The sequence below is a fragment of the Rhododendron vialii genome, chromosome 4a (assembly GCF_030253575.1).
Source record: "Rhododendron vialii isolate Sample 1 chromosome 4a, ASM3025357v1".
NCBI lineage: Eukaryota > Viridiplantae > Streptophyta > Magnoliopsida > Ericales > Ericaceae > Rhododendron > Rhododendron vialii.
The window spans coordinates 17,939,742-17,994,309 of NC_080560.1; the positions used below are offsets into that span (position 1 = coordinate 17,939,742).

Below are 54,568 nucleotides of genomic sequence, written 5' to 3' on the forward strand. Positions count from 1 at the left end.
AATGAGTCCCAGTTTGATCCCTTCTTCAATTTGCAGCCTAGTAGCATGTAGGCACTTGAAGTCGGTTATAGCTTGAGTGTAGATATGCTTTAGATACTTAGGCTGCAGATTCTTGACAACTATTCTCACTTGAACTTCCTCGGAGGGACGGTTCTTCATCTTGACAGCCTTTTCTCTCCATCTAGCCACAAAGGTAACAAAGTCTTCGTTCGACTCTTGCTTGGTCATCTCCAAATCTCGGGTGGTTAACTCAAATTTGGACATCTTATGCGTACTGCTTGACAAAAGCATTTGTAACGACCCTGAATTTTGGTGAATAAAAATTTCGTTAAATATTTGAATTTTATTTAAATTACTTATTTTCTCTTGAGTGTTATATGATTTCTTGTTATTTTCCGTCGTAGTTAGATTTCGGTCGTTGGTTAAACTCTCGACTAGAAACCCTACGTGACCAATTTAGTTAAATTTCCAACCGACTAGTCGGAGGAACCGAGCGACCGACTCACCAAGTTACTAGTTGAACCTTTTTACCCTTTTGGACCTTTTGGACCTTTTGCCTTTACCCATTGGTCCATAGTTGCTAGGGTAATCTTTGTCCATTGGACAATAGGCCTCCTATTAAAATATTTTTGGTAAGTACAAATCTAATATTTTAATGGTTTATAAAAACATGTGCTAGTACTTATATGCATTATTTATTGGGGATTCCCCCACCCCTACATTATCCATTGGTTAATAACCACAAGGGTAATTTTTATCCATTGGATAATAAACTTTTTATTATAAAAGTACATGTAGTCTTTTCAAAATTTTATTTTAATAAAAGGTACTTGTACTCTTTTGTCCAATGGTTATTAACCGCAAGGGAAACTAGTATCCATTGGGTAATAACCGCTAGGGAAGTTAGTAACCATTGGGTAATAAAGTCTTTTGACCAAATAAAGTACCGATGTGACAAGGGAACCTTCCAATAAAGTTGATTTGACTTGTACTTTATTATTATTTAAATGGGGAGAATCCTAGCCTTTTTATTTAATTGGGGTACTTGGTACCACACCTATGTTTAATATAGGGCTTTTGTCACATGCTTAAAAGTACTCCTTGAGTATTTTACTATAAAAGTTCCCTAGTTATTATTGTCCATTGGATAATAAAAGTTAGGGTATTTATTATCCATTGGGTAAAAGAGTTATTCTTTTAACTAGTCTTTTTCTTATAAACCCATGTGATGAAGTACCCATATTTTAATTTGAAAGTACTTATTAGCCTTAGTAGCCTTTAAGGCCTAAGATTTTTCCAAGTACCCTAGTTTATTTATTTAAAGAGTCATGTGCTTATTTATTTGGAAATCTTAGCCTTTAAAGTTTCCTTGACCCTAGTACCAAAGGTACCCATTGTTTATTGTTACTTGTACTTTTATATGTGTGTATATATATATATATATATGTGTGTGTGTGTGTGTGTGTGTGTGTACTTGAGAGAGAGAGAGAGAGAGAGAGAATGCCGAGAGAGAGAGAGAGAGAGAGAGAGAGAGAGAGGAGGAGGAAGGAGAAAGGAAGGTTGGTTGTACCATGCTTGATCTTTCCTTGATCTTTCTCCATCCTTGGAGAATCTTTTCCCTAACCAAACTTAACTCCCATTTGTACTTCTAGGATTTGTTCAAGACTAAATCTTGTACCATTGTCTCCAAATCTTCCAACAAATCTCCCAAAGATCAATCCTTGGTACAATCTAGCCATGCAAGCCTACCTTTTAGCCTAACCTAGCCATGCAAGCCTAGGGTTAGACTTTGATCTTTCAAAGATTGCATGCCATGTGTCAAAATTTGAGGTAGAGAGAGAGAGAGAGGGGGGCCGGCCTTGGGAGAGAGGAGAGGGCATGCCTTGGCCTATAAATAGCAAGCCATCCCATGCCATTCAACTCACACCTTCACCTAGCAACTTCTCTCTCTAGAAAATTAGTGTTCTTTCTTTGTTCTTGCTTTTGTTCTTCTTGTTCTTGAGTTGTTCTTGAGTTCTTCAAGAAACTCAACCTAAGCCGCCACTAAACCGCCACTCGACCACCCTTCGATCCAAAAGTAGTAGTAGTATTAGTCAAGTAGAAGTTTCGAGAGAAACCTTTCTCTTTCGAAGCTACCGGAGGCCTACCGTAGGAAGTTACTCCGCCCGACCACCGACGTACTTTCCGTAGCCGACTACCGCCAAGAAGAACGGTAGATTATCCCTATCTACTACTCCCAATTATATGTAGTTCATCCTTACATACTTATCGTTTGATTAGAAGTAATCGTATTTTGATCTTTAAGATAGTTATGAATATGCGTATATGAGTTGCTTGTATTACTTGTGGTATGTGATAAAGCATAAGTGATTTCACTCCAAAGACGTCCGTACATGTGGCGTTGTGCTTTGAATAAAGCATAAGTGATACACTCCAAAGGCGTCCGTACATGTGGCGTTATGCTATAAGTAATGATTGAGCGTGAATAGTAATATAGAATTGGATGATCTTGTTAGGATGATTCTTGCTTACGTTTGTCCTACCGCGGAGTCTTTGTATGTAAACGAGATACAAAGAACCGAGAAAGTAGAAACATGACACCTAGGGTGTGGTTAATGAAAGGAAATGTTTTTCGAGGAGAAAATATTTTGAAACTACATAATGACCAGTTTTTGAGTGGCATTATGTGAGTTGTGTGTGTGCATGTATAAAAGAAATATTTGAAAAGAGTGAAAAGTTTTGGAATCCGCAATGTGGCCGGACTTGCCCATTGTGTGAGGTGTGTGTGTGTTCCAATGGAGATCCGGAATAGCGGAACCATTGTGAGGTTGTGTGTGTTCCAATGGAGATCCGGAATAGCGGAACCATTGTGAGGTTGTGTGCGTTCCAATGGGAATCCGGAAAAAGCGGAACCATTGTGAGGTTGTGTGTGTTCCAATGGGAATCCGGGAAAAGCGGAACCATTGTGAGGTTGTGTGTGTTCCAATGGAGATCCGGAATAGCGGAACCAGTGTGAGGTTGTGTGTGTTCCAATGGGAATCCGGGAAAAGCGGAACCATTGTGAGGTTGTGTATGTTCTAATGGAGATCCGGAATAGCGGAACCATTGTGAGGTTGTGTGCATTCCCATGGGAACCCGGACCGGCGGAACCATGGTGAGGTATGGCTTGGTTATCCGCGGAGAGGAGCCAATGCAATTGTGTGCCAATGGGAACCTGGCGCGGCGGAACCATTGTGAGGATACTCAGGAGACCGGCGCGGCGGAACCGAGGTTGGGTGTGTTAAAAACAAATTTTGGTTTGAAAGGAAATATTTTGGAAACCGCAATGTGGCCGGACGTGGTAGCCCATTGTGTGGAAGTGTGTTTTGTGTGTGTTCCAATGGGATCCAGGAAAAACGGAACCATTGTGAGGTTGGGTGTGTAGCTTGGTTATCCGCGGTACGGAGCCAATGCAATATTGTGTGAGTTAAACAAATAGTTTTTGAAAGGTTGTTTTGTAAATGAAAATATTGACACGGTCTACGATGAGTCGCGTAGGAGAAACACGAAACTCTTGGACACCAACGATAGTTGATTAATGAATGTGGATGTGTCATTGATTAACTGTGTATATACTTATCATGTGGAAATTGATGTTGTATTATAGCTTTGTTTTAAGTTATGGGTTAGCGGGTATGGGATTACTCTGCTGAGCTTTGTAGCTCACGGTGTTGCCTTTTTGGTGACCCTGACATATTATATCGGTGGTGACGCTGGTATAATGTGTCAGATTTTGTAGATAATCAGGATAAGCAGATCACCGTGGAGGCTTTTGGAGCTGAGGAGCTGGCAAGAATGGAGGAGATGAGGAGCTGTAGTTAGGAACCGTAGAACCCCCTTCATTTTTGTAAATATTGAACTCTTGTAGGAGTTTTGTTGTAATAAGAGCCAGACTCAGTTTATTTTCAATAAAATTGTCTTTTTAACGTACCCAAAATTCGGGGCGTTACAGCATTGGCAATTTCGGGCCAAGTTTGATAATGCACAAATTCCAAAGTGAGGAACTAATCAAGGGCGCTTTCAGTGAGAGTTCGTTGGAATAGTTGAGCAATGAGCTCGTCATTCAAGCCCATTGGCTTCAAGGTGTTGAGAACATGGCAGACATGGCTGGTAGGATTGCCTGTTCCATTGAACTTCTCAATGTTCAACATTTTGAATCTTTCAGGCAATTGAGAATCTGGGAAGAGGCAGAGTCCCTCAAAGTCTAGAATTTGGTCCCCCTGTGAACGGGCTAGAGTGTGTTTGATCTCCTTGACTTGTTTGGCCAATTCAAGGTTCTCTGTTGTTATTACTTTAAGAGGATTCTCATCTTCTATCGATTTTTCTTCGTCCTCAGCATCTCTTGTTGCTTTCTCTGCTAGCAAAGTAGCGATTTGAGCTTGGAGATCTGCAATAGTGGCATCATTGTCTGCCATGGGAGTGGGAGGATTGCTTGGTGAAGCTTGGGATTTGATAGACGATCGGGTTTGTTGAGAAGATGACCGCAAAGTCCCTGGAAGTGATTGGGACCATTGCGGTGAAGGTGTTTTGACAGGCGAAGGTGACAAACGAGACAGCTGCAAAGACCTCTGTTTGGCGTGGCTTCGGGTGTTGTAAGAGTATAAAACTAGTTGTGGTTGCTTGATTGGCTTACCTATCGTGCCTACCTTAAAGTAAAATACCTATAAGTCAGTACTTGGTCATATAGGGTTAGGATTAGGGCTGAAAATCCCAACCCTTCTGCACAGAAAAAGATGTTACAACAGCAGTTTACACAGGGTGTGAGAAAGAACTTCAAAGCAAAATGTAGGAAAAATCCTTAGCTTGCAGGTTCCTGCCTTATTTTGATAAGTTCTATGGCTCTCTAACACATGTAAGGTTTGGGTAGTCTGAAGGGTGCTCCATTGTCAAAGGGCACCGGTCCTTTCACCAGCCCATCATAGGCGGTGATTGGATGATTTCCTTTTTGATATACCACTATGTACAAGTGACTGTGGAGTTTGCTGAAACCCCTAACATAGCCCGTGACATGCCGGGATATCAGGTGAACTCAACGAGGTTGCCCGCTCGATGCATATGATAAATGAATTAAATAAAACATGTGTTAGTCTTATTTCAAAATTTCTAGTTATGGCTCTCAATTTCCCCAGCAGGGTCACCAAAAACTGTAGACACCTCCCAAAAGTGGGGCATCGCCATACAGATTAATCATCGTTGTTTGTTTGGTTGTTTACTTCATAAACCAAGATCATGGATATTCCCATGGCTAGGAACATCACCACACGATAGCGGTTATCATCAAAACAGAGTCGCCACCTAGTTTATAAAAATTAGGAAAAACAGATAGAGATTCCGGGTACGGGAGCCAAAGGTACAATGAGGGGAAGGTGTTAGGCACCCCTCTTTGTCCAGTTGTGAGACTGGCCCATGTTTGTTCGACATAAGACTAATACATGCACTATTTAATTCTAACACATAGTCGGCTTATTAGCCTTTAAACAGTTAATGGTGAGCCAAGACAGCAATTGAAACATGCATCAGAATAAGCAAAATAAAACAAATTGTCTCAGGGAAATGGATCTCACGGCCGATGAATAGATGTCACGGTCGAGAGAACCTCCTGGTTTGATGTACCGGCCGATGGATTGAAAACCCAGCTGATGTTCTTCCTCACACCAGACTTTACAACTAACAGAAGATCAAAGAGCTATGATTAAACATAAAAACAGAAAATAAATTGGACCAGAGGCCCCTGGGCCTCACCACCTTGATCCCTCAGTGGCTTGATTGCTTCAGATTGAGGGTGATTGACTGATTGCTTCTTGAAACCCTAGGTTTAGGGTTTGAACTTCGGGGTTTGATCGTTGGATCGCGGCTACCTTCGGGAGGTTAGGGCTTTTGAAGAGGGGATGTGAAAGAGTATATTTGCAGAGTTTCGTGGCTTTTGGGAGTGATTGAGTATATCAATTGTTGTATTTTTGGAGCCCTAAGGGCTCCTTTATATAGGCACCGAATGACATCACTCCAACCAATCACATTGCACGATTGAAATTGGAATTATAGGGCAACTCTAACTTCTCATGGTAATCTCCTTACGTAGCCCGAATGCATCAAAATTTGGCTGCTAGGGTTTTGTGAACGAACCAAACGATTGATAGAACTTTCCAGAATCTGGAAAATAGACGATCTGGCGGCCGATTAAAGGATCTGGTGGCCGAGGAATTGATGTTGCGGCCGAGGGATAGACCTGGCGGCCGAGTGATCGATCTCTCAGGGAGATTTTCAAGCAATAGGCTTCACGGGTGAAGAAATGATGCTGAGGCTGTGAGATCAATATTACGGCCGATAGAAAGATTCTCATAGGATTTAGTATTTCTGTCTGAAAGGTTATTCGGCTCTGGATTGGGTCCTTTAAGTGGCTAGAAGTTCTCACCATAAGTCCTAAGGTTCACGAGAAGTCAATCAGCAATCACTGTATCCATATCATCATCGGGATGGTCCCCAAGGTGGGATTTGAAATAATCGTTAGGCCAAATTGGGGTGTCTACATCCCCCCTCTCTCCTACAACTTCCATCAACTAGTCCCATGCATTTAATGCATGGAGACTTCCATCTCAAGGCTAACCAGCCTTAAACTCAGCTGGTTACACCCCCTCTCCTTCACTCCATCCCCTATAAATACCCCTTTGCATTCATATGCAAGGGGTTACAAGAACCAAAAGCATTCAAGTCTTCTTTCTCTCCCAAGTTTCCTTGTTCTCTTCTCTCATCCTTTGAAAGAGTGAACAAGTAACACTTCCCAAACACCATCTCATACCACCATCCATCCACATTCTTTACTCATCTACAAGTTCAAACTCAAAACACTCCAACAAGCTCAAAACCAAAGGTATATCATATTTGTCAAGTTTTCTATTCTGACCCTTGAGGGGGTTGGCAGGGTCAACGCTGGTAATCAATACAAGTCCTGGCTCTAAAGCTGGCAAGGTTTCAAAAACCGTATGCAGTTATCACCAACGCACGCCAGTAGTACTAAGCCGTACGCCAGTCAAGGCTATACGAGCAGTACTGGCGTGGGGATCAGTGACTAGCTTTTTTTCTATTTTTTATATTTAGACCTACTTAGTTGTAGTGCTTAATGTTCATTTCTATTGTTTTGGAATGCCTCTGGGGTCCTTCTGGTCATGTTCCAGAACCCAGAAAGTGCAAAGCCAAGCACTGGACAAAGGGGTGTAACTGGCGTACGGTATCTTTATATTGGCGTACGACAGTTAGATCTAGTCCAATGGCTGGCCATTGCATGGCAACTGGGCCTTGGCCTCTGTTTACTCCCCCCACACTGTTTATGGGGTATTCTTTTATTTTATGGCTCTAAAGCCATTTTAAATGTCTGTAACTATATATGAACTGTGATATAAACTATGTGGTTTGTCCTGGCTGTGCACTGGTCATTTTCAGAGCCCAGAGGGTTGGAAATAAGAGCTGTGGGTTTAGGTTTATTGGCGCACGTGAATTCTGTAGTGGCGTACACAAATCCAATCAGCGTGCAGTGACTTGTTCAGTGCATGCAAGTTTCTTCTTGCGCACGTCACTCCAGACTAGTGTTTCCCAGTCTGTTTAAAGCGCTCACAGAAGCCTATTTTCAATTTATACTATTTGTTTCAATAGAGCAAGCATGTCATCTATCCCATTTTACCAACTTGTCACAATTTTAATCCCCATTAACTGTTCCCCTACCCTAACTGGCTAAAAAATGATTAAAGAGAGAAAAATATAAACGTTTTACAAAATGCCCGAGTAGAGACCAATCTCTAGATTAGGCGAGAGTGGTGCCTTAAAACCCTTCCCCTCTCGTAACCTGGCTCCCGAACCTTAGATATCAAAGGTGACGACGGTCCAGTCTACAAAACCTTTTCCAATCAAAACGTAGTAGAACGTTTTGAGTTCGGTTCCTTGGGTGGTTTACCCGAGTGGCGACTCTGAATCGAAGCGTTTTGCCGCGCTTTTTCAAAAAGGGCTCACCCGAATTTCCAAGGGCGTGTGCCCACAAGTTCATAGGCAATTAATATACAGTGTATAGGCTAAAAAACCCTACAAATTAACAAAGCACCCCATAAACAGAGTGGAGACAAAACAGTGGCCTAAGGCCAAGCTACCCATGCAAAGGCCACTCACTGGTCAGAGATGGACCTGCGCGTGCGGGTAGTCCACAGATGCCTGAGGTCTAAGCCTGCAAACTAGTATTTGATTTTACATGTTTTTAGGTTCTGGGACATATCTAGAATGATCCCAAGGGTATTCAATGCAGCAGAAACACATATTGAACTAAAACTAGCAGTTTTAACAAAGCAAAACAGTAAACTAGTTGTTAGCATACTTGCAGTGATGTATATTTGAAATAAAAGCATAAACAAGTAAGACACCAATCCCCACGAAGATCCGCGCACGCAGCCACGGAGTGGCGCGCGCATACATGGGACCGATGCATGCTGGTTCTTACCACAACGGTATTTGAAACCTTGCTAGCTTTAGGGCCAGACTGGTAATGGCCCTGCCAGCCCCCCCCCCCCCCCCCCCCCCCCCCCCTAGGGATCAGAACAGGAAAACAGTAGGTATGCTATACCTTTGATTTTTGGGTTTGAAAGAGTGCTTGAGCTTTGAAGTTTAAGATTATTTGAGGTGTTTGTTTGAGTGGTAGAAGCAAAGAACAAGGTAGTTTGTTGCTTGGTTGAGGTGTGAAAATGGTGTGTGAGGCTTTTTGTAATCCTTCTTGGACTAAAACTTGGAAACCCTTTGGAAGAAGAACCATGGAGAGTATTTATAGGCAAGGGAGAGGGTGAAAGAAGAGTTAAAATCAGTCAAAGGGGCTGGTGCCTTAGCCCTTAAGCCTTCCCTCTCATTGGATGAGAGGGGAAAAGGTGTTTATGGGGGATGTGGACACCTCCTATCCGGATACCGCTTTTCAGGCAAAATGGAAGCTTCTAATGTGTTGTACTCCACTAATCATGACTTATGCATGCTGAATAAAGCAAGTGTGACCAAACGCTGACCAGCGCGTGTGAGTTTGGGACCTACACGCGCGAGTCAACACCATAGGTTGACCAGCGCGCACCAGTTGAGGACTAGCATGCGCGAGTCCAAGCCACCCTGAGCGGGTCCATGGTCAAACCTGACCATTTGACCAAAACCTGGCACTCTGACCCATGCGAGCTGAGTCTCAACCAACACGTGCTAGTAGGGTTTTGGTAGGTTTAAGAGTTTTCAAACACTCAAAACTCAAACATGCGATCATTCCCAATGTGTTCTTGATCCGTTTGATCATCGGGGAATCAAAAACCAAAAGTAAACTAATTTGGAACGTCCAGATTGGAGTGTCTGCAGAGTACTTAGATAAGTTAAATTACAATAATATATAATTGAAAATTTTGCTTCAAAAAATGCAAGGATAAGTTATTTTCTTTGAATCGGATTGTGCTAATCATAAAATACTCTAACAGGGGTTGCATTTTTTTTTAATCTTTTGATGTAATTCAAGCTAAAAGCACAATGTAATCTTGTTTTTATTGTATTTATGTCTCTTTATTTTTTATAATTATGTAATGTAGTTAGGATCATTCAAAACTACTCCCTTAGTCCCAATTTAATGGTCCTTTTTGGTAGTTCGTAACACTTTTCAATTGGTTATATCTTGTAATTTATAATGTTTTATGTGATTTTGAAAATATTGTATTATAGAAGTAATCGAGATCTATTAAACAATATCAATATTAGATATAAAATTCATTACCGATTTTAAGATATAACTAGTTTTTTATCCGGTTAGAATAGAATGAGTGACTATTAAAATGGGATAGAGGGAGTACTATTCTAGCAAGACTATGTTGCCCGCCGAAACGAGATACCTACCACTCAAAAAATTGGCCTTTTCACTCGCCTTGGCGTCTCAAAAATTAAAGAATTGTTGTAAGGTCCATTATAGGATTTTGTAACATGTCCAATCCACCTCATATTTCCAAAATATCTCTAGTCCAGCCCATTAGTTTTTTTAAAGTCTCAGGTCCACTTCATTTTTTGACAGGACAAAATTGTCCCTTCATTAAACTTTATACAACCACCACCACTATTGCCACCGCCGACGCCACCACCACCTCTACCATCACCACCACCACGCCACTACAACCACCACACCACCACCACCATAGCCACCAACACGTCCCCACGACCACCTCAACCATCACGCCGCCACCACAATTGCCGCAACCTCCACCACAATTACCACCACCACGCTGCTACCATAACCATAACCACCACCACCACCACCATCACCACAACGCCGCCCCCACCACCACCTCAACCACTACGTCGTCACCGCCGCCGCCACCACCACATTGCCGCAACCTCCACCACAATTACCACCACCACGCCACCGCCACTCCACCACCACCTCCACCACGATGCCGCCGCCACCACCACCACGACAATGCCACCCTAACCACCATCTACACCATCACCACCATCTCTCCCACCACCGCCACAATACCGTAACCACCACACCTCCACCACCGCCATCACCACTCCACCACCACCATGCCTCCAACTCCACCATCACGCCACCACCGCCACCACGCCCTCACCACCACCTCAACCACCATGCCGCCACCACTACCACAATGCCGCATCTCCTTTATAACTACCACCACCACCTCCACCACAACCCTGCCCCCACCACCATCTCTACCACCACCCCCATGACGATGCCACCACCACCACCACCCCCACCACCTCGACCGCCACCACGCCCCCCAACCACCACCACGCCGCCACCACCACCACAACGGTGCCACCACCTCCACCGCCTCTACCACCACCACAACGATGCCACCACCACCACAACGGTGCCACCACCACCACAACGGTGGCACCACCACCACTCCACCACCACCGCCACGCCCCCACCACCATCTCCACCGCTCCGCCACCCCCACCACCTCTATCACCATCACGCCCCCACCACCACCTCAACCATCACGCCGCCGCAGCCACCACCACAATGGCACAACCTCCATCACAATTACCACCACCTCCACCACCACCCCGCCCCGACCACCCCCTCCACCACTACCACAATGACCAAATGCACTATACATACTTTTCGTTATATATTTAGACTGCAAATTTACACTTTTAGACTACAAATTATTAAATGAACACTAACACCCATGACAATTTAGACTACAAATTTGTACTTTTAGACTGCAAATAAAGGCACTTTCGTAAACTTTGCAGTCTAAAAGTGTAAATTTACAGTCTACACAAAAATTTAGACTGCAAATTATTAAATGAACACTAACGCCAATGAGAATTTAGACTGCAAATTTGTTAAATGAACACCAACTCCAAAAAAAATTTAGATTGCAAATAAAGGCACTTTAGTAAATTTTGCAGTCTAAAAGTGCAAATTTGCAGTCTACACAAAAATTTAGAGTGCAAATTATTAAACAAACACTAACGCTAATGAGAATTTAGACTGCAAATTTGTTAATTGAACACCAATGTCAGAGAAAATTTAGACTGTAAATTTATACTTTTAGACTGCAAATAAAGGCACTTTCATAAACTTTGCAGTCTAAAAGTGCAAATTTGCAGTCTACACACAAATTTAGACTGCAAATTATTAAATGAACACTAATGCCAATGAGATTTTAGACTGCAAAGAGAATATTTAGATTGCAAATTTGTACTTTTAGAATGCAAATAAAGGCACTTTTGTAAACTTTGTAATCTAAAAGTGTAAATTTGTAGTCTACACAAAATTTAAACTGCAAATTATTAGATGAACGTAGCGCCAATGAGAATTTAGACTGCAAATTTGCACTTTTAGACTGCTAATTTGTTAATTGAACACCAACGCCAGAGAAAATTTAGATTGCAAATTTGCACTTTTAGACTGCAAATACAGGCACTTTCGTAAACTTTGCAGTCTCTAAGTGCAAATTTTGCAGTCTACATACAATTTTAGGCTGCAAATTATTAAATAAATACTAACACCAATGAGAATTCAGACCATAGATTTGCAATTTTAGACTGCAAATTATTAAATGAACACTAACGCCAGACAAAATTTAGACTGCAAATTTGCACTTTTAGACAACAAATAAAGACACTTTCATAAACTTTGTGGTCTAAAAGTGCCAATTATCATTATACGCCCAAATTGAGACTGCAAATTATTAAATGAACACTAACGCCAATGAGAATTTAGACTGCAAATTTGCACTTTTAGACTGCAAATTTGTTAATTGAACACCAATGCCAGAAAAAATTTAGACTGCAAATAAAGGCACTTTCGTGTCTAAAAGTGTAAATTTGCAATCTATACAAAAATTTAGACTGCAAATTATTAAATGAACACTAACACCAATGAGAATTTAGATTGCAAATTTGCACTTTTAGACTGCAAATTTGTTAAATGAACACCAATGCCAGCAAAAATTTAGATTGCAAATGAAGGCAATTTCGTAAACTTTGCAATCTAAAAGTGCAAATTTGCAATCTACACAAAAATTTAGACTGTAAATTATTAAATGAACACTAACGCCAATGAGAATTTAGACTGCAAATTTGTTAATTGAACACCAATTCCTGAGAAAATTTAGACTGCAAATAAAGACACTTTCGTAAACTTTGCTGTCTAAAAGTGCAAATTTGTAGTCTACACACAAGTTTAGACTACAAATTATTAAATAAACACTAACACCAATGAAAATTTAAACTGCAAATTTGCACTTTTAAACTGCCAATTATTTTCTTAAAACACTAACGCCAATGAGACATCAGAAAAGCAAGTGTGACCCAAAAGGAAGGTGAATTACCAAAGAAGAAGTGGTGGTGGTAGAGTGATGGCGGCGGCGTAGTGGTGGTGTTGGTGATGGTGGAGTAGTGGTGGTGGTTGTGGTAGTGATAGTTGTGGTGGCGGTGGCATGGTGGTCGTCATTGTGGTGGCGGTAGTGGTGGTGGCGTGGTGGTGATGCTGGTTGTGGTGGCGGCATGGTGGTGATCATTGTGCTGGTGGTGGCAACTTGGTGGTGGTGGTGGAGTGGTGGTGGTTATGGTGGCGGCGTGGTGGTTGTCATTTTGGTGGTGGTGGTAGAGTGATGGCGGTGGCGGTAGTGGTGATGGAGTGGTGGTGGTTGTGGTGATGGCTTGGTGGTAGCGGTAATTGTGGTGGAAGTGGCGGCGTTGTGGTGGTGGTGGCGGCGGCGGCGTTGTGGTGGTAGTGGTGGTTGTGGCGGCGTTGTGGTGGTGGAGTGATAGCGGTGGTGGTTGTGGCGGTGGAGTGGTGATGGTGGTGGCGGCTTGGTGGTGGTGGTAATTGTGGTGGAGGTGGCGGTGTTGTGGTGGTGGTAGTGGTAGCGGCGGCGGATTGGTGGTGGAGGTGCTGGTGGGGGCGTAGTGGTGGTGGTGGTGTTGGTGGCAGTGATGGTGATGGAGTGGTGGTGGTGGTGATGGAGGTGGTGGTGGGGGCGTCGTCGTGGTGGTGGTGGCGGCGACGACGTGGTGGTGGTTATGTGGTTGCAATAAGATCGGAAAAAATGAAAAAATATACTTTTTGTATTAGTCAAACAAGGCCCTTGTTCCTTTTATATAGGTTATTTTGTCATTGGAATTATTAGTGGACTAGAGGTGTTAGGAACTTTAGAAGTGGACTGGGTGGGTTAGAAACATACTATAATGGACTTATCAAAAATTCTCACCTCAAAAATTGACACCCTATTTCCAGGCCCACATCATCATTGTGCTCACAGAATTGAATATCCACTCAAGTCTTGTACGACAAATCTCTCCCACCGGATGTCACAGTGGGCAGTGAAATTATCTAATCCACTACAAAGTCCCGGGGGGGGGGGGGGGGGGGGGGGGGGGAATGGGACGACCAATTTAAAATTAACTCAACCACCAACTTAAACAATTCAAGTTACTATCCAAACTCCATGCCAATTCTATCCAAATTAATAATACAAGTTAAGAGCAATTAATCTAAAGAACGCAAACACCGAGATATACGTGGAAACTACTTAGGGTCAGTCACACCCTAAGCATAAAACCACAACCTAACTACCAAAATTGCTATAGATCAAAAGGTTTACAAAGTGCTAAGAGAGGAATAACAATTTTACCCCAAAAGCTTACCCTAACTCCACCACTTTGATGTAGCTCCCCGAACTCCTTCTTGATCCCATAGCCACCACGAGTCCAACGCCTCGATCTCCATTCACCACAGCTCTGGTATCATCCGGCCAAGTAGTATCATAGGCATGAAAGTATGGATTTTGTAAAGTGAAGATTTTTTATGCAAAAGAATCAAACTAGAGAGAATACATGAATCAAGAAAGTATTTCTCTAGATTGAACAAAGATGATTGAATGCTAGATTCAAATCATCCAAATGCAAATGAAAGCACAAGAGCAAAAGAGATAATGTTTTCTCTCCCTAAAGTGGGCTATATCACTCTTGTATACCCAAGAATAATGAAAAACAAGCTTATATATGACCAAGCAAGAAAAATCCTGGAGAGCCCTACAAAGGCGCTCTTAGCACGCGCACAAGGGCCTTAGTCGGCTAAGGCACTACTAAGGCTCTCTTAACACGCGTGCAAGGGCCTTAGTCTGGTAAGGTGCCGCTAAGGCGCTACTAAGGCGCAAGCACTTAAAAGGCCTTAGACAAAATTTCCCTTCAAATAAAACAAGACCAATAATATAATGTTAGTGCATACATGATATTTCATTAAAGATTAAGACATTGAAAACCTTTAATGATGCATGGAAAAATATTAAGCTAAATGCACATGAGATGCATATACCTTTTCAAGCAAAATGCACGGCACGGCCTTTGTTATCAACTCTTGAACCAACGGGCGGAGTATCTAATCTAGACAAAATAAAATCATCTCCCAAACCCAAATGGAAAAAGAATAAATACAGACTCTAATAGTTTGTCGCATCCAGAAATTGCCAATTACATTAACAATCTCCCCCTTTGGCATTTCCGGGACAAAACCGTTCCAACAAAAACTCATTACAAGGAAACAAATTCTAGAATGCTAGAGAACCTTCTAAAAACTCTAACAACCTAGAAACCAAAAGCTTCCATATAAATCAAAATGATCCTGCAAAAGATAACTCAACCAAAGCAACAAGCATGCATAGATATATGACAGTAGTAAGAATTTAGCACAACGGAAATCAAATTACCAAGAGAAGCTATCATATTTAAAGCAATGCTGATGGAAGAGTAAGAGCAAGACAAGCCTTTAAAGCATAGATAAAGCGACTCTAGCCACGGGCGCACATCTCCAATAAGCAACAAAGCAAAGGCCCCACTAACTAACCTCTCCCCTTTTTGTCACGGGAAATCAAAAGGGCACACAAAAAAAAACAAAAAAAAAAATGAAGAAGAGCCAATGAAGCAAGAGGATGTTTTCAAGTCTCCAATGAAGACTAAAAGAAGAAAACTATCCAACTACGATACTTCCCCCTATGTTTTTTTTTTTTTTTTGAACCGAGACACAAGAAAGGAGTGGCACAACACTCCCCCTCACCAAATGCCTACACAGAATAAAGCACAAAATACAAATTCCCTAATTATCAAACCCAAACATAAGGAGAGAAATTGCTAAATAAATGGGCATTTAAACTCAAAGGCACCAAAGATAACAAAGAGCAAAACATACTCAAGACTGGAGCCAAATCATCCCAACCACAAGCAATAAACTAATTATAAATACCCATGGAATCAAGGTCCAAAAGAATAACATTTTGCTCACACAAAATTTCAGCTTTTGTGAAAAAAAAATATCCGTAGAAGATGCACGAGCTACAGCATTAATAACGAACTTGCAGCCGACTCGGGACCGGAGGGTCGGGTCCATGGTTACGGAGGTGCACGAGAAGAGGGGCTACCGGCCATGGCAGAAAAAGAAAACTGAGATATCTAAGAGAATGGGAGGAGAACTCTTACCGAAAAGTGAATACATCACCCAAAGCAGAGATGAGGCCCTAGATGAGAAGCCCTTAACAGATACGAACAACGGCCATAGAGCTCCTTAAGGACCTTAACCCATCTGAAAACCCTAGTGAGAGAAGTGGATAAGGTTCAAATGAATTGAAATAATTGGTTGGAAAATATATACCCAGGCAATGTACGCGCACTACTGAGGCGCTGTAAACACGCGAGAAAGGGCGCCGAAGGAGATGAGATTCTCTACAGTTGCGCGAAGGGAGAATACGGACAGGTGGGGCGAGATGAACGGCTGTGATAAGCTGATTTTGGACGCGCCACGAACACCCTATAAATTCGCGACCTAGTGCGCTAAAAATGCTACAAATTGGCAAACACTCAATAAACGCCCCTACTATCTAAACCTTGTCCAATCTTTTTCCTGCTGAAGTGGGCAGTTGCGCTACTAAAGCCCTGTTGAGGCCCTTACTCTCTGAATCTCCCAAAATTATAGTGAACCAAAAACCTGCTAGGATGGGCAGCCGCCCGACTAAGGCTTTCTAAAGGCTCCCGCTCTCTGAACTCTCAAACACAACAGTAGTAAAATGAATGCCTAGACCAAAATTTACCTAAGGCACAAAGAACAGAAATAACAGGAAATACTTGGACTAATTACTCCCCCTCACATCAATGCTCCCCCTTACTAAAATGCCCAAATAAAATATGATCATGCAAGCATCCAAAAGCATTCTAAAAATCAAGCACACAGAAAATAGAAATTTCCAAAGTATCATGCTCAAGTATAACATGGAATTTCATTAAAATTGAGAGAGAAGCAGTAATGACACCAAAATGATAACATAAAGCTTAAACATAACATGAATATATTTTAAAGAGAATCATGTTTTTCAACAGAATTTCATGCTCTATGCTATCAAAGTGAACAAGTGAACTCTGTGAGGGTGGTGCGAGGCCCTTAAAAATGCCAAGGAATACTCAATATAATTCCCAAGGAGAATTCACACAAGGTTGATGAAAGAAGTCAAACCATAAGTCGTTTGGACCTAAAGACTTCATGCACAAATCCCATATCGCATTCCTATGGACCCAAGTGACACACACCTAAGATGGTGCAATGATTAGGTAGCCATTCGCCCGAGGTGCGAGATCTCATAAAGGAAAGGAGGTGCACTAGAGCAACAACCCCAAGACAAGAACAACATCATTTTTTTTTTCTTTTTCCAATATTTTTTTTTTGTAATTTTTTTTTTATATATATCATTTTTTTTTTTACTACAAATGAAAGACAATAAGCAATAATCTCACTCTTTTATGCACCAAGGGAAGCTTTCACACTAATCCCTAGGCGGTCACTCGAGTAGAATCAATGGGGGAAAGCATCTAAAGGTAAACCTCAAACATTTGGTCAATCTAAGATCAAGACAAGTAGAATTCAACCAAGAATCAAATCGAGAACCCTTAGACACCAAAAGGACCAAACCCCAAGAGAGTGTGTACAAATAGTAGAGAGCATGAGATTCAAATGACACAATGATACTCTTCACAATATAGACAATTACGCATAATTCAATGGACTCATGAAGTGTCATCAAAGCTCAATTCGCATGAAAAGCCAAACTATCCTTAAACATGATACAAGGAGAATAGTTTACACAAACATGCAATCATACAGACAAGCAAGCACACTCAAAAATAAAATGGAAAATAATGCAATCTAAGAACTACTACAACAAAAAGAAGGAAAAATAGACACGAAAATAAAAGTGAAGAACACACATGTTCACTCTAAACACATGTATGAAATGAACCACACAAGAGTGACATGTAGACTTCAACCAAACTTAAGCAAGAGGAGTAGAGCCCCTAAATTCCTTAGGAGTATCTGGAGGTTGAACAACACAAGAAACATGATCAACTTTCTTCCACACTTGATTAAGTTTGTTATGAACAAGAGATGCACCATTCATGTCCTTAGCAACCAAAGTCAACTTATTGATCTCTTCTATAATATAAGAGGATTGAGTAGCAAGGCGATTTAATTGAGTAAGAAAGCTACTATTCGGAGCCTTAGGTTGCACAAGAGTGGTATTTCGAGGTCTTCCCATATTGGGTTGACCAAGGACTACGCTCTGAGGAATTAAACGCTTTTGAGGTCTTTGAGTTTGACCTTTCTTTTGAAGCTCTCTCCTCAAACGATGACAATTAGGACGAATGTGACCCTCAACACCACAATGGTGACACGTAAGCACTCTCTTCTTAAGAAACTCATTTATTATAGGTTTTGAGTTGATAGATGAATGTGAATTTGCAATGACCTTAGTACTCACGAGTGTTTCATTCACACAAGACTTAGCGTTGCTAGAAGAGGAAGGATTCATTATAGTTTTAGCACTCACAAATGTGATTTTCTTCTTAGGCTCACTAGACTCCGATTTAAGGGAAGGAGGATCTATGAACCCTAAACCACTCTTGTCTCTAAATGTGCATGTCATCTCGACAATCCTAGTGGCTCCACAATCATTTCTCTTAATTGCTTCACTCGCCTCATTAAGATCTCTCTCAAGCTCACTAATCCTAGACTTAGCTTTTTCAATTTCTCTCAAGGCTTCTAACCTCTCTTTCTCTACGATGGCAAACTTATCGACTAATTTGGCATTATACTTCTTAAGCTCATTTAATTCTTGAGAGATATTGATCAAATCTTCCCTAAGAGACATTTTCTCATTCTCCGCTACTTTAAGGCTAGTTTCCAACTCCTTCTTCTTTTTTCCTTGTTTCATATAGTCTTGAAACATTTGGTCATAGGCCTCACGAATAGATTCTATCTCAAATTCCTCTCCTTCATTATCAACACTTCTAGCTATCTTCACTTCAGCACTAGAATTCTCACTCTCAAGACTAGAAGAGGAGGAAATGGACAAGACTTTAGGAGAAATGGGTGAGTCAACGGTAGCCACTAGCACGGAGGCACTAGAATTCCATTCACCTCCTATTTGAAAACCACTCTCACTATCATCATCTCCTCTATCATCATCCCACGTGACTTTAAGACCCTTTTTCATCTTTTTCTTGAGGGTGTTAGCGCACTCGGATTGAATATGCCCAAAACCATGACATTCATGACATTGGATTCCTTGTGGCTTTCTAGACTTGTCAAACGATGGCCTCTTATCATCATTTCCTAGAGTGTTTTTCATAAGATTAGACGAAGGTTTATGGGACTTACCTAGGTTGTTCCTTCTATTAAAAAACTTCTTAATTTTTTTAGCAAATTTAGTAATCTCTTCATCACTCAAATCATCATCATCTTCACAAGTCTCTGAGGTGTCCTCATGGGCGGACTTAAAAGCTATACCGGTACTAGACTTAGAGGGTTTGAAATCGGAGAGGTGGTTAATCTCAAAGATTTGAAGTTTTCCTACAAGCTCGGCAAAGGTCAAATTGTAAACATCTGGATGCTCTTCTATGGCAGTGACCTTAACCCTAAACCTCTCGGGAAGAGACCGAAGGATTTTGCGAGACACTTTGAGGAGAGAGGTTCACCTAGACTATGAAAAGTGTTAACAATTTCGGTTAGCCTAGAGATGAAACTATCAAAGTTTTCCTCGTCATGCATTTTAAGTTGCTCAAATTTTGTGGTGCACATTTGAAGCTTAGACACTCTAACTGTCTCTATTCCCTCATGAGATGTACGAAGTATTTCCCAAGCCTCTTTGGCCGTGACACAAGAGGAAGTACGTGTGACTTCGTTTCTATACATAGCACCAAAGATGGCACCTAAAGCACGGGCATTAGCCTCACAACTTGTATTATCACTAGAATTCCACTCGGACTCCTTTTTCGCTCTAATCACCTTAGTGGTGGCATCCTCGATTGTAGGTTCTTCATAACCATACAGAACAAACCTCCAAACCCTAATGCCTTGAGATATTAAATGATTTTTCATTTTTGTTTTCCAAAGAGCATAGTCACTTCCATCAAAATAAGGTGGTCGAAAATTAGAAGCACCCTCCATCAGGGAATCTCTATCCATAGTGCAAAAACAGGATCTACTCAGGCAATTATACCAACAAAGAGCAGGCCGCTCTGATACCAATTGAAATTATATAATGCACTACAAAGTCCCAGAGGGGGGGGGGGGGGGGGCGCGGAGGGGGCGACCAATTTAAAATTAACTCAACCACCAACTTAAACAATTCAAGCTACTATCCAAACTCCATGCCAATTCTATCCAAATTAATAATACAAGTTAAGAGCAATTAATCTAAAGAACGCAAACACCGAGATATACGTGGAAACTACTTAGGGTCAATCACACCCTAAGCATAAAACCACGGCCTAACTACCAAAATTGCTATAGATCAAAAGGTTTACAAAGTGCTAAGAGAGGAATAACAATTTTACCCCAAAAGCTTACCCTAACTCCACCACTTTGATGTAGCTCCCCGAACTCCTTCTTGATCCCATAGCCACCACGAGTCCAACGCCTCGATCTCCGTTCACCACGGCTCCGGTATCATCCGGCCAAGTAGTATCATAGGCATGAAAGTATGGATTTTGTAAAGTGAAGATTATTTATGCAAAAGAGTCAAACTAGAGAGAATACATGAATCAAGAAAGTATTTCTCTAGATTGAACAAAGATGATTGAATGCTAGATTCAAATCATCCAAATGCAAATGAAAGCACAAGAGCAAAAGAGATAATGTTTTCTCTCTCTAAAGTGGGCTATATCACTCTTGTATACCCTAGAATAATGAAAAACAAGCTTATATATGACCAAGCAAGAAAAATCCTGGAGAGCCCTACAAAGGCGCTCTTAGCACGCGCACAAGGGCCTTACTCGGCTAAGGTACTACTAAGGCTCTCTTAACACGCGTGCAAGGGCCTTAGTCTGGTAAGGTGCCGCTAAGGCGCTACTAAGGCGCAAGCACTTAAAAGGCCTTAGACAAAATTTCCCTTCAAATAAAACAAGGCCAATAATATAAGGTTAGTGCATACATGATATTTCATTAAAGATTAAGACATTGAAAACCTTTAATGATGCATGGAAAAATATTAAGCTAAATGCACATGAGATGCATATACCTTTCCAAGCAAAATGCACGGCACGGCCTTTGTTATCAACTCTTGAACCAACGGGCGGAGTATCTAATCTAGACAAAATAAAATCATCTCCCAAACCCAAATGGAAAAAGAATAAATACAGACTCTAACGGTTTGTCGCATCCGGAAATTGCCAATTACATTAACAGGCAGTAGAGGTTGTCAATTTCGACATCAAGTATCAGCCTTGGACGGCTATCAAGGGTCAGGCTTTGCAGACTTCATTGTCACGCTTACGCTGAAGGGTCAGGTTGCTGACAAAGCTAAGCCGAGCACAACGGTTACGGAACATGAAAAGCCAAGTTCAAGTTGGAAGATCTTGCGGATCAAAAAAAAAAAAAAGGGTTGGAAGATCTTCCACGAAGATGTTTGGAATTGAATTTCTGCTTGACCAAAAAAAAAAAAAGATGATGGTTGGAATTATGGAGCTTCAAATCACAACGGAGCAAGTGTTGGCATCGTTCTTGTCTCGTCGTGCCGAGCGTTGCACGAGAGTGCCTTGACGATTAGTTTTCCGGCCTCCAATAACAAGGCACTTCTCCCCGGACTATGCGTCGCCTAAGGAATTAACACCGAGGAGGTTACCGTAAAGGTGTAAACAGTGATTCCCATGAGCTGGCTGTCAATTATACAAATGGCGAATACGAGGCACGAGATGAAAGAATGTTAAAATATCTTAGCGCAACCGTCACTACAAGAAAAATGAAAATTAGTGACGAAAAAGTGGCGACGAAATTTAATTTTGTCACTAAATGAGTATATTTGGCGACGAAAAAATAAATTCGTCACTATTTTGATAACTTTTGTGACGAAATAATTTTGTCACCAATTATGCCTGTTTAGCGACGAAAAAAATATTTTCGTCACTAAAGGTACCCATTTGGCGATAAAATACATTTTTCGTCGCCGAAAGCTTAAAAAAGATGACAAAATTATTTTTTGTCGCCAAAGATAATCATTTGGTGACAAAAAATATATTTCGTCGCCAAATGTGAGCAATTTAGTAACGAAATATTTTTTTCGTCACCAAATGCTTAACTTTGGTGACGAAAAATAATTTCGTCACCATTTTAACGCTTTCAGCGACAAAAAATATATTTCGTTGTCAAATGGGTACCTTTCGTGACAAAATTTATGAATTGCGCTTTATCACTAAATGTATTTCGGACATAACTCTTTACTAAAATCTCCAATTGAGATAATTCAAATTGGGTTTGAACAATAACTCAATTGCCTACAACTTTCATGTTTATCAAAATTGCTAATTTTAATGTTTAAAGGTCCAAAATTACACTCGAAATATATTTTCATGTTAAACATATGTGTTATATATTAGATATTTCAAATATTTACTGAAAAGTGTGTGTAGTGCAGTTGGTTGGAGCTTGCGCGAAAAACTCAAGAGACTCGGGTTCGAAACCCAGCAGGAGCAAGAAAGATGGATTTCTTTTCCCATATGAAAACATCTTTCGCAACTAAAAATTTCGTCGCCGATTTCTTATATTAGTAACAAAAAATTTCGTCACCAATGTGACCCATCGGTGACGAATTTTTTCGTCGTCAAAAAGCACAATAAGTGAGGAAAAAAATTTCGTCACCAATTATTCACTTTTTGGTGACAAAATATTTCGTCATCAAAAGGCACTATAGGTGACGAAAAATAGATTTCGTCACCAGGTAGGAATCCTCGACAACCTTTAGTCGACAAATTTTTTTTCGTCACCTATATTATTTGTGACGAAAAACATGCAATTTGTGACGATTTTCATTCGTCACCCAATTGAATTTTTCTTGTAGTGCGTTAGCATGATCAAAATGTTTAAAGGGTTCCGTTTGGAACAGATTGGTCGAGAGCATGCAAAATGCTCACGACCATGAGCTCGCAGGGTTGGCTTCAGCATGCGCATCTTCAGGCCACTGAACAATTTCACTCATAATTGAGAAGTCGAGCTTTGAACCGGAAATACTTGCCAAAGAGATCATGGCAATTGAACTGGGTCCGAGCTGGATGGACCCCATCCTAGCTTCCTTGAAGGACGATAAGTTGCCAAACAACAAGAGGGAAGCTCACAAGATTCGGAATAAAGCATCACTATTCTAGGTGTCACCGAACAGTTCACTATACCGAGGGTACTTCACTGGTCCCTACTTACACGCGGTTTAAGTGTTTGATCTAACTGTCTAACTTTTCTTCAAAATTCATTAAGAATCTAGGATTTTGGATTTCGAATGAAAACTTGAAATAATTGGATCAACTATTTACAATTATTCAATTGAATAATTTATTAATGACAACTTGAAAATTTATTTTAAACTTAATGAACGTCTCGAATCATTTGTTCGGAGTCACAGAGTCAAACTATTGCTTTTTAACCATAGAGATGTCATTTACGTAGTTTCACTTTTTCTAAAATAAGAGGTTAAATTAATTTAAAATACTCTTTTAATTTTTTCCTGATTCTGTTCCATAATCTATCCATTAAAATTGTGTGCGCGAGCGCCAACCTCTTTCTACAATTTTTGTAAGTAGACTTTGTTATTATGTTTAGACTATATTTTGATTTCCTTAGAGATATTCAAATGATGCAAATAAGTTTTTTTTCTTAGTTGAAAAAACAAGTTATTTTATAGTAGCAATTGAATTTGGTTTGAGGAAATTCTAAATTTCTAGTAGTTTGGGCTTCTTTTTCAAGTCCAAGTTCTTTTCTAGATCTGACTTGAATCTACTTTTGTTAAGGTTAGGAGAACTTGATCCAAATCTACTTTTTACCATAGAGTTAATTCTGGCCGATCCTAATATTGGATTCCATAGCCACCAAGTCCTATGGGGTAAAAGTGCAATGCTCACTAAGTCTTGTGAGTGTAATTTTACTTCTTTACCTCACTTTAAATAGCAACAAATAAACACAGCTCATCATTTAGGGTTTCAAATGAATGCAGCCCACTTCTCACCATGCAACCACCACCGCCGCCACCGCGCCATCACGCCGCCGCCACAATGACACCACCACGCCACCCTCACTGCCCCCACCACCACAGCCGCCGCCGCCGCTGCGACCACCACCACCACCACCATCACGCCACCACAATGACCACCACCACGTCGCCACCACCACCACAACGCCGCCGCCACCACCACCATAATGCCGCCGCCACAACCACCACCATCACTCCACCATTACCACTACGCTGCCACCACAAAAATCACCACCACGCCGTCGCCGCCACCACCCCAATTAACAGTGTTAATTTTCATATAAATTCACACCACAATTAATAATATTAATTAATTTCTATATAAATTAACAGTATTAATTTTCATATAAATTCACACCACAATTAATAGTGTTAATTAATAGTTGGCCCATATAACCTCCTACACCACCACTCCACCACCGCCGCCATGATTAACAGTGTTAAATTTGGTCTAAATTTATAATTAACAGTGTTAATTTTTATTTAAATTCACACCACAATTAACAATGTTAATTTTCATTGTCTTCATTTCTTAGCCAATTATCAATTAAGGAAAGGATAATATATGGAAAAATTTACGGTACACATCCCTGTATATGAAGGATACTTAAATTTGGACAAAATTTAACACTTTAATTATATATTTAGACAGAATTTAACACTGTTAATTGTGGCAGTAGTGGTAGTGGAGTGGTAGTATAGGAGGTTATATGGGCCAACTGTTAATTAACACTGTTAATTGTGGTATAAATTTATATGAAAATTAACATCGTTAATTTAGAGATAAATTAACACTGTTAATTTAGATAATTTAGATAGAAATTAACATTGTTAATTGTGGTGGTGGTAGTGGCGGCGGCGGCGGCGGCATGGTAGTGGTGGCGATGGTGGTGGTGGTGGTAGCGGTGGCGGCATTGTGGTGGTGGTGGTGTATGAGGTTGTATGGGTCGAGTGTTAATTTAGACAAAAATTAACACTGTTAATTGTGGTGGTGGTTGTGTAGGAGGTTATATGGATCGACTATTAATTTAGACAAAAATTAACACTGTTAATTGTGGTGGCGGCGGCGTGGTGGCGGTGGTGGTGGTGGTGACGGTGGCAACATGGTGGTGGTGGTGTGGGTGGTGGCGGTGGTGTTGGTAGCTTGGTGGCGGTGGTGTTGGTGGCACAGTGGCGATGTGATGGTGGTGGTGGTGGCCGCGTGTGGTGGCGGTGGTGGGGGTGGGGGTGGGGGTGGGGGTGGTGGCGACGTGGTGGTAGCGGTGGCGGCAGTGGGGTGGCGTCGTGGTGGTGGCGATGACATGGTAGTGGGGGTAGTGGCAGCGTGGTGATGGTGGCTGGATCGTCTCTCCAATCGCTTTTTTTTTTTACGAGGGATATTTTTGTCAACAAAATATTGAAGAAGACTTACTGGGCTATAAGTTCTTTAGACAGGACCTAACAAGCTATTCTTCACCTAGACATGGCCGGCCAGAAAGTTCCCCTTTACCTTAACCAGTCGTGGTCATAGATCACTTGAATCTTTTCAATGGAATTTGAACAAAAAGTAGTGTAACGATGAAAAAATGTAAAACTATTTTTTGACCTTGAGAAATTAATGACCGATTTGAAGGCCATTTTTTGCCCAAATGCAAAACTACAGAAAAGATGAAAACTTTTAAAAATTCTCTTCCCTTACGCAATCTTTAAAAAATAAAGGAAAAACTTCAATAACAAATGCAACTTTCTTCCCTAACTAACTTTCTTCCTCATTTTTTTAAAAATTATTCTTCTTTTTACTCCATCTTTCCTCAAGGTTAGGGTTACAACCAAACCCAACTATTAGCGAGAAGCTCGTTATGGCTCGACTCATCTCGACTCGTTACTAGCCGAGCTCAAGTTTGAGTTTTATGCTCGTTTACTAAACGAGCCGAGCTCAATCCTCAAAAACTCGGATCTGTTCGGCTCGCAAAAGCTCGACTCATTTGTATAGGCTCAGTTCGTTTAAAAAACTCTTTAAGTAAACTAGTCAAGCTTAGCTCGTTTACAAACAACCTGAGTGCGAACGAGAGTTTTTGACTCGTTTAGTAAACTAACCGAGTTTTTGACTTGGATGAATGTAATAACCTTAACTCTTTTCTCACTTTGCTACTTACGAAATATTGGGCATTGATCCCTTCAATGTATATCTTGACAAGAATTTGGTACTTTAATGTATTTGGGTACATCTTTTGGGGACATTGTACGTAGACTATGATTTTATAATTACTCCCTCCGTCCCTTTTTTATAGTTCAGTATTCCATTTTGGGTTGTCCCTCAATAAGTATCCATTTTGTAAAGTTAGTGGATAAAGTTTGTGAATTTTCCATTTTACTCCTAAAAGTAGATTCGTTTTGAAAAGTTGGTGAGTAAAAATGTAATGATGATATCTCCATAGAGGGTAAAGAGGGAAAGTGGAGGTAAAAGTTGATGTGAAAGATGCAATAATGATGTCTTTTTAATAAGTTGGAGTTACGAAGTGGGACACTTAAAAATGGACGGAGTGAGTATGAAAAATATATTTATAAAATGTTGAAAATCGAGGGCGTGATATTAACCATAGAAATGTTATTTATGTAGTTTCACTTTTACTAAAATAAGAGGTTAAATTAATTTAAAATACTTTTTTAATTTTTTCCTAATTCTTTTCCATAATCTATCCATTTAAATTGTGTGTGCGAATTAACCTCTCTTTTTTTAAGTAGACTTTGTTATTATGTTTAGACTATATTTTGATTTCCGTAGAGATATTCAAATGATGCAAATAAGTTTATTTCTTAGTTGAAAAAACAACTTATTTTATTGTAGCAATTGAATTTGGTTTGAGGGAAATTTTGAATTTCTAGTAGTTTAGGCTTCTTTTTCAAGTCAAAGTTCTTTTCTAGATCTGACTTGAATCTACTTTTGTTAAGGTTAGGCAAACTTGATCCAAATCTACTTTTTACCCTAACCAATCATGGTCGTAGATTGAATCTTTTCAATGGAATTCGAACAAAAAGTAGTATAACGACAGACGAATAATAGGTGACAATAAAATGACTTTGGTACTATTTTATTGTGCCTAATGTAACTTGGAAAAAATGTAAAACTATTTTTTTAGCTGGAGAAATAAATGACCGATCTATTGAAGGCCATTTCTTGCCCAAATGCAACACTAGCTACAGAAAAGATGAAAACTTTCAGAACTTCTCTTCCATTAATTGGTTCTTCAAAAAAGCAAGGAAAAAACTTCAAAAACTAATGCAATTTTCTTCCTAATTTCTAACTTTCTTCCTCATTTTTTAAAGGGAAAGTCTTCAATACACACCCCTTTAAGGTGTGTACCATATGCACCTATTGTGTGGTTCATATTGTGCCACCTCATAAAAAATTACTTGTAGGACCGGTCATTCATAACATTTTATTTCGTATAGTAACTTTTATACTAAAAATTCGTAACTTTTCAACAATATGATTCGTAACTTTTTAGCTATAGATTCGTAACATTTTGGGATTCATAACATTTTGATGTATTTTAATAAGGGTGCATATGATACACACCCCAATAAGGGGTGTGTATTGTAGCACTTCCAAATTTCTTTCCTCAAGTTTAGGGCTACAAACAAATCAAACTGTTCACGAGCAGCTCGTTATGGCTCGACTCCTCTCGACTTGTTATTAATCGAGCCAAGCTCAAGTTTGAGTTTTATGCTCGTTTACTGAACGAGCCTAGCTCAAACCTCAAAATCCGGCTCGACTCGACTTGGCTCACAAAACCACGACTCATTTGTATAGGCTTGGTTCGTTTAAAGCGCTCGTTAAGTAAACTAGTCAAGCTTGACTCGTTTACAAACAAGCAAAGCCCGAACTCCAATTTTTAATTCGTTTAGTAAACTGACCGAACTAGAATGCTATAAAGCTCGGCTCGACTCACTCCTACTCAATTTCCTACCGAGCCCATTTTACTCGCAAATGGCAAAGTCGCCATATAATAATAGCCAATAGAGAAAAACAAGCCTTGTTCAGTGTCCAACACTCATCACTACCCCGTCCTCTTGTTTTTTTGTTATTTTCCCTTCTTCGGGTCTAATCCCGTGTCCAAAAATGGCGGAGAAGGCCACAGCCACGGACGAGGAAATCCCTCCGACATCGTCCTCGATCCCCGCCGAAGACCCTCCCACCACCACGGATAACGGCGTCGCAGAGAAACCAACGGATAATAACGATTTCGATACAACAGTAGCAGTACTCCATCAGCAGCCGAAGAGGAGGCGGAAGAACTGCCCGGAATCCCTCGTCAAGACGATAAAGCAATCGGCCGCCAGCTCCTTCACCTTCGACACCGCCTTCTGCGCGACTCCGGACTCGACCCCGAAATTCGGTTCGTTCGATCTGGGGATAAGCCGGTGCGCTCAGGTTGCGGCGAAATCTGAGGTCGGCGATACGCGATCTGAATCAGAAGCGGAAGCGGAAGTAGAGAAATCGGAGGTGATCAGCGGAGGAGAGAGGAGAGAAGCGATCGGGTCAGTGGACGGGGTTGTTGAAAGTGGCGTGGATTGAATCGGGGGTTTCATTAGTACAACGTGTTGCTGATAGAGGGAGAAGAAGAAATGAAAGAGATTTCTTTGTTGGATCAAGGCAACGAGTTCGGATTCAGTCAGTGAAAAGGAGGAATCGATGGAAGAAGAGAATTGCTTGTCTGGGGAAAAAACCAAATTTGGTTGGCAAAGATGAGCTCTGAAACCAAGGGTTTCAATTATCATTATGTAGTACAGTAGTAAAAATAAAAGAAAGTGTAAATATTTAAATAAATAAATAAGGCTTTATTTGCATAATTTGTCTGCCTTATATTTATTCTTGGTTTTAATTATTGCTATAATAGCTTTCCTAGTTTTCTGTTTTGCCGCCTCCCTATTTCTTTTTTCTTTTTCTTTTTTTTTGATCCGCCCACCTCCCTATTTAGCTCTTGGTGAATTTATTTTTTTAGGTGCTAACTTCATTGAAAAAAGAAGTTATTTGAGGTGCTGACTGCTAATTAATAAGTAACATTTTCGGGCCTTTGTCTAATTAAATGCAAAATTTAAAGTCATGTTAGGTTTTAGATACTTGAACAGAACAGAACTTTTAAATATCAATTCACTCTTTAAAAAGATTCTGACGTGATATTTATCATGTGGAAAAAATATTCCACCCCACTTTTTAAAACTGCACTCTAAAAATTTTCTTGCAGTTTATTTGCCATTGTTTCCGTCAATATTAACCATGATATCAATAGTACATGGTAATGTCTTTTGAATTTCGAATTTACCAAAAAAAAAGGTAATGTCTCTGCTAGATTCCTACTCATTGGGATAAGTATTTTTTGCTGAAATTAAATGACTGAAAATGTGGGGAAATGAATAAAAATAAAGGACTATTAAATTAGAAACTAAAAGAAAAGTAGTTCATAATAACTTTTTATCAGTGCAATTAATGTTGTATATTAAAAATGTAGATGGTTAAAATGTACTCCACTAAAATAAGGTTCAAAATTAATGATAATTGGTCCTAACCCGACCCAGTTATTAGTATCGGGCTAAAACATAATTCCGCCCCTTTTTGTTTTTTTGGCCGATCCTATCTCTCTCTCTCTCTCCCTCTCTCCCTCTCTCTCAATTCTTGCCACCACAACTCTTCTTCTCCCTTCCTTCCCCCCCCAAGGTTCTATATCCGTGTGCGGCGACAGAAGGGGAAGGCCATGATATTATTCCAACTTTTTTTCTTTGCTTTTTCCTTTTTCTCTTTCGTCTCTCCAGATCAACGACTTGTTATTTGATCTGTGAGAGTTTTGTCTCCCGTTTTATGAGAGTTATTAGTTTCGTCTTTGGACGAATTTTGTCTGCAGATTGGGTTCTCTCAATCAAGGTTGCTTCATAACAATATATGTGTTTCACGACAAGACGTCTTTGGTGGGACAACTCGTGGCGGCTTGTAACGACCCGCGTCTGCTGACTTGCAAACCATTCGCCTAAACACGTAACTCAAAAGTTTAACCTCAAGTTATACAGTAGCTTGTCCCATTTCATAATATACGGAATCAATTTTCCGTAAACTACCGATGTGGGACTCATGCCCAGAGTTGGGGTCTCACAATCTCCCTCACTTGGATCGCAACGTTCCCGTTGCGCCTCAAGGTCCATCACTTCCACCCACCAAGCAATGTAGGATAAGTCCTCGCTTAAGCACAACAAGCACCTCAAGCTTGTCTCATGTGGGACCCGCCCAAGCACAACAAACACCTCAAGCTCTTCACTTGTCAGGCCCGCCCAAGCACGTCTCCTCGCGGGACCCGCCCTACACTTCTGGTTTGTGCAAGCTCTGATACAACCTGTAACAACTCGCGTCTGCTGATCTGCTAACTATTCGCCCAAACACGTGGCTCAAAAGATTAACCTCAAGTTATACAATAGCTCGTCGCATTTCATAATCCACGGAATCAACTTTCCATACACTACCGATGTGGGACTCATGCCTAGACTTGGGGTCTTACACGGCTTGACAGATCTGTAGTTCTTAGGAGTTCATTAGTGCATTCATCCTTGGTTAGAGTGCATCTGATCGTCTGGGTATTTGGTATCTTTTTTCCTTTAACTTTGCACTTTTTCTCGTTTGAGACTCTTAATTAGATGTTAGGTAGTTTAAAAGTGTCGTTGTTGCGTCAGGTCATGCTTGGGTTAGGATGAAAGATATCGATTATCTTGTTATGTACTCGTTTTTATTTGTTAGACTATTAGTTTGGCTTTGTCCAAGTTCTTTGTAATGATTTCCATTTTGTAAGTGCCGCTGGGCGTTTATCAATACAATTTTCTTACTTTTTAACAAAAACAAAAAGAGTATCGGGCTTGAGAAGAAATTATCAGTACGAGGCTTTGAATTGAGGGGTGTAAAAAGGAAAATGATGGTCAATGACGTGTTTTGATAATTAATACTCGCTAAGGACATTTTTAATATTAACAAATGTTCTTAGCTTGTCATTGGCGGGTATTAATTATCAAAACACGTCCTAGACCGTCATTTTCCCGTGTAAAAATAATCGGTCCTAACCCGACCCACTTAGTATCAGGCTTGAGCTAGCCCAATGAGACTCTCATGAATTTACGGGCTCAGATTGGATGGCCTACTTTCCAAGAGCCTGCCTTGGGCCCAAGGTTATCCAACTTTAAAGTTTGAATCAACTGAGAAGTTTCTTTTCTTTTCTTTTTTTAATTCAACTAAAAGTTTGTGATAAAAGGGATGAATTTTGCATGACAGGACTTTTGACATTAATCTCTGGTTAGATCAGGGAGTTTTTGGATCTTTCTTCGTGATCCGATTTGGATTATCATCGCCGAACATGATATCTGTCTGTTTTTACAATACGTGCTAGTGAGCGGGAGGCTCATGTCAAGACGAAAGGGATAAGTTTCCTATTTTGATGTAATTCGTTTTGATCTTTTGCTTGATGCGTTGTCAATACATTCTTGTCTTTGTATTTTGGATGGAACTCTTGTAATTATAAGTGTCGCTCGGCTTTTCTAGATTGGAAATCATATTCTTTTTGATAAAATAAAATAAACTCTGGTCGTAGGTTGAACGCTTGTCAATGTAACTAATCAATGCATTTGGTTTTAAATTGCTCTACACATCCGATTACTTTCAGACTAAGTCAATGCGCGTAGAGTGAATTCGAAAACATCTAAAACGACTTGAATTTTATTAGAATGAGGATTTAGAGAATACAATAGAGCGAGTAGTGCTCTACTGACATAGTTTCACACTCTAAAAACTTGTCTATAAACATACTTTTATTTCTCAGATAGAAAGACATGAAATATTGGATTAACCTCCAAAGACCATTGCAACCCAATTCTCCAAAATAATAATAATAATAATAATAATAAAATGGAAATTGTAGAAAATGCCAGGTTTTTTCCATTGTAGTTTAAAAGTGCATGCCAAGTTGCCAACCCAAATACAATTAATTACATGCAATAATTAACATCCTCACGACATTATTCCTCCAAGTTATACCAAATAATATACTACCATTACTGTTATTATTGTAGTTCCACTCCCACCAATAAAAGCTTATATTCCCAGATTTTATATTCACTCACTTAACGTGCATTGCCTCACATGATTTCCTCCTCCAACAATTTTCCAACCAAATTCCACCTTCCAAAATGTTCACTTGGGATCATTTCTCAATATTTGAAATGAGAAAGGGAAAAGGAAGGAGAAGACATATGAGTCAGAAGAAATTTGTCTACAAGAATTTTAAATTCATTTCACTTTTTCTAATTGTTTTAGCAGATGATACGATGAAAATATGTTAGTTAAGTTAGATCGAACCCATAACCTCCTGCTGGTTTTGTACCAACACAGCTAGAACCCTTGGTCCATCGTGATGGTGAAGAAACAACTTCAATATCCAAACATAGCCTATTTAACATGGCTAGTTGGGACTAATGGAAGAAAAAGTGGCCAAGGTTTTGCTGTTATTCCTATCTAATTTTCTGTTTCGTACTAGTGATTAGATTTTAGGATTGGCTTGTAATTTGCTGTGCTCATATCAATCTAATAGTTCCTATTTATAAATAATAATAAAAAGAAGAAGAAAAAAAAAGAAAGCAAGTTTTGATAAAAATATCTTCCTTTGGAAAACTTTACCTACCTTGACCCATCCTACGTCTCAGTTGCATCCAAATAAAGTAGACAGCACCAAAACCACCACCCACCAGAGACAATTGAACTTGGGAGTTGAAACCAATTCTTTGCCCCTCACAAAGGTCAATACATCAAGATATGCCAACCCTACCAAATGATTTTGCTCATCTTACCCAACATAAACATGCACAAGCATGCTGCATATACCCGCCTGTTGAGACATTTACGAAGCTAAATTAAGGTATCTACGCATGCATTTACAAATACAGATATACATCCACCAGCTTATTCTTTTCAATCCACATTTCCACTCATATATCTAGCCATCCTTTCTCTTTTTATGTTGGTCCCGTGCCATTGAAATCAAGCTTGTACTTCATAGTGAGGGGTTTAACTTAGGAGTATTTCTTTTTTTTTCACAAAATGATGAGGAAGCCCAACCCCTGCACGGTAAACTCTGACAACCACCCTTATAAAGACAATAAGATTTGGAAACCAAACGGACCCTAAGCAAAAAGGTATTGTGTAAGTCATGATGTTTCTCCAGTTTTAATGCTGCAGTTCAAACTGTGAGAATCACCTATCTAACATAGCAAACATGACAATGTTCAACAAAAATAAACCAGAAGCAGAGAAAAGGACTATTCTTGAAGTTACAAAAATCTTACTAGATTAACTCGAGAATCGTGAGGAACACGAAAATGTCATACATTGGATGTTTTCCCCTCCCAGCATGTCTGCAGGGGAGAAATTCTTACACAAAACGCGGCAATGCAAGATGTTATCAAGGGCCTGTCACCTCTGTGACTTTGACCTGAAAATGCATCTGCCAACTTTTTTTTTTCTTCTTTTTTTTTTTTTTTATAACAAAATATACAGGCACAAAAACAACATATATCCACTCAGCTGTGAGGCGCGCCCTGCTTGCGTTGCTCCTACTAACAAAGCTCCTCCAGTTTATGTTCGTTTGATTGAAATTATACAAACTACTTTTGTAATACTGGAGAAGCAACTTAATGGGGAAGCAGGATGCTTCTTTTTCGTTGGTGTCATAGTAGGTTCACAAGAATGAGAAACTGCAGAACTGCCGGTAAACCAGTGGGAAGAAGACCTGCCGAGGCTGACAAAAAAAAAAAAAAGAATTTGATGCATCAAATGGTTTCCAAAAACATTTACAAAACCATAACTAACTTTATGGGTCTCATCACCATAAAGGTTGTGAACATATTGAGTTAAGGTAAGTTTAGGACTATACTAACTCAATAGCTCTACATGGAATTACAATCAAATTGACCAGTGAAAGGATTCTTGATTAACATCCTACAGTAGCAGATTGCCTCGTGAAACAAAAATTTCCACTGACGATGCTGACAGCCCCACCCCCAAGTGAAAAAAGACAAAAGGACTTCCAATGCCATATTACATTGACTTGGGCATGGGTGTTGGGTGAGGGTATGTGTAAGCGTCAAATTCATCTTAATCTCATGTCAAGGACACTGAGACATAGCATTAGATTCATATTTCTTTCTTTATTTTCGAGGGTAAATTTCAAACTAATTTTTATTTTCGCATTAGCTCTTAAATAAACTTGAATTACTAAATATGCTTCCTAGTTCCTAGTTTGAGTGTCCACTACAATTGTCGAACACAACTCCTCCCTGTACCCACATATCTAGTGTCCAACACAGATAGTTTATGCTTTTAGAATCAACATAGTTGTAATATCTATCGAACAATATCAGATTCCATGTGAACAACTAAACCGGAAGTGCACTCACATGAATATGGCGAGGCTGAAACTGCTTGATGAGTTATGTCGGGAGGCTCAGCATCAAATTCACCACTTGTAGGAGGCTGAACCTGAGCAAACACAGCTTTAGGAAACGGACTTGGTGCAGGAATTTGATAAGAGGCTGGTGCCGGAGGGCTTACTAGCTGCATTGGCGAGGGTGCAGCATAAGTCCCAGGAACTGGTGGTAAAACAGGGGGACCCACGTGAGACTGCTTCTTGGCCTTCCTTGGAAACCGCCCATATTCGCAACCGGGAGGGTTTGCCTTGTTACTCATCCCAGGTGCAGGTGCAGGAGAAGGTGAACCTTTCTCAGTAGCAGGGGGTCTTTTCTCAGGTGCAGCTCCAGGTGAAATGATAGGAGAAAGAAGAGCATCATGGTGATGGTGGTGGTGGTGGTGGTGGTGATGCCGGTGGTGGTGGCGAGGAGAAGGCAAAGGAGCCGGAGTAGGACTAGCATCACCGCTAAGGGAGTGTTGCAGTATCGATGAGAGACGAACTTGCTTCACTCTACCAAATACGGTGTTATTCAGTCCTAGGTTTTTTGCATGAGAGTTTTTGATGGTTTGAGCCAACTGCTTTAACCTTGTTTGCGAGGGAGGACTCCCAATTGCCAACAGAACTAACGTCTGAACAGTAGTTGGGGGAGCAACTGTCGAACCTTTTGAATTCGTCAAGCTAATATACAAGTTCTTCATTTCACCAGGAAAAAAAAAATTCATAATCAGTATTTCAGTTTACAAGATGGAAAATATCCCAGACCAGTAAACTAGAATTGCTTATAGAATGTAGAGGCCTTATTTCAAGATAACGTACAAGAAACACAACCCTTCACAAACTGTTCAAAACCCAACCACCCACTACAAAAAAAGGAACAGAAAAAGAGAAAAAGATGATTTTGCACACACAAACATGACATGTATCGAATATATCTTCAAAGAATGCAGCATCACAAACAGCATTACAGTATACCCCTAATTGCAGATGTGCTTGTGTAGGAAAAAATATGTATGAAAACGTACAAAGTTGACCAGATGATGGTCACAATAACAAACAGCAAGGCCATAAAAACAACAATGATGATAGCCAAACCTCGTATGGAGCAAGACGCAACCCTGACTTGAGCTGGCTCGTCAGATCATTGAAATTATATTTTATCTGGTCAATAGAGAAAATGAGGGTGAAGTTGAAAAGGATCTGCACTTTTTGCAGAAGAAATGCACTTTGTGGAGGACTAATAGTAATGCCTCCTGGGAACTTCAGCACCTCAAAAGAGGATGGTTCCCCAAATAACGATGCGTTCAGGCGGAGAGGATATTGTTGAACAAGAGACACAAAAGAGGCCCTTATTAAGCTTTGAATAGTTGAAGAGACTCTTGTATTTTTCTCATCAGGGTCAACCACAAAGACAACAGTTGTGATGTTTGATCCAGACTCGGGTTTCAGAGAAAGAATTTCCACCTGAATTGAACAAAAGCAATGCGTAAATAGGGATAAGAAAAAAAGACTAGATGGGGTCAGGGGTGGATGAAGAGACCAAGAACCAAAATTGAAAGAGAATATGGGACAGCAGATACTTTAATGGTGGGAGCTTCTATTTCATCAAAAATGTCACCCTCAAGTTGCAAAATATTGTCTTGCAGCAATGAAACAGGCTTCTTAAGCTTGAAACTTGCAACCATATCGTGATCTGGAGAATCAAACATGTCAGTTATGTATCAACCAAATTATATTTCAAAGCACAAGACAAAACTAGGTTATCAACATCGGTAGCGTTAGTACTAGGATAGTAGGAGAGGATGCGCGAGATTAATCGCTGTAACAGTAAAATCTTACATCTAGATAAGCAATCTGCACAAAAGTGTGCCACTTCTAAATATGCAATGCAAACAAACAGAATCTTACTATACATTGGAAGCTTATAGATGAAAAACTCATTGGATGCCAAAACGTTTTCACAAAAGGACAACTAGAAATCATCAGAGAGAGCTTACTCCGCGAAACATCATTTATCTCAATTGTCATGCAGCCTTTTTATTCTTTTTTTTTTTTTTTAGGGTGAACCAAATGTAAGTACTTAACAAGCTACAAGAGTAATGATAAAATCTATGTTCATTTCGTTTCTCAATACGAAATAAGCACAACCAAAATAAAATTGAGCTAAAGGCGCAACCAAATGTAGCTAACCAATAAGAAATGCGGATAATAATCCAGTGTGTGTTCATCACATTTCTACACATGGAAGAAGCACAACTATAATATGTGTGTGTAAAAGCCGTAAGGGAGATAGGAGGGGAAATAGATATAGACTAAACATTTGGCACAATAACAACCAAGTAGCTGATCCCACTGAGACCCACATTCAAGTCCAGCTTGAGCATTTTATCACTGCCCCTAGTAAAGCCCCCCTAAATATACATTATGTTCACCAGAATTCCAGTTTTTTTCTGGAGAATCCCATCTAATACAGAAAATTTAGACTATTCAAGGGGGGAATCCAAGATCATTTCAAAGACCTACTTAATATAACTCTCATATCTAACAAAACAAATAGAATAAAGGATAACTAAAAAGAAAGAGAATAGCATAAGATTTTAAATATTGTAATGTTCACAATGTGAGTTCATCAAGCAAGAAATCAACCCAGTACTGGATACAGTTGTTATCTGGGATTTAGAACAACACGAAATGCAATGCAGCTCTTGCTTTTGGTCATTTTTCTGTTTTCAAAAGGATACCATGGACAAATGCAAGGAAAATCAAATTCAATTCAACCAAGACCAAGAGATATACAAGTGCCAGCAATGATTTACTCCCTGAGTCATCAACTTAATGTACACATACTTATCGTAGAGAGCAAAATTTGAAAAAAAAATTAATTCTTTGATCATCAGAAAAGAAGAAAAGAAAAGCACGCATTCGGAAATTGCATGATCAACATCAACCGTACAGTAGTCACAAGTCATTAAAAACATCAGACTTAAGAAATAGAAAAGAAAAAATAATCACTGCAGTGCCCATCAACTTCCATGGTCAAGACAACCAAAATTAGGAGTCATGCATTTTTATTTTTATTTTCTTAATCATAGGAGTCATCCATTTCACTCCCAATCTTTAGGCCCAAATGCTAACTAGTCCAACAAATCCAAATAATTCACCAATTTAAAAGGAAAAATATTCCATTCAAATTCAAAGTGTTCCAAAAGCATGTAAACCCCACTTGTTGATACATACATCTCAAAATATCATCATAAATACTAAAAATATATGTGCTCAACACAAGGAAAATTAGAAAAAAAAAATCCCACATAATTCACTAACTAAACTACAAAATCTCGACCTTCAAATTATTAATGTATCCTAAGGAACAAAAAATCTTGACCTTCAAATTAGGAGTCATCCATTTCATTCCTAAATTTCAGGTCTAAACGCTTACCAATCCACACAATTCAAAACCCTAAATTCTAAAATTGCAACAAATTCCACATAATTCACAAACTAAAATTAAAAAAAGATCTCGACCTTCAAATTACTAATGTATCCGTAAGTACAAAAAATCTTGACCTTCAAACTAGGAGTCATCCATTTCATTCCTAGATTTCAGGTCTAAATGTTTACCAATCCAGTAAATTACACATAATTCAAAACCTTAAATACTAAAATTGCAACAAATCCCACATAATTCACACACTAAAATTCTAAAAAATCTTAAACCATAGAAACTCAAACTAAGCAAAATAGCTAAAACCCAATTCTCCATTTTAACAGACACGTGCCAGATCTGTGCAACTATCAATGTGGAAGCAGAAAATTAAAAAAAAAATCAAAAATGAAAAACCTAAATAAGAAAATGAAAAATGAGGCACCTCCAAACTGTGAGTCCAGATCCAGATCCCTCTGATCCGCGCCGTGAAGAAACGGCGGCAGCCAAAAGAGAGCCGATACGAACACGCCCAAGCCAAGTAAGAGGGCCAAAATGCATCTCAACCGTACAAAACGAAGCCCAACCCTGCACCCATTTTGAGCATTTGGGTCTGTGGCGTGGGAATCAACGACGTTGGCGGTGCTTGTGGAGAGAGAGTGTTCTTCTTCGGGATTCTTTCCCATTCTTGGGAATGTGGGTTGGTTTTGCTAGTCCCCATGGCTGTTCTGGAAGGTTTGTGGGAGTGGAAGAAGAAGAAGAAGAAGGGGGAGGCCCATTTCTTTCTGCTCTACTGCCTGACGAGTCTGCTAGAGAGAGAGAGAGAGAGAGAATTTGGGAAATGTATATTTTTTAGGGTTTGGATGAGGGAAGAGTGGAGTAACTTCTGCAAATCACTGTTGTAAGAAAGAAAGGTGTTTGTTTTTCTTTATTTTCTTGCAGTGGTTGGGGTTTTGTTATCCGCTTTCTGTTTCCTGTTTTTATTTTGATTTTGTAATGAGGGAATTTTGTTTTGAAAAACTACTAGCGTGTGTTTCGGTAGTCTTTGGTTTGTCAAATCTTAGGTCACTCCAATAAATTGAATTTAAAATACAGGGAGGGGGAAAAAAGCTGTAACAAGAATTGCGGACGTAGCATTTCTTTTGATTTGAAAGAGAGGTCATATGTAAACCGAAAAGTCCGTTCACACAGATTTTTTGTACGCGATCATGCCCATTACGAACTCCACACAATTGATCTGAGTCATTCTAAAATTTGAATAAAAAGTTAGAAAAATAGGATCAAGCACTTAAAGCTATTCTATTTAGCTGATTTTTCTCAAAGGGCAGTCGAAAAAATATTTTAAATTAAATTAACAATTTAAATTATTTGTGTGAGACCGGTACCCATATCATGATCTATATACAGAAAATCTGTGTTGATAGTCGGGTTTTATATACACCAACGGGCAATTGGGTTTGGTGGTGGAAATTCAGATTTTATTAAATAAGCTTCAGATTCGAGTTATTCGACCTTCATCTTAGGAGATTAAACTTGCTCATAACATTATGGTGGAATTTTAACTAATGACTTAATGTGAGGGCGGTATGATACTCTGTAAATATAGGGGTGTGATATGATATAACTATGTTACTTGATGGAGGTCTAATGTATCTTACCTACACTTCCATTATTTTATTTTTTTTGATCCGGCCTACACTTCCAATTAACATACACAAAAAAGGGAATCTAGCTTACAATTTTAACAACAAATGCAATTCCATTTTTTTTTTTTACTCTTTACAAAGTAAATATATATCCCTTTTATTCATTTTGGAGTCAAAAGCAGAAGAATTAAAATTGTAAATTAGTCATGCCTCCCCAGTTTTAAGTTATTTTATAGAAAAAGTTGCAAACACAATTAGTTTTCACCTTTCACCTATAAATTTATCAAATCTTGAAAACACAATTTTGTATTCGATTACCAAAAAAAATAGATATAATAATTAATTTGCCATACGTATGTGGGGTGAATGCTGTAATAAGATTATAGAGCAAACATCGAAAAAAAAACGATCATATGAATATTGAAAAACTCTATAACCACGCACATATACAAATACTCGCATAAAAAGTTATAGAAACCTGATCAATTTTGCATGAATAGGTAGACAACTACTCTTACAACGTGAGTGTACTTATACTTCAATTGATGATGAAAGGAAGTAAAATAAGCATCTGTTACACTAAATTGAATAATATGCCCAAAAGTGTTCTTGGAAGAAACAAAAAGGAGAAGCAACATGTAAAAGATATATCTGTAATTTGAATAATATGATCTGTGCACCTTTTGCATTTTGATTGAGGTCTCTTTCACAAGAAATCGTAAGGAAAATAAAAATTTGCAACTACAAAAAAGATGAAATTATTGATGGAAAATCAATTGTTTTGAATTGAGCGCTCAACTAAACTAGTACAAGGTTTTCAAATTTAAACTAGATGATCAATCATTTTCAGGTTATAGGTAGACCTACAAAGATAAGCAATTGGGCATTAGTAAAAATATTCGAATTTTAAATGTTCATTTCAACTATACACTCTTGTGAAATTGAAAGGAGTACCCAAAGAATAGAAAAATAAAAGCATCACTCATGCACTTGGCCATCACAAAACAAACCTGGTACAAGTTGGTGGCCTATTCAATTTAGAACAAGAGATCAACTTCTAAGCTTAATTGAGATGATTGCGTAAGGTTTTAACATATTATGCAGAATCACGATTAACGGTCTTTACCAAAAGTTATCGTCGAGGATTTAAAGAATTGATAAAGATTTTTCAACACTTTCTTAAACCTTAAGCTTTTAGATGAGTTAACAATCTAATATGGTAAATTAAAATAATTTTTAGATGAGTTTAACTCTTTTATGAAGAAGAGTATGGGTACACATTAGGGCCGTGTTAAGGAAATGAATAATAAAGTTATTCATCTCTTTAAGTATTTAAATTTTCATTTGACGGAGTGATGAATAATCAAATAGTTTATTGGATCACCAGAAAGAAGAAGAAAACCTATGATGCGGCTCTTTTTTAGCATTGGTTTGTGCTAATGCAAAGAACTTGGAATCATTATAGTAGGTGAAACATATAATGATTGGAAAAAGAAAAAAAAAAAAACCCTGAGAAATTGCATATCATGAATCAAAACTAACAAGTCTTATAATGGAGATGAAATTCCTCGTGAGAGAGAGAGAGAGAGAGAGAGAGAGAGAGAGAGAGAGAGGAGCTAAAATTTATCCGCTCTTCTACTCTAGAACATGGTGGATAGGGTAGGATATTTTTCCAATTTTAATTCCACAATTATGGTTCCTTACCCGTGTTCTGCGGCTCAAAATCATGCTTCGCGGTGTCTATACTCTCTACATTTGTGTTTATAATCCCTAGAATTAATTGAGATGCGTATAAGCTGACTCAGATGCCTGGTTATAAAATAAAACTCTCTACATTTGTGTTTCTTCAATACTTCACAGTGTCATTATATGCATATATAGACTGTAGACATTGTGACATAATTAATTCTGTATGTATAAACTGATATAAACATAAATGTAGTGTACCCTAGAGCATTTGGGGCCGAGGTCTACATAGGTAAATGGTGGTTCTCAAATTGTGAAATTTGGTTTGCTGCATTTATGGGATGCGGTCATTGGTCAATTGCTTGGTTGTTCACAAATTTTTGGGATGCGGGAGGGCTAATCTAGTTTTCTACCGGTAATAACTACTAAGGTGGTTGTCTCAATTGTATATTGAATGCTTGTTCACCAAAAAACTCGCCTAATCAATTTTAACTAGAACAATCATGTCAATTTCCTCTCAATGAACCAAGAATCTCTAGGATCAAAAATCAAGAATCTCTCATATCACGATTCCTCGTCTCGATGGACGATTCATAGTATGATTTTCATCTGATGCAAAGTTGGGCCTACTACGGTCAAATTTGATGATCTGAGCTGTTTATTTTCTAAGTATTCATATGAGTATCTTCTATGCAAAAAATCAGTTAGGCCAAACACCCCTTCCATTAAAACGAATAATATTGGTGACAAATTGATGCAAGACTCTTATCGTTAACTTATCTTCAATCAAATATGATTTGAAAAGGAAACTATTGATATCCAACAAATTTAAAAAGAAAAAATTCATTCGGTATACACACTGAGGCCTAGAAAATGAACTACTCAAATTTACAAATGAAATTGTGATAAGTCTCATTTTGCATCACACTAGAAATTTTGCATAAGAGATCTCGAATGGTACCCCATAATATTGTGATCCCCACCGACTTGTGAAATTTTTCACATTTTAGTGTGGGGTGGGTGATGTTGAGATGTGTGTGTTGATTTCTTATCGGAAAGCGAAAGAAGGGCTTTTAGCAGCCAAATGCTTCCAATGTAGGAGTAGTGAAAAAATACAATGAGACCCACAGGGGTTAGGAAACAACAAGAGGATCGTTGTGTGTGGTGTCGATTGTACTGTGTGAGAGGCTGTGGGCCGCCCCCGCCCCCGCCCGTGATCCAATTCAAAACCACCGCCTTAACACCAACGACTTACAAAATTAATGCTACCCTATAACATTTTTTACTCATCCCTCCTATTCTCCTCCCTCACCCACCAAATCTACCCTCCGTTGATCCTTCCCCATTTTCTTCCCCGTCTGTTTCTTGCTTCTGCTTTATGGATTCGGTGGCTCGGCCTCTTTGACGGTTCTCCATCCTTCGTGCTCGGCTTTCTGGTTCAGATCAGTGCTGGTGGTGCGCGGTGGTCCGGCGAGCGACGGTCGACGACATGGCTAATAAGGTGTGGTTGGGTTAGGTTTTTCTTTTGTTTTTTCTTCTTTTACCAGCTGTCTGTGGCTTGATTTCTCCTGGTCCGGTGATTGTACTTGGTTTTCCCAAATTCAGTGGGTGAAAATGGTGGGTTAATAATTTTTGTAGTTATGTTAGTAGTTTTTAGTTGCTTCGTGTTGTTTCTCGCGATTATAGTTGTGTTTCTGGTGTCTCAGAGGTGATATCCAGTACCTCGCTGTGGTTGCATCAGCCCGTCGGCTTGCCGGCGGTTGTCCATTTGCGCGCTTGAGCTCGAAGTGACAGTTGGGCTCGCACAGGTTTGATCCAGAGCCTGTGTTAGTGGATTTGGGTGTCATCTTGCGTGCCAACGTCTTTACTCATTGACAAGGGTGTGCCGACGTTTGGCTTGTGGGTATTACGGTTGTGAAGCTAGCCCAGATTTCATATGTGCGCTCTTAAGGTTTGAACTGGGGGCCCTTGTTGGTTTCTCTGCTACCTCTTCTGTGATTGGTTCTTATGTATCGACGTTTCGCCAACCTGCATTTGCAATAGGTAGGTGTATGTATCTAAGATTAGGTAATTTTGGTTCTCTCCTAATCTTTTGAAAATTTCTGTAATGCCTTCGGACTTTGAATGATGGGAAAATAACGGCCCAAGATGTATTTTGACAATTAATACCCACCAAAGACATACTGAGATGAAAAATCCCGAGGATATAATGATGGAAACCATTCCATCTGAAACCCCCATTGTTGGGGAAAAAGTTATACCTCGAGTAATGCAAAATCCTTCAAGTCAGCATTGGTACAGGCTAAAAGACTCTCCGATGAAGAACTAGAACGCAGATTTGCTGAGTTTGAAGATAGCGATGACAAAGAAATGGAATGTGATGAGCATTTGAAAACTAAATATGCTATTAAAATTACTTTTTCAAAAGAGCAATTGAAATGAATTCGAGCCCCTTGAAAAACGTTGGGCTCAAGGTCCTCATGGATAGAATTCACCGTCTCTGGAATCTGGAGGGACCTATAGTCCCAATTGATGTTAGATTGGGCCTTTACATAGTCAGATTCAACACAAAGACTGACTACTTAAGAGCTTACATGGGAGGCCCCTGGATTACCTAGGATCATTATCTCACAGTACGCAAGTGGCACAACATCTTTAAGGCGGACATGGCGAAAGCCATCCAAATGGTGGTGAGGGTAAGTATCCCCTTGTTGCCCATGGAATACTACAACGATGAAACCATCAAAGATGTAGCAAAAAAGTTGGGAAGTCCTTTAAAAGTGGATGAGTATACTACCGTAGAAACTGCAAGGGGAAGCTTTGGTCGTACGTGCATGGAGATGGATTTAAGTCAGCCACTACCACCGTCGATGGCGGTGGAAAAATGTTTTTTTTTCTTGAGTACAAATGTATGCATCTAATCTGTTTTTCTTGTGGTAAGGTCGACCATTGGAGGGAGCAGTGCATCTACCGACGGAGAAGACACCTAGAGGAACAAAGATTACCGTTGAAGGGCAGGTTCAGTCTGACAAAATCATCAAGTACAACAGTCACATGGCAGAGAACGACAAGGAAATAGGGTATGGGGAGTGGATGCTTGTATCAAGGAAAAACCCTTATGTTAAACAGCCCAATGGCCCAGGCAATAGATTTTCTTACCAGGACACAAAAGCAAATAAAGCCCATGACAATACCAGATCTGGGTCGCAAGAAACCACACATAAAGGGCAAATGCCAAGAAAAGAGGGTCCAGCCAATAACCCTCATGGAGCCAAACAAATTCAGAAGAATGGTGCACCCTCTACCAGCAAAAACTCTAATACTCAATATGGGTCAAGATTTGCCCCCCTAGAGGAGGCCCAGAATGTGCTAAATCAAACTTTGAATGAGAACCAACCTATTGTGTATGCCTCCAAGCAAAAACCTTATAAGCCTGCTCAAAGTAAGCCCAAGGCCCAAACCCATATTGAGTCCAAACCACAAACGGTTCTAATACCTATTAGCCCAACAAAGCCCCAAAACCAAAAACTGAAAGGTACTGCCTCACTCAAGGAGAAGTCTAACTCTAACACAGTTTACAGTACGGTGGCCTCTATAGCCATTGATTTAGGACTAAAAGATAACTCATTCACTCATCAAACCACCTCTGTTGATAAGCTCCAAAGAAAATCGCTAGATATCAACAGCTTAGCTACGTCAATCTACCATGAATTTGCCAGAGCTGCAGAGCACAACTTTGCTCTACAAAGCGAGACTGTGGTTAGAACCCGAGATCGAAGCAACTCACCTAATCGGCATTCCCTGGTGGATGGCGGAGTTAGGAATGAAGATCAAAATCAGCGATGCATTCCCAAAAGGAATGGACAACCCCGTTGTGGTGAAGAAGTCATCCTGGCTGAAGGAGATGGCCATCAATAGAGCTTTTAATAACCTACTAGGTATCACGTCTGACATTACTTAGGAAAATAACCCTTTAATGGACTGTTTTAACATTCTCGTCTGGAACTGTAGAGGTGCTGCTAACGATAGGTTTGAACGGAATTTTAGTGATTTAATGCGTGTTCAAAAACCACAAGTGGTTGCTCTTTCAGAAACCAAAGTTAGTCTAGATGCTATAGGTTTGTTCTTCAAAACTTTTGGGCCAACCGCGACTATTCACGTTGATCCGATGGGAAAAATTGGGAGAATTTGTGTTTTATGGGATCCTACCAAAGTTTCTGTCAATACAACCCATGTGAACTCCCAAGCCATTCATGTTAAGGTCAAGAAGGATGGTCATGTAGAATGGATGTTTTCAGCAGTTTATGCAAGCCCAAACCCTAGAATCCGTGAACTTCACTGGGAAAATATGGAGAAAGTTCTTGAAAACTTAAAACAACCCTAGCTTGTGGCTAGAGATTTTAGTGATACAGCTAGTCAAGATGAAAGCAAAACCACTGCTCCTGGCTCTAACAGCAGCCAGAGGAGGAAATTTGCTGACAACATCAACAAATGTAATCTATTTGACGTGGGTTTCAATGGCCCTAAATTCACCTAGTTAAATGGGAGACAGGGCTTAGCTAACGTGCAAAAATGTTTGGACAAAACTCTTCGTAATGAGGAATGGAGAACCCATTTCCCTGAAGGTACGATCCAAACTCTTCCTCATACCTATTCTGATCATTCTCCTACTTTAATTCATATTCTTGGTAAAAAGTTTGTCAATAAGCCTAATAGACCATTTCGTTTCGAAGCTGTTGTTAACAAATGTAATCTATTTAACATGGGTTTCAATGGCCCTAAATTCATCTGGTCAAATGGGAAACAAGGCTTAGCTAACGTGCAAAAACATTTGGACAGAGCTCTTTGTAATGGGGAATGGAGAGCCCATTTCCCTGAAGGTACGATCCAAACTCTTCCTCGTACCTATTCTGATCATTCTCTTACTTTAATTCATATTCTTAGTAAAAAGTTTGTAAATAAGCCTAATAGACCATTTCGTTTCGAAGCTGTTTAGATTCTTGATCCTTCTTTTGAAGGGGTTGTGTCCAATGAGTGGAAGGGTGTGCATGCATAAAGGTAAAATGCACATAACCAACATTGAACCCATCATTTTCATATTCATCTTACCCTTCTTCTGGCCAAAAGTTAACCAAACCGCATCTCAAACTACAAAAACAGGCTCCTATCTTAATCAACATGAACGTGAATTCCCATTAAATTAAACTCCAACAGGTCAAAACCCCATAAAGGCAACACATTAAAATCATTCAATTTTTAAAATAATAAATACGAACCACCACATTACATTCATAAAGATAAAAAGCACATAATCAACATTTCGCCCAATAAGTTTTCCACCACAAGTCATTGTCACAGCTAATTCAAGAAAGAAGGGGAAAAAACTACTAGAACAAGTCCTTCTTCAGGGAGCCAAAAAGGTGAATCAAATAAACCCTAATGAACCATCACAAACCCTAGTAACCAATCGTTTTCATATTCATCATGCCCTATTGCTCAAAAGATAACCAAAACGCATCTCAGACTACGAAAATGGGTTCCTAGCTTAATCGACATCAATGTGTATTCGAATTAAATTAACTCCAACAGGTCAAAAACCCAATTACTTTGACTATTCTATTCCTACGAAAGGAGCCAATAAAGAGTGGGGGAAGGGACGGATTTGAGACTACCGACGCGCTGATACATAGAGCCGCTGGTTAGTGAATTTTTTAGAAAGAGTGTTTCCTCCTTTTATTAGAGTATAGGTTTTTCCCTCTTCTCTTCTCCGTGTGTATTGAATGATGGAATGAATAGAGCCGCATAGCGCATAGCATAGTGAATGTTGAAAGCTCCACATAGCGTTCTTATTCTTAATGAACAGGAGTAGTCAATTGAAGAAGTAGAATAAGCAGCTCCTCTCGCTTTCAATGGTGTAGAGCGATGGCTTGTGTAGCGATCCGGCAGAAGCTCTTTCAATACGCTGCCTCCGCTTGATTATTCAATGAATAAATGCAATGAATGCATTGTTGATAAAGAGCACCCTTCACCATTTAGCAACTAACAACTCAGAGCTCTAAGCTACAAACTCATACTGGATCGAGCTCCTCGCTTTAGCAGCTACCGAAACGGATTGATCGGATTTGGCGATCATAGAATGATGCACATTAAAATCACTCAAAAATTTAAAACTAAACTATGAAAATGGATTCCTATCTTCTTCCTTTTAAGGTAACTAAATGGGTTCCTATCTTACTCAACATGAATGTGAATTATCATTAAATTAATTCCAACAGGTCAAAAACCCATAAAAAGCAACACACATCAAAATCACTCAAAAAAAAAAAAATTTAAAATACATACGAAGCACCACATTACATGCATAAAGATAAAATGCACAAAATCAACATTTCACCCAATATGTTTTCCACCACAAGTCACAAACCTTAGTAACCTACTACAATAAGCCCCTTCTTCTCGGCGCCAAAAAGGTGAAACCAAATACACCCTAGTGAGCCGTCAGAAACCCTAGTAACCAATAAGAATGAAGAGACGGCCCAAACAAGAGTATACAGTGGGAAAAACAAAACAAAAAAGCAGAAGAGAAGGCCATAATACCGTCTTCCTCATCTTCTTTGTCGTTGACTCCATCACCGTCACGGGTTCTCTCGTCCTCCTCAACATCGAGTTCATCTGCACAAAACGAGCGAAGAGAAAAAAAAAAGTGAGCGCCACAGATTTCGTAGCAAATATGCTTCAGAAATACACATCTTTGTGGAGTGAGATTAGGGGTTTTACCTTCATTGTCTGAGATTCGGTTGTTTCCCGCCATTTTCTGGAGAGAAAATTAGGGCACGAAGAAAGATTTATGAGCAGCTGCGATTTGAGCGAAAACCCTAAAAGAGCACACAGATGCTTTTAAACTACAAGAATCTCCAATGTCATGATTTATAAAGAGAGAGAGAGAGAGAGAGAGAAAGAGAGGTGGTGGTTTGTGAAAGGGGTTGCAGTAATTGCTTTTGGGCGGTGCAGTCCCACTGCTGCCTCACTACGTCCTCCACTCCGAGTATTAAATGGAGAACATGTACAGTGAAAGATTTTCGTCCCTGCTATAAAAACCGATATGGCCTCATGAAACTTTCCATTATATACGGGACGGTTCCGCAGACAACCAATTAAATATCTAAAAAAAATTCAAAATTTCAATCTCATAGTTTCCGATCAAATTTTTATGATCCGAATCGTTCAATGTGTGCAGAATGTGATTTTAAGGGTGCCCATGTGAAATTAGCAAAAAATATGACCAGAAAGTGCTTGTTTTGAGCAATTTTAATTGAACCGTTCAACAAATCTAAGCTAAAACTGCTCAAATCAAGCCCTTCCTGGTCTTTTTTTTTGCTGATTTCTCTTGGATATCCTTAAAATCACATTTTGATCACATTGAGCGGCTTGATTGACACCCAATCTCAACCATTCATTTCAATGGTTGAGATCAAAACACACACTCTCTCCTCCCTCTCCCCTCCTCACCCTATCACATCCCTTTTCTCTGTAAACATATCGATGTCCCTGACGTTATCCCTCCTCCTTGTAAACACCGACTGTCACGCCCTCGATTTTCAACATAAATAATAATCATTTTCGATAAATAACATGATAACTAAAGTATCGATAATACCCAAATGATATGTCTTTCCCCGTTCTCAAAGTTAAATTTTAAAAAAATTAGAGTTCTGGCTCAAGGCCCCAAGTTACCAAAATACCGAAATAGAATTACAATTTACAATAATCACTCTTTCAAGAATTTCTTTCAGGTCAAATACAAAACATATGATTAATAAGCACGAGATGCACGCCATGCTAATTTTCTTGCTTTGTACCTGAAAATGATAGGTTGAGCTACACTAGCCCAGTAGGAAAAATCTATACTCAAGTTATATGAAAATACGATGAAGCATGCAACTAGAGTGAATGAATTTTAACGAACGAACGTGAGATACAAGAGCTACCGCTACGAACAAACGGACTAAGACTGGAGAATCTTGGACGTCTGATAGATGTCCCTAACCATTCATACATCAACTAGAAGCAACTTTTAAACTCGTATCAATCCAACAAACTACAACAATAGTTCAACCATCTAATAACTTTTTGAACGAACGCCACAACTACTTCCTCAACTCATACCATTCACCATAGAGTCTCATTTCATAAAACTTTCCGCTTGATTTCCAAAACAAATTTTGAGAAAACTCAAGACCATTACCAGTCAAACTCCGTTGATTCGAGCTTGAATACCGGAGTCTGTTGATTTGTGCCCAAATACCGGATCCGTTGATTCGTTCAAGAATACCTCCTCTTTTAAAAATCCAAATTTGTTTCTTTAATAAAACCTTGATAAAATCAATCTTTTATTCTCTTTTTCGACAACCACAATCCCAAGCAACAAACAATCCAAACATCAACATAGACTTCTGAAGTCAATCAAATATTCTCTTCATCATGCGAGACATTCAACTATGTTACCACCCCTTGCTTCACATTGAATTCTCTCCGCCTGGGTTTTCGCATTACCACACCTTGCGTTATAGGACCCTCAATTCAGAATTCACAACTCACGTAAACATAAAAGCATTATCAATCAGTAAATATAGCAGACATCACTTTCCAAGTTCACTTTCGTTCATACATCATCAATAATGTATTACAAACTCATAAGCATACCACATTGCACATTGATAAATACTTTAAGTCCACGCTATTCCTCCAAGTCTATCACGATGCCCTACGTCACGTACCGAACCCACAACGACTCCACGACACATCATCGGCTAGGTTCTAAACGAGAATCTTATAGAACGAGTGCCAAAGGAACCTAGGGAGCTCAACAAGACGAGACACGAGGATACGAGTCACAATACTACCCATCGGATCACTTAAAAAGTGTAGACACCCTAATCTGGACTTCCAGATTAGTTTACTTACGGTATTTGATTCCCCAATGATGAAATGGATCAAGAACACCCCAGGAATGATAGCGTGTTTGAGCTTTGAGTGTTTGCAAAGCCCTTGAACCTAACCTAGCCTAAGCCACTTCAAAAGAGCCAAAAACCCTATTGGCAAGGGTTGGTTGAGAGCTCGCGCGCGTAGATCAACTTGACAAGTGTTGGTCAATGGTCAAAGCTTGATCGTTGACCAACGCGTGAGTAGGTGGTACACGCGCGCCAGGGCGCAACCATCCCGCGCCAGGGCACACCATCGCGCAACGGACTGAGATCATCGCGCGATGGTCAAACTGCCAGGTGGTGGTCAATAGTCAAAGCTTGACCGTTGACCATTGCGCGCCAGGGCGCACCATTGCGTGCCAGACTGACTCCATCGCGCGATGGTCCAAGATGTCACCATCACCTTTATCAACTGGGAAGCTTAGCCACCAAGCAAACTTCAGCCAGCCTCGTGGACTGGCTGAGCTCCTCTTCTTGCACCAACCAGATTCACCTCCCTCTCTCCCTATAAATACCCCATTTGTTCATCCATTTAAAGGGTTCAAGAATTTCGAAGGGTTATACCTTGGGTTACCAAATTTTAAGTCCAAAGAAATATTACACTCACCATCCTCCATTTTCACACTTCAACCATCCAAGAACAAAGCTTGTTCTTCCTCCTCCAATCATTCAACCACTCAAACAACCTCTCACTCAAAGCTCAATCTCTTTCAAACTTAATCTAGGTATAGCTTACCTACTATTTTCTGTTCTGATCCCTGCGGGAGGCTGGCAGGGCCAAAGCTGGTAATCAATACCAGTCCTGGTCCTAAAGCTGGCAAGGTTTTAAAAAAAGTAGAGGCAAGAACCAGCTCGCGACGGTCCCATATACGCACGCGACACTCTCACTTCATCGCTCGATGGACCGCGTGGGGATTGGTTTCTTGCTGTTTTCATGTATTTATTTATATATAGATCACTGTTAAGCATGTTAAAAACCAGTTTACTGTTTTCCTTTGTTAGAAACTGCTAGTTTGTTTGTAGTTAATTTGTGTTTCTGCTATTTTGGAGTACCCCTGGGATCATTCTGGACATGTACCAGAACCCAGAAACGTGTAAACCAAATACTGGTTAAAAGGCTCAGACCATCGCGCGCCAAGGCGCACCCTCGCACGACAAACTGGCTCCTTTGCGCGCCAGACTGCCTCTGACCAGTGAGTGGCTTTGCACGGGTAGCCCGGCCTTAGGCCATTATTTTGTCCCCACACTATTTATGGGGTGTTTTATTAATTTGTAGGGCTTTACAGCCTTTAAACTGTATATTATGCTGCTTATAACTGCGTGGTTTGTCCTAGGTGTGCACTGGTTCTTCCAGAGCCCAGAGGGTTTGAGAATAAGAGTTGTGGGTTTGAGCTCACCGGCGTGCGTGTATCTTGGAGTTGCGCGCGTAGGAGTAAACAACATGCAGTGACTTGTTCAGTACATGCTGGTTTCTTCCTGCGCACGTCATTCCAAAACAAGGGCCTCCCAGTTTGTTTAAACTCCCACAGGAGTCTGTTCTCATCCTATACTAATTGCCATCCATGCTATTCTATCACATCCTGCAAACATGTTACAGTTTTAATCCCCTTTAATTGTTCCCCAGCCCTAATTGGCTAAAAAATTGATTAATCAAACAGAATCGCAAACATTTTCGCAAATGCCTAAGTAAGTACCGATCTCCAGATTGGGCAAGAGGGGTGCCTTAAAACCCTTCCCCTCTCGTAACCTGGCTCCCAAACCCAGATATGGTTATGACGGACTAGTGCCTTCGCTTTTTCAAATCAAATAGCGCAGCGAGCGTTTCAAGTTTGGTTCCTTGGGTGTCGGACCTTCAAACCCAAGTGGCGACTCTGAATTGAGCGCTCGTCTACCTAGAAAGCGCGCTCATCGATCCGCCCTATTTTTTCGGGCACGCTGCCCACAGTGGCGACTCTGCTGGGGATCGAATCAATATTGGTCTATACTTAGAATTTAATACACTTGAGAATAATCCTACAAAAGTTTGTCAAAATAGTGAGCTTCGCACTGCTAAAGAAAGGATTGGTGATTTAACAGGACCTCGTGTCCGGCCATCCTGACTGGGGCTTTTTCGATTGTTCTCTCGTTTAGTTTCTTCTAAGTATTGGTTAATAAAGAGAGCCAAATTTGAAAAGGCATTTGCGAATTTGCGATTCTGTTTCATTAATCAAATTCTTTAGCATCTTCATATGCATCGATGTGGGATAAGCCTCGTTGGATTGTTTTGACAATCCGGCATGATTTACCGGAGCCTAGAGACCCCGAATGACCAACAACCTTCGACGATGATAAGTCATTCTACCGTTTCACTGTTGCTCTACGGTTACGTGGGCAATGGGAGGTATATCTTGGCTCTAGTCTGAGGAACCTGTTACAAGCCAAAACCAGCCTTTGCATATACAAAGCATTAGAACTCTCCAAACTAGGACAGGTACCTACAGGGTAAGATCTACTTGCATCTAACCCCATATACTGTCTACGTGTTACTGCTTTCCCTATCGCATGCACTATACATACATACCGTTTTGCGTAGGAGCATGTTTAGGGCGGCTTCTAGGTTGTCTCTCTTTCGAGTCTGTCTTACGCCTATTAGGATGCTGCTTTGGCCCGATGAAGAGTCATGCATCTTGATGGTGCATGTTATCAATTTTCAAAGTCCTTAGATCAGCAAGACTTTGGAAAATCAAAACTTTCTAAGTCCTTGTCTAATGCTCGATCGAGGTTTCAAACAGAAAACGAGGAACAACGAAGAGAATGCCGTGATGCTTATACCACCCTGGTTATCGTGCGCAGCACATACACCGTTCAGGCTATGGTGCTGTGTCGCCTACGCCGCCCCGGTTAAGGTATCACGTCATCTACACCGAGTTGTTTTGACTCCAAAAGTTGGAACCTCGAGAATGAGGTAGTCAAAGGCTTAGACTATTTTGACATCTCGTAGTGTTAGTCGATTCAAATAAGGATACACCCTCGAAAAGAAATCCGAGGACTTTGGCAGCGTCCGAACATCATGAGACAGACTCGTCTATAGTCGTAAAGTCTAGGAGACACCGACGAAGATGACGTGTACATTGCATTTCTTTTTGCAATTAACTGCTGCTGTAGGAACGTCACTGAGCTTTCAATTACTTTATTGTCTAGTTTGGGAAACCATTGCACCAAATAAGAGAGTATTGAAAAGAAAAGCCAAACCTGCTTGGGGACGTCTACCAGGGCTGTTACATCTTTGCTTCCAAGGTCATATCGCCTTCCTCATTCATCAATCCAGAATGGCAGCACAAATGGAGCTAGCTGAGCTCAAGAAAGCTGTAGAGGAATTGGGTCACAAGATGGACAAACAAATGGTTATGGTCCAGGGACTGATTGGCCTCTTTACCTCAATAGCCCTGCAACCAGATATGGGGCAAGTCAAGGAACCCTCTCAAGCCTGCCACACTCCTGCGGTTGGTCTCAAGTTGTGCTCGAAGGACATGTTCAAAGACCTGGCTTAATTTCATGAGGCCAGGACCTACCCAAAGGAGGATGCTGGGTCCTTATTCACAAACATTGCCGAAGGGGAGGACATGCTTAATGATGAATTCAACCCCAACGGCAAAAGAATGCATCCTATCGATGAGGCGATGTGGTGCAATTGCAAAGCAAACAAGGGTTCCGTTTTAAATACTCAATTTCACTCGTCGAAACCTACCGAGGACTTTCTCATGCTTCACTGCACCTTTGGCCTCAGTTTGTGAGAAGCTCCTTGATGCTGGTTCTATCAAGCCTCTTAATCCAACTCCATTACCCAAGAATCCACCTGCCAATTTCAAACTTAACCTCTACTGCCCCTACCATCAAGGGGCTGGCCATTCTACCGATGCCTGCTTCCGGCTTCGACATGCCATTCAATATCTCATCGATTGTGGCATCATCACAACCCCACCTCCATCAACAGCCAATACTGTCTCTAAATCCTTTCGTCAGCCCAACTCTGGTTCACGACTTGGTTAGACATCCACTATCTCCACTCAAATCAACCCCACCTCTACTCAAATCAACCCCACCTCCAAGCCAACTGTGCCCATCCTGGCCGAGCCCGAGGACAGCCTGCTGGCTGCTGTTTGTGCAATTGGGGCTTTCTCTGCCAACACCTGGATTGATAATAATAACGAGCTTACAAAGGAGTAGACTGACGGGCTGAGGTCCATTGTTCATAGGAGCATCG

At 40.1% G+C, this 54,568-nt stretch overlaps 1 protein-coding gene across 1 annotated transcript; it reads right to left on the reverse strand.

The window, feature by feature from the left end:
- Positions 1 to 33,452: 33,452 nt before the first annotated feature.
- On the reverse strand, positions 33,453 to 39,058 carry LOC131322742 (uncharacterized). Its single transcript, XM_058354171.1, has 5 exons — positions 38,455 to 39,058; positions 36,166 to 36,278; positions 35,681 to 36,049; positions 34,578 to 35,280; positions 33,453 to 33,919 (listed from the first exon to the last, which is right to left on the reverse strand). Exons 1-5 carry the CDS (start codon positions 38,693 to 38,695, stop codon positions 33,849 to 33,851), a joined length of 1,497 nt encoding a protein of 498 aa, XP_058210154.1. The 5' UTR covers positions 38,696 to 39,058; the 3' UTR covers positions 33,453 to 33,848.
- Positions 39,059 to 54,568: the final 15,510 nt, after the last annotated feature.

Coding starts and splice junctions, on each gene's coding strand:
- LOC131322742 (XM_058354171.1), bottom strand. CDS start 38,695: ATGGGAAAGAATCCCGAAGAAGAACACTCTCTCTCCACAAGCACCGCC. Junction 35,281..35,680: donor TGCGTCTTGCTCCATACGAG/GTTTGGCTATCA, acceptor GGTGAAATGAAG/AACTTGTATATTAGCTTGAC. Junction 33,920..34,577: donor TTCAGCCTCGCCATATTCAT/GTGAGTGCACTT, acceptor TTTTTTTGTCAG/CCTCGGCAGGTCTTCTTCCC.